Source organism: Neltuma alba, unplaced genomic scaffold (assembly GCF_004799145.2).
Source record: "Neltuma alba isolate B1F8T4 unplaced genomic scaffold, ASM479914v2 tig00011548_pilon, whole genome shotgun sequence".
Lineage (NCBI taxonomy): Eukaryota > Viridiplantae > Streptophyta > Magnoliopsida > Fabales > Fabaceae > Neltuma > Neltuma alba.
Window position 1 is genome coordinate 1 of NW_021636209.1, and position 67,455 is coordinate 67,455.

General features: G+C 33.5%; 8 protein-coding genes and 1 pseudogene across 8 annotated transcripts; 6 read left to right on the forward strand and 3 right to left on the reverse strand.

Annotated features, from left to right (window-relative positions):
- Positions 1-338: 338 nt before the first annotated feature.
- LOC114714892 (phosphoenolpyruvate carboxylase, housekeeping isozyme-like) lies at positions 339-6,009 on the forward strand (the record flags this gene model as incomplete). The annotated part of the gene is made up of 9 exons (XM_028899677.1): positions 339-730; positions 1,038-1,119; positions 1,960-2,182; positions 2,389-2,492; positions 2,720-2,813; positions 2,934-3,088; positions 3,272-4,270; positions 4,658-5,044; positions 5,570-6,009. Coding segments are annotated over 9 exons (2,736 nt in total), but the record flags the coding sequence as incomplete, so codon positions are not given.
- A 994-nt stretch (positions 6,010-7,003) lies between these two features.
- LOC114714888 (dol-P-Man:Man(6)GlcNAc(2)-PP-Dol alpha-1,2-mannosyltransferase-like) lies at positions 7,004-11,878 on the forward strand. The gene is made up of 10 exons (XM_028899673.1): positions 7,004-7,278; positions 7,624-7,711; positions 7,832-7,991; positions 8,234-8,451; positions 8,560-8,855; positions 10,065-10,179; positions 10,263-10,401; positions 11,024-11,220; positions 11,305-11,394; positions 11,491-11,878. The coding sequence occupies exons 1-10, from the start codon at positions 7,004-7,006 to the stop codon at positions 11,620-11,622; spliced, it is 1,710 nt and encodes a 569-aa protein (XP_028755506.1). The 3' UTR covers positions 11,623-11,878.
- Positions 11,879-15,213: 3,335 nt separating this feature from the next.
- Positions 15,214-22,792, forward strand: LOC114714890 (14-3-3-like protein B; annotated as a pseudogene).
- Positions 15,267-18,757, forward strand: LOC114714889 (pentatricopeptide repeat-containing protein At3g49710-like). Its single transcript, XM_028899674.1, has 2 exons — positions 15,267-15,288; positions 16,113-18,757. Exon 2 carries the CDS (start codon positions 16,264-16,266, stop codon positions 18,427-18,429), a length of 2,166 nt encoding a protein of 721 aa, XP_028755507.1. The 5' UTR covers positions 15,267-15,288; positions 16,113-16,263; the 3' UTR covers positions 18,430-18,757.
- Positions 22,793-24,978: 2,186 nt separating the features above from the next.
- LOC114714893 (olee1-like protein) lies at positions 24,979-25,841 on the forward strand. Its single transcript, XM_028899678.1, has 2 exons — positions 24,979-25,144; positions 25,549-25,841. Exons 1-2 carry the CDS (start codon positions 24,979-24,981, stop codon positions 25,839-25,841), a joined length of 459 nt encoding a protein of 152 aa, XP_028755511.1.
- A 2,809-nt stretch (positions 25,842-28,650) lies between these two features.
- LOC114714891 (ubiquitin-conjugating enzyme E2 36) lies at positions 28,651-33,145 on the forward strand. Its single transcript, XM_028899675.1, has 8 exons — positions 28,651-28,795; positions 29,177-29,204; positions 29,497-29,583; positions 31,276-31,334; positions 31,915-31,956; positions 32,033-32,106; positions 32,589-32,686; positions 32,785-33,145. Exons 1-8 carry the CDS (start codon positions 28,760-28,762, stop codon positions 32,820-32,822), a joined length of 462 nt encoding a protein of 153 aa, XP_028755508.1. The 5' UTR covers positions 28,651-28,759; the 3' UTR covers positions 32,823-33,145.
- A 3,568-nt stretch (positions 33,146-36,713) lies between these two features.
- On the reverse strand, positions 36,714-41,004 carry LOC114714896 (TPR repeat-containing thioredoxin TTL1). Its single transcript, XM_028899681.1, has 7 exons — positions 39,678-41,004; positions 38,860-39,055; positions 38,578-38,762; positions 38,155-38,488; positions 37,862-38,066; positions 37,673-37,779; positions 36,714-37,559 (listed from the first exon to the last, which is right to left on the reverse strand). Exons 1-7 carry the CDS (start codon positions 40,583-40,585, stop codon positions 37,407-37,409), a joined length of 2,088 nt encoding a protein of 695 aa, XP_028755514.1. The 5' UTR covers positions 40,586-41,004; the 3' UTR covers positions 36,714-37,406.
- Positions 41,005-58,228: 17,224 nt separating this feature from the next.
- On the reverse strand, positions 58,229-61,972 carry LOC114714895 (probable beta-1,3-galactosyltransferase 14). Its single transcript, XM_028899680.1, has 7 exons — positions 61,507-61,972; positions 60,578-60,730; positions 60,416-60,498; positions 60,209-60,308; positions 59,690-59,803; positions 58,954-59,096; positions 58,229-58,421 (listed from the first exon to the last, which is right to left on the reverse strand). The coding sequence occupies exons 1-7, from the start codon at positions 61,869-61,871 to the stop codon at positions 58,336-58,338; spliced, it is 1,044 nt and encodes a 347-aa protein (XP_028755513.1). The 5' UTR covers positions 61,872-61,972; the 3' UTR covers positions 58,229-58,335.
- Positions 61,973-65,850: 3,878 nt separating this feature from the next.
- On the reverse strand, positions 65,851-67,448 carry LOC114714894 (uncharacterized). The gene is made up of 4 exons (XM_028899679.1): positions 67,305-67,448; positions 67,169-67,221; positions 66,838-66,875; positions 65,851-66,130 (listed from the first exon to the last, which is right to left on the reverse strand). Exons 1-4 carry the CDS (start codon positions 67,390-67,392, stop codon positions 65,851-65,853), a joined length of 459 nt encoding a protein of 152 aa, XP_028755512.1. The 5' UTR covers positions 67,393-67,448.
- Positions 67,449-67,455: the final 7 nt, after the last annotated feature.

The following is a 67,455-nucleotide window of genomic DNA, read 5'->3' on the forward strand; positions in this document are numbered from 1 at the left end:
TTTTTTCTAATTTTCCCTGATATTATTTCTATTTTTTCTGTTCCTCTTGTTTTTGGTGACTATTCCTCTTTTATTTGAAATCTAATCTAATTTGATGGCATCATTTAACTATTGGGAAAGGTCGAAAAGAGTTCACTGTTGTGATCAAAATATGAACCGTACTGTGCATGACCGTTAGTTCAAATCCCTCAACAATGTAAATTTCCTCCAAACAGAAGACAAGAGCGAATCCATTTCTGGAAAATACTTTCACTACTCTTCGTAATTTCCCTCGCTTCTGAAAGAAAAGAACTCTACAAGAAGCTAGAAGAAGAGTAATAAAATGTGTTTGGTAACAGGTGCAAGAAGCATACGAGCTTTCAGCGGAGTACGAAGGAAAGCAGGATCCACAGAAACTGGAGGAGCTGGGAAAACTGATAACAAGTTTGGACGCCGGCGACTCCATTGTGGTGGCCAAGTCATTCTCCAACATGCTTAATTTGGCTAACTTGGCGGAGGAGGTTCAGATCGCTAACCGGAGAAGGAACAAGCTCAAGAAGGGGAATTTCTCCGACGAGAACAACGCCACCACCGAATCTAACATCGAAGAGACTTTCCGGAAACTCGTCGTCGAAATGAAGAAGACGCCTGAAGAGATCTTTCATGAGCTGCAGAACCAGACTGTGGATCTCGTCCTCACTGCTCATCCCACTCAGTCTGTTCGTAGATCTTTGCTTCAGAAATACGCTAGGTTTGTCAATTCCCATCATTTCAATTTCTTCTGAAAAATTATATGTATTCTCAAAATAAAATAGTAAAATTTGGATTGTCCAAACCTCATCTAGTCTTGGATTATCGTGATTTGCCCGATGCATCATATTTGGATGCCCATGTTTAAAAGAAGTGTAAAAGTTATAAGAAGTATATAAAGATTAAAAATGGGTATATAATTGAATTTCTGTATGTTAACTTATTCTCTCTATCCAAATTCTAGATTAATTTCATATTTATGAAATTAAAGCGAAGCATTCATGTGGGTGTCTTGCTTTTATTTGCAGGATAAGGAATTGTTTAAATCAATATTACGCCGCAGCTGCTCCTGATGATAAGCAGGAGCTTGGTGAGGCCTTGCAGAGAGAGGTAAGGTTTTTTAATTTGTTTCAAGTTTAATTGTATTCCCCAAATTGTGCTTCCTATTATTATTCTTGTTTAATTCTTTACCCAATTTGACATTTTTTTTTTCAATTCCCGCCAGTTTCTGCCCAAATGCGTTCTTTTTTTTTTTCCTAACTAAATTAGATTCTATATGATCATGCGGCATTAAAGAAAACAATGACGTAGAAAATGTCATAGCGCAACGTCCATTCTTTTTGACATAAATTTCTTTTTTCCGTGGATCTAGATATGTGCTGTGCAAATTCACTTATTTAATCCTAAAAACTCTCGAAGAATGTTCTATACATGGAATGTACAATTTTTTACCCTAGGATTGCCCTAGACCCATGTCACTGGAGTAAATTAGTGGTGCGGAGTCTCATATACATGGGATGCATATTTAGTATTTACTCTTCATTCTAATATGTAAGAGTTTTTCTTGGACAACATATGTCTATTTATAACAAATATTAATAGCCTGTCAGAAACTAGTTCTAATATCATTTTTCAATTTTACTCCCATTAATTATTGGGTAGTCTCATTGCATTAATTATTCAGTTTCTTTCTCAACCAATCCTTTCATAAATAAGAGAATTTTGAAAAATAATTTGCATTTTTTTAAACATATTTATTACTTCTAACTGACTTCTTTTATATACGCAATTCGATTATTTGTATTTTATAAAATTTGTAGGTAACACTCGGTATATCAAAGTAAATTAAAGATGATATGAATCTGCTGGTTGCTTCTTCTAGCTAACTAGGTTTACGCAGAAAATGAAAAGAGGGCAAAATTTGTAAGCAGGTTGTGCTGTTTTGTGCAGATACAAGCTGCGTTTCGTACAGATGAAATAAGGAGGACGCCTCCAACACCACAAGATGAGATGAGGGCAGGAATGAGCTACTTTTATGAGACAATCTGGATGGGAGTTCCCAGTTTTCTGCGCAGAGTTGATACTGCTTTGAACAACATTGGCATTAACCAGCGCGTTCCTTATGATGCTCCTCTTATTCAGTTCTCTTCTTGGATGGGTGGTGACCGTGATGGTATATATCTGTGTGTGTGTGTGTGTGTGTATTCTTCCTTACCTCTTATTTAAAAGCACTTTGTGCTCTCCAGTGGAGAGATTTTAAGAACTCTTGGGTTTATTGAGTGAAGTAATGAGCCAGAAAGATTATTTTATTGAAAGAAGAGAGAGTATATACAAAGCATTTTTAATTATGATCTCTCCGTTGAAATAATGTTGATGCAGGTAATCCAAGGGTGACTCCTGAAGTGACCAGGGATGTTTGCCTATTGGCTAGAATGATGGCTGCAAATTTGTATTATTCCCAAATAGAGGATCTTATGTTTGAGGTACTTAATGCCTGTATAGTTTCCTGATCCAACTTGTATCCTTTCTTTCTCAATTATGTTACTCAGTTATCTGAAGAGACAAAGTCACGGTCTATCTCCATTCTCTTTATTCACAAGACTCAAACTATCCCGACTCTTGTTTAAAAAGAAGCAAGCAAGCTTCATATGATTAGCTTAGTCTTTTGAATTTGGTGAAGAAATCTCTGCTTGTTGGTGTTTTTCTGCAGATGTCAATGTGGCGCTGCAACGAGGAATTACGTGTTCGTGCAGATGAAATTCACAGATCTGCCAAGAAGAATGATGTTGCAAAACACTATAAAGGTAAGAACCTCCACACAAGTTTGCAACATAGGCGTATCTGAAAATTTTCAACAGAACATATAATGAAGTAAAGGTCAATTTTTCACTTCACTTTTGTGATATGGGCTTGCATATCTTCAGAGTTCTGGAAGAGAGTTCCCCTAAATGAACCATATCGTGTGATTCTGGGCAACGTAAGGGATAGACTTTACCATACTCGTGAGCGTTCTCGCCATTTGCTAGCTGAAGGTCACTCTGACATTCCTGAGGAATTAACTTACACCACAGTTCAGGAGGTATACTCACACACACACACACACATATATTTCTTCAATATGCAGATGAAGCTTCATTTTAACTTAGCACATGAAGCTTCAATACTAGCATTATGACCTTTATAAATCCTCTCAGAAACCTTTTTATTATATGATCTCTCTGATATAAATACTGACAAAAGTTGAAACTTCTATTTTTTGCAGTTCATGCAACCACTGGAACTCTGTTACAGATCATTATGTGATTGTGGTGATAGGGCTATAGCAGATGGAAGTCTTCTTGATTTCATGAGGCAAATCACGGCCTTTGGACTGTCTATGGTGAGGCTTGATATCAGACAAGAATCTGATCGTCATAGTGATGCTATAGACGCCATTACAAAACACCTCGAAATCGGATCCTACCATGAATGGTCCGAGGAAAAAAGACAAGAATGGCTTCTCTCAGAGTTGAGTGGCAAGCGTCCATTGTTCGGACCAGACCTTCCTCAAACCGAAGAAGTTAAGGTTGTTCTCGACACATTCCATGTCTTAGCAGAACTACCTCCCGGAAGCTTCGGTGCCTACATCATATCGATGGCCACCGCGCCGTCCGACGTCCTCGAGGTGGAGCTTCTGCAGAAAGAATGCCATGTGAAATATCCATTAAGAGTTGTTCCGTTGTTCGAAAGGCTTGCAGATTTAGAAGCTGCTCCGGCAGCGCTAGCTCGTTTGTTCTCGTTAGACTGGTACAGAAACCGAATTAATGGGAAACAAGAAGTTATGATCGGATACTCAGATTCTGGCAAAGATGCCGGAAGGTTCACGGCGGCGTGGCAGTTATACAAGGCTCAAGAAGAACTTATAAAGGTGGCGAAACAGTATGGTATCAAGCTGACTATGTTCCATGGCCGAGGCGGAACCGTCGGGCGAGGCGGCGGGCCGACGCATCTGGCTATATTATCTCAGCCTCCGGACACGATTCATGGGTCGCTTCGGGTGACGGTGCAGGGAGAAGTTATAGAGCAATCGTTCGGAGAACAGAATTTGTGCTTTAGAACGCTTCAGCGTTACACGGCTGCTACTTTAGAACATGGAATGCGTCCTCCTATTTCCCCTAAACCAGAATGGCGAGCTCTGATGGATGAAATGGCCGCCATTGCTACTGAGGAGTACCGTTCTATTGTTTTCAAGGAACCACGTTTTGTTGAGTATTTTCGCCTGGTAAGTGAACCTTATAGGAATATAGTTTTGTTTTATTACAGATTATGGGTTTGTAGGCATTAACCTTTGCAAATCTAACTTTTTATTTAGTGTAATATGATTTTTTGCCCTGAATGTTGCTGTAAAGAAGTCAACAAAATTGGATTTTACTGAAGAAAAGCCCATTTAAAGAGAAGTCCGTTTCAAAAGCTCTAGAATTCGGCTTCTAACCTAATTGGCTTTTTGAAGGAAAGTCCATTTACTCCCAACATTAAATCAAACATGATTTTTGGATCCAACTAACTTTTAAGGATTCAAAAATCAGTTTCGGGTTTCCAAAGGGAATCCCCAGACATACAAGCACTAATGAGTTTCAAGATATAGGGTTTGGGTTTGTGAAATTTGCAGGCTACACCAGAGTTGGAGTATGGGAGGATGAACATAGGAAGCAGACCAGCAAAGAGAAAGCCAAGTGGGGGGATAGAATCACTAAGGGCAATTCCATGGATCTTTGCATGGACGCAGACAAGGTTTCATCTGCCGGTGTGGCTAGGCTTTGGGGAGGCATTTAAGCAAGTGATTTCCAAAGACAATAGGAATCTGAAGATGCTGCAAGACATGTACAATCAATGGCCTTTCTTCAGAGTCACCATTGATTTGGTTGAAATGGTGTTCGCCAAGGGAGACCCTGGCATTGCTGCTCTGTATGATAAGCTTCTTGTGTCTCCCGAGCTCAAACCTTTCGGTGAGCAGCTGAGGGCCAAATATGAAGAAACTAAGAAACTCCTCCTTCAGGTAATTAACATTTGCTTACTCCTTTATTGTGAGGCTTGCCCTAGCTAGCTTTGGAGACAAATTACGTTATTTACTAGTATCACTTACTCCCTTTGATCCTAATACATATAGACACTAGTCGAGAGTTAGATTTAGCCTTAAATATATCCCCCTATAAAACCAAGATAGATCATTTCACAACCTCTTGTTTTGTTTTAATCAAATCCTTATTGTTTGCGATTGTCTATGTAAAATGATCAGAAGACAGCCCAATAAATTCTTTTACTAGGGTTTACAAAAGAAAAGATTCTTTTTTCTTTTTAATTAAATTTAACATATTTATTATTTTCAAACTAATTTATCTAACTTATAAACTAATATATAATCTAATATTACACAGAGATCAGGTCATATCTATTATAATTAGTTTTTTTTTAATTTTTTTAATATATTCAAATTAGTTAAGTAGTTTTTATATTAATAACGGGAGGTGGTATTTATTTTCCAAGCTTTATATAATGTATGGACATGTGGTGGTGCGTACAGGTGGCTGGACACAAGGAAATTCTAGAAGGGGATCCATACTTGAAGCAAAGACTGAAACTGAGAGATTCATACATCACAACACTAAATGTTTGCCAAGCGTACACATTGAAAAGTGTGAGGGATCCAAACTATACAAAGAAAGAGCGTCCTAAGATCTCAAAAGACTCTACAGATCAAGTGAGTAAAGCTGCTGATGAGCTGGTTGCACTCAACCCCACAAGTGAATATGCTCCTGGTTTGGAAGATACCCTCATTATTACCATGAAGGGTATTGCTGCTGGCATGCAAAATACTGGTTAATTAATTAACTTCATCAGCTTTTTTCTCCTTTCCTTCTTTGAAATGGCTACTTTCTTCTTCTTCTTCATCTCTTTCTGATATTTCTGCTGCTGTAGAACTCAGAAGCCACGTTTTTCTCTAAGCATTATTGTGGCCACAAAATGGGGTTGTGCTGCTCATATTTAAATATATAGAAGGGTTTACTATGCACGTTCTTCGGTTTCGGTTGTGGAAAAGGAGAAAGAAAAATGTTTTTTATCGGGTTTCTAATAAAAATATTAAGCCTGCTACTTTGAGCAAAGTACATGTATTGACCCACATGTCTGCGTATTTGCTATACTTCCGGTGCTCATTAATTTAATGATATTATATTATTTCTGAAAATCACTATTTTCTTACTTAATTTGAACTAAATAAATAGGTGGATATCTCATTAATTTGAGGAATGAGTTGGATTATGGACTGGTGACCAACTTAAAGATTGTTTTCTTTTTTTTTTAAAAAAATTAATTTATAAGTCCTTATAATTTGATTTTTATTCTTAATTAGGTTCATGTAATTTCTTTTCTTTTCATAAGGTTTTCAGAATTTTCTCAATTATAAGTACTAGTCCTTATACTAATAATTTATCAATTAGGAATAATGTGGATATGCTAAGTGACGTGTTGCCACAAAATGCAAATAAATGAGAAGATTTAAAAAAAAAAAAAAAGAAATGATGGAGTGACATTTATTTATTATCAATATAAAAAAAAATTATGATATTATAGTTTATCATGATTTTTTTTATATTTATGTGACAAAATTAATTCAAATATTCATTTATTGAAAGTCATGTTGTTAATTACTTACATTGTTTTTCTTATAAATTAACAAGGATATATATGAACTAATATTTATAATTCAAAAAACTATACCAACTTAATAAAATGGGGAAAAAAAAAAGTTCTGCTTTTCTTTCTTTTCTTTTTTTTTTTTTTTTTTGGGTGACAGTTCTGATGTTGCTTTGAAAGGAAGGAAAGTTAAAAAAAGAAAACTGCCTAGCAAAGTTCAAATGCAAGAAAATGGTTTCAGCGTATGACCCCCAATGGTGACTGACTGAATCAGCGACAACGCTAACGAAGAAGAAAGACTTCTGATTCGGCGAAAAGCAAGATGTCCCTTGCACCGAGGCAGAGACGCCCTCAACCTTCCCATCCGTCGCCTTCGTCTTCATCTTCGTACACGAAGCTTGATAAGCCCCAGAAATCGGACGGCGGCGAAGAGGTGGACAAAGGGTTGGGATGGTTCTTACCCTTTTTTGCTCTGGGAATGCTCAGGTACATGAGTGCCTCCTCCAACATTATCCACGACTGCGATGAGGTCTTCAATTACTGGGAACCCCTTCATTATCTGCTTTACAAATCTGGGTTTCAGACCTGGGAATACAGGTACTTTTATGCTGGTCTATAGCGAAGTAAATGGTCAGTCATACTCTAGTTGTATTAGAAACTGGATGGCCATTGTATCATTCTTGAGCATACAGGGAATTGAATTGGCTGGAATATACATCATAGTGACATTTTAATGGACGTAGCTAATTCTCGGAAACAGAGGAATTTAAGGAAAAAAGTTGCTTATTGAGCCCCAATTTGACAGTGCCTATAATTTGCCAATAAAATAAAAAGGCAATTGGATCAAAATAATGTGGGCTGGGTAATAACTTAGTATAGAATCTTGTTAGCTTCAGTCTTCTTTTTACAATCCTATTGACCATTACTTTATAACTCTTATAGTTCACAGTTTGCTCTTCGGTCGTACTTGTACCTTTTACTCCATGAAATAGTGGGGCGACCAGCTTCCTGGATATTTGGCGAGGAAAAGGTAAGATTCAGGCTGAGCTTAATGATTTACTGCTGACCTTGTTCTGCTCATGATTTAAGGGAAAGTACTTTGTACTCCTCCATTATATATGCCTGTTACCGATTTCTTTTTGTATTATAGGTGAGAGTATTCTATGCAGTAAGACTCTTTTTAGGTCTTCTCTCTGTTGCCACGGAAACTGTACTTGTCGTATCTCTTTCAAGAAAATATGGAAAACGACTTGCTTCATATACACTTGCAATGCTCTGCTTAACCAGCGGTTGTTTCTTTGCTAGCACAAGTAAGTGAGGTTTTAGTTACGTTATATCAAACTTCAGTGTCTTCTGTGTCATCATCATGAGTCTGTCTTTGATGATACCACCGCTTCAAGACATGCATTTTTCTTCCGGAACAAAAAATCTGGAAAATGGACAAATCTGGATCTGATTTTGTGTATAGAAGAATCATTATAAGGTTCCAAAGTCACAATGCTGGCTAGATTTGGCTAACATCCATCTTATGTCAATTGTTTGTTGTTTCCAGGTTTCTTGCCAAGCTCATTCTCTATGTACGCTGTCTCTCTTGCATCAGGTTTATTTCTTCTTGATAAACCTGCTGCAGCAGTTGCTGTTTCTGCTGCTGGTGTAATACTTGGCTGGCCATTCTCAATCTTGGCTTTCCTTCCAGTGACAATTTCCTCTTTATTAAGAAAATTCAGACAAGCATTTATTGCTGGGGCTGTGAGCTCAATTATTCTTCTTGTAAGTTAATTCAGTAATTTGATTTCCATCTAATGATGTGTATATTGTTATCTTCATCATTTTGTTTTGTTAAGATATGTATGGTTAACGTGATGCAAGTTTTTCCAGGCATCATCAATACTTATAGACTTCTACTATTATGGAAGATGGACTTCTTCTGTTTTGAACCTGTTGATATATAATGTCGCTGGAGGTGGCGAAAGTCATTTATATGGGACCGAGGGACCATCATATTACCTAAGGAATGGATTTAACAATTTCAACTTTGGTTTTGTTCTTGCTATGCTGTTCTTGGGATTTTTGCCAATTGCAAAGAAGAAATATGCACCAGACCTGTTGATTATAGTATCTCCTATCTATATTTGGCTGGGGTTTATGTCATTGCAGCCACATAAAGAAGAAAGGTTTGGCAAGATTTTGACTTGATGTTGATTGTCTTTACAAATTTATTCACTCTAGCTTCTTTGAGACCTAGAATCCAAATACACAAGCATGCACCTGGTATATTGTATAATGAGATTCAAATATAATCTTTCTGGTTCACTATTTTGGGCTAATATCATTTGGTTTATCTTCTAGTTTTGGTGATCTTTAATATTGCCCTATTCTAATATAGGATTTGGATGTTTTAGTTGTTTCAAAGTTTATGAATTCTTTAGTGAACTCTTATGGATGCTTATAGTGAATGGTGGATATGATTGAGTGTTGGACCGTCCTTAGTTCGTAAAACGTCTAGGCAATTGGAAGTTTTTATATATGCGGCGGCTAAGGGGAGATATATGGTATATGGAAGAACTTGAGCTTAGTAATTCATGGCCATCTCCAAGTTATTGAACTAGATCAAGTGTTTATATATGCGGTGGCTAAGGGAAGATATATGGTATATGGAAGAACTTGAGCTCAGTAATTCATGGGCCTCTCCAAGTTTTTGAACTAGATCTTTAATATTTGACCCTTGTTATTATATTTCAATTGAGCACAAGTGTGAAAAATTTTTCTTTGAAGTCAGAGTGAACTTAGTTTTTCAAAATATCTTTTTCTTATGTGCATAAAGCTGCTAAGGGAAGAAGTTTGGTATATGGAAGATTTTGATCTCAGTATTTAATGGCCACCTCGAATTTATTGATGGAATCTTCATTATTTGAACCTGTTATTTTATTTAAAACTGGTACAAGTCTGAACATTTTTCCTTAAAACTCAGAATGAACTTGGTATGCATTGATCTAAGAAAGTTTATAGGCATCTCCGAGTCACTGAAAACATTATCTTCTGGACCATTAATATCTAAACTTTTATTTTATTTGAAATTGACAGAAGTCTGATTCTTTTTCCAAGTATATAGCATTAATATGTCTGCACAAGATGGTTATTAAGGAAAACTCCTCATGAGTGCTGCTCAGGCACCATTCCGGGCAGCAATCCCTCCCAATTTGGTTAGCCTTGGTTTTGGAATAGTCCTTAGTGGGATGTTTTTGGACCTTTCAGATAAACAATACTGGATATGATTTTCTCATTTGGTTCTGTTCCTCTAGCTTATGCAATCAGTGAGATATAAAGGCAAATGTAGAATTTATACTTGAGTTAACAATGATGGTGGACATTTTTATGTGCAGGTTTCTTTATCCAGTATATACACTTATCTGCGTTGCTGCTTCAGCAGTTATTGAGAGCTTTCCTGATCTCTTCCGTGACAAATATAATCCAGAGAGTAATCTTATTTTAGTTAAGGTGGATTGTCATTTCCTGACCTTTTCCTGAGTGTAACTGACAGCAAAAGTACTCTTGCTAAATCTTCTCGCCATAACATGCAGATAGCCAAAGTTCTGAGGCCAGTCATTCTTAGCCTCATATTATGTTTCTCTCATTCCCGTACATTTTCTCTGATTCATGGTTATTCTGCTCCGATGGAGGTTTACAAGATTTTGGAGCATCATGATGATGCAGGAACGGGTGAGGATCAATCTTTCGGAAAATTTGTTTTATTTGTTTATGCACGCTGGTATGTACAAAAGTAAGTTTTTCAATAGAGTTAATATTAAATTAATATTCTTATTTGTCAGATATAAATTTCAAAAGTTTCCTTTATGCCTTTAGAAGAATATCTAGAAGAGATCATATAAACACTCAGAGACTCTCTGGTCGTCTAATTTAACATGTCTGGAAACTGAACGTGAATGACTTATAAGTTGTGTTAATGAAATGGAGTATTATCACCAGCTTTATTTTTAAAGTATATCTTCATTTTGCAGAATATTATATAACATTTCATTAGCCCATTTCTGGTGCTTGTGGTTGAAAACATGCTTGTCTGCTCAAATCACATTTCCTGTTCCAAAATGCTGTCACTATTTTTCCTTTTAACTTCTAACTTTCCAAAATTTTGCCATTCCCTTCTGGACAAAAGTAGATGGTCCCAATCAGTCAAGGATGGCACTCTAATTTTGGACTGCTTTGGCGATACACCACACTAGTCAAAAGAAATAGACGGAAACCACTTTCAATGGGGAAATATATCAAGTATTTTTGAGTCCCATACATCGGGATCATGTATGATTTGTCTCATTACATGCAGGTTCTGTACTTTGTGTTGGAAGTGAATGGCATCGCTTTCCTTCATCATTTTTCGTCCCTGAATTTGTGGGACAAGTTCGGTGGATTGATGATGGGTTCAGAGGTCTCCTTCCTTTCCCATTTAATTCTACCCTAGGTGGGACTGCAGCAGCACCGCCATATTTTAACAGTAAGAACGTTGCGTCCAACGAACAATATGTACGTGCACTTTAACTGTTTATATGTCATTTGTACCTTCATCCTCATTTATGAGAAGGAACCTAACTTGCATTTACGCAACAGCTTCACAACATCGATGTCTGTACTTTTCTCGTCGAGTTGCAGCTAAAGAGACCATACCTGACTCTCGGAAGCGACTTGTCAAAGTGGGAGGTAAAAGCCATTATTCAAGTTTTTCATATCTTTCAAAGCTGTTTTCTTTCCCTTTGCATTTTAATTATGTGGGTATCATATCTGTATGCGTTTCAGCCTATTGCTGCATTGCCATATCTGGACCGCGAGCTTTCACCAGCCAAGTATAGATCCTTCTTTATCCCATACCTGTGGCAAGACAGGAATGTTTTTGGCATGTATAAGCTACTCAGAAGAATACCCAAATGATCTGGGGACTGAATATACCTTGAAATTTGGTGGATTACAGTTTTGAATTCGTTTTTTGTAGAATTATTGGCTGTAACTATTCAAACATAAGTAGACGAAAATGGATAGCACAGTACTAGAAAAACTACTTTTTTTTGAGACAGCTAGCCTTTGGGACTTGCCTGATATGTTAACAAAAACTTTAGTTACAATCTTTGCCTCGATTCCTAACATATCCAGTTGCTAATATATGCACTTGATTTTAGTTTTGGCTTAATATCATTGTTAGTCCTTATAATTTGATTGAATTTTTATTTTGATTCCTGTAATTTCAAATAATTGGTTTTAATCCTTATAGTTTTATTTACTTTTTTTTGTTTGAGTTTAATGAATGGTTTCTATACTTTTAATGAGCTTTGATTTTAGTCGGTACACTTAAACAAGTCTTTATGAAATCATGTGAACAAAATCCGATAATTTGAAACTATAGGGATTAAAATCAAAACTGAATCACATTGTGAGGGCCAATAATGATAGTAACTTTTTTAGTTTTTAGTTTTTAACATTTTGAAAAGGCAAAAGCTTCTGGTTTAGAGGGCTTAGCATAACTCTTTGAACACGAACCTAGCTGGTTTGCGCTCCAATACTTCTACAACATTTAATCACATTTTCTTTTTATAAAAATGTTTAGTCACTATATTATGACTCTTTTATTAGTTAATTAAGTGATGAAATATTGAAATGGTAATTGGGGAAGATATAGAGATTATTTAGTACTAAGTAATTAAGTAATAATAATGATAAAATGAATGTCCAGGTGGAGTGGGATGGAATTGGTTGGGTTAGGGTGTCTATCCTTTTGATTTGATTAAAATAGAATAATGATGATGAAAATTGCATATCATAAAACCCATTTTCTTTTTGATAATTATATATTTAAAAATATTTTCCATTATATATTATCCAAACAATGTTCAGTTTATTAAACTAATTATTGAAGAAATGCATCCCAACATAAATCTAACTTTTACCTAGGCTTTTGACAAATGAATTCTTCTCAAACTGAAAACCAAACATACAAGAGAAAAATATTCAAATAATACTTTTAAGTAAGAATTAACCCGTTACTTTTTGTTGCTATACGAGGACAGTTCTAACTCGTTCATTTATATTTTATATATATATATATATATATATATATATTAAATTGCCATAAGAGCTGATAATTCTCTGAGTATTTTTGTGCATATCCTGGATGACCCTAAAAGCATTAATAATTAACATTAATTTTATGAAGTCTGTAAGAAATCCTTCTCTTTCACCAAATAATTATAATGATAATGACAGGGTGTCCAAAAGTGCTTTTAAACTTTTCCTTTTTTTCTTTTGCTCTTTTTGAAAGAATCTTGAGAACCAATCCAAGCTTAATCATAATTAAAGTATATATAATACAATGCACCTTAACATATAAAGTCTGAAGAAATTATTTTGCCAAAATGATGGCTCCTCTAAAGAAATCATGACATTTTATGTGACCGATAGCGTCACAAGCATGGCAGTCCAAGTCTAAGAAAATTATCCCTTTGGTTAAAATAGGAAAGAAACAAAATGTCATTATGTATATATGCGGATGGTTTGTTACGAGGGGGAAATTTTGGTTAAATTGCATCCAAAAAACATTATGCCTATTCAAATAATTGAGGGAGTTGAATTATACCACCTCTGGTTCTTAATATAAAATCTCGTTTGATTTTTATTTTGGTCATAGATATAAGATCTCAATCCAATTTGTCTCTCATATTTATGTATTTTTTTCCAAAATAGTCCTTCTAATAATGATATTTTTAGGCAACATATTTAATTAGCAAGGATATTTCAGGAAAAACAACACCTATTTATTACAAATAACTAACTTAACTTGTTTTCTTAATCTCTTCAAATTAGTCAATTAGCTCTTATAATTAAGACCGGAGGTAGTGTATGTCTAGCCAACAAGCCATCATTGGATTGAATGGAAAGATTACTATTTATGTAAAATAAGGTTGATAGATTAAACTCTGCGCATAAAAAAATCACCATAGACAATTATTCTGAATTAGGTTTAATGATACTTTTTTTTTTGGGGTAAATACCATCTTCAGTTTTTGAAATTTAACCTCATTTTAGTTTTAGTCCTCAAAATTTGAAATCAATGGTTTTGGACACTAACATTTAATTTTATTTCGGTTTTGATTCCTAAAATTTGAAACAAGTTGTTTTGGTATCTGAAATTTAACCTCATTTTAGTTTTGGTTCCTGTTTAGGGACCAAAAATCTTAAGTGGAATCAAAATTGAAATCAAATCATATGAGTGGCCTCAAGTAGCCAAACAGTCACAACATTACCCGTTCCATGATTAAGAGGCCAAAGTGCCATATTTCACAGATACGAGCTTTCTAGGCCAAAGGCTCATAAGAACTAAGAACCCAGAGAAGAACAAATTTTTATGACAGAGTCCTTGAGGGGGGAAAAAAAAAAACAGAGCAAAATTTTTGCTTCAAGTGAAAGATATCATGCCACGGAGAGAGTTCCTGAAGGAGAGGAGCCGATTTGCTCAGGGACAAGGATAAGCTTGTTGACTATGCTGAAGAATGGACAAGGGATAACTAACAGATTTTCTCAATCAGATTAAATAAAATAAATTATGCCAAAACAATTTGATTTAATCGTATTTAAGTATTTGTTACCAAAAAAAATTCCAATTGATTTTGCATTAAAAAGTGGGACTTAATCTTTTTTTTTATTTTTATGAGAAGCTTTTTCCCCAAGAGCCTGCGGTTGAGTTTGCAAAACACACCTCTTGTGAGCGGGAAGCTGTGGATTCAATGAGGTGCGGCTGTCTATATCTCGTATTAATCTTGTTCTTAATTACTACTACCTCTGATTTTAATTATAAGGTCTCGTTTGTATCGGAGATAATATAAGTTATTTGTAAAAAAAATATTTTTAACCTTAAATATAAATCATTTGTAAAGTATTCAATGATTATTTTTTTAATTTTATTCTTATTTAATTTTCATTGAAAACTAAGAAACTGAACATAGAAGTAAAAATAATTTGTAAATGTAGATAGAAAAATTTAATAAGGAACTCTTTCCGGTTCAAAATATAAGCTAAACTTTGTTGGAGGATCTCATTTTTTTTAATAAGATAACATTTACTTTTTTTTAAGTATTTAATGAGTTTTTTTTTTCAATTTTATCCCTATATATTTACTTTCCTCTTTGATTTATTTATTACATCTTTTACTTATTCTCTTCATTAATAAAGTATATTTAAGACAAAAAAATATGTTTTGCATATTTATTGTTTTAAACTAATTTTGACTAGTTTCTTGATAAGAGTGATGAATAAAGTTTAGTTTATATTTTAAAACGGATGGAGTATAATTTAACGAATTTATTTTTATTTTAATTTTTAATTTTTAATTTAATACCCTGGCAGTTTCGCAACTGATTCCGCACGTTTTTCGCCTGCTTATAAATTCTAAAATGGTGCCTCCTGCTCCTCTCTCACTTCCCCTCCCACTACGCTCACTGGAGAGAGAGCTAAAGAGTTCGGTTCGCATCAGCCATGGCTTCCTCCTCCAAGGACCGTGAGAACTTATTCTTCATTGCCAAGTTGGCGAGCAAACTGAGCGATATGACGGTCTGTCTCCATCTCCTTCTTCGCATGTTAGATTTCCATTCGTGTCGTTCATTCCATTTTTGAATTGAATTTTTGGTTGCTAATGTATCTTCTCGCTTAATATTTCTCTATCGAGTGAAGTTTTCTGTTATAAAGGTTTCTCCTTTGGTGATATATTATTTAGCTTCTTTCTTTTTTTTTCCCCCTATCTCTTGTATGCCTACATATACTAATGCGAATTAGTTTTACCGAAGTAACGAGGGGAAAACATGTTTTATCCCCCGGATTAAATCACGTCATGTTCTCTGAAAAAATATTCGAAAACGGTCTTATTCAACTCGAAGGTGTTTTATGCTATTTTCTAGGAACACAAGGTATTTTATTAATTTTTACGTTTAAATGTTTTGTATTAACGTTTTAACTGGGCCTGAGCAAGGGATTAAAAATTACCAGTAAAAAAAGATTCCCCCGTCTTGGGAAAGAACAACTGAAGTGGTTTAATCAGTTGGGGGGGGGGGTCCTAAATCTTATAACCGAAGATTTGGTTACTGAATCCATGTAGCCATCCCACTTAGCGGGATAAGAATTGTTGTTGTTGGATTTTTATCTGACACTAAGTTTAGTAACTGTTAAACTAGAATCTACCCTCCTATTTCTGGTTTCTGATTTCTATATTAGCTATTTAGATTGACGTGGTAGCTGTCCTTTCACAGGTTAGATTTTATAATATATATAAATCAAACTTATTTCTACTTCCTTTCTTCTAGTTATGTTTGCACAAAAGATCACTTCAGAAGCTGGTCTTCTGTGATATAACTAATCTTACAAGTTACAATTTCTTGAAGCATGTGGTGGATTCCGGTGCTCCCAACCTTGATGAGCATCGCTCCACAGTGCTGCAAGTTCTGCAACCAAGTGTCGAGAGAGAAGCTTCAGAATATCATCTAAGTTTGGAACAGCGTGATACAATTAGTTGATGGTGCCCCACCCTATTAGATGAATCAAGTATCATGGACATTAACTTTTCAAAACTTTCGCAACCTTTTGAAGATGTGCATTGCAGAGAGACAGCTTTCAATCGGCAAGTCTCTCCATGCCCAATACATCAAGTCCCTCATTCCATCTTCAACATATATATCCAACCATTTCATTCTCCTTTACTCCAAATGTGGTAAACTCTGCTCTGCTCGGCATGTTTTTGATTGCACCCATTACCCCAATGTTTTCTCTTTCAATGCTATTATCTCAGCATATGCCAAAGAATCCTATGTTCCTATTGCCCACCAGTTGTTTGATCAAAACCCCCAGCCTGATCTTGTATCTTATAACACTCTTATTTCTGCTTATGCCAATCGTGGCGACACAGAGCCTGCACTTCGCTTGTTTGATGGTATGCGACACATGGGACACGACTTGGATGGATTCACCCTCTCTGCTGTCATCACGGCTTCTAGCAATGACGTTCATTTGATTAAGCAGTTGCATTCTTTTGCAATATTGAGCGGCCTTGATTCTTATGCTTCTGTCAACAATGTGCTTGTCACATATTATAGTAAGAATGGATTTTTAGATGATGCAAAGCGGTTGTTTTATGGAATGGGTGAAATCAGAGATGAGGTGTCTTGGAATTCAATGATTGTGGCATTTGGGCAGCACCGGGAAGGGTACAATGCACTGGCTCTGTTTCAGGATATGATTCACCTAGGATTGAATGCTGACATGTTCACTTTGGCAAGTGTTTTGACTGCCTTTACATGTTTGGAGGATTCATTAGGAGGGCGCCAGTTTCATGCCAAGTTAATTAAGAGTGGGTTTAACGAGAATGCTCATGTTGGGAGTGGACTAATTGATTTCTACTCCAAGTGCGGGGGATGCATGTCAGATTGCAGGAAAGTTTTTGAAGAAATTCTTGCTCCAGATTTAGTTCTCTGGAACACAATGATTTCTGGATTTTCCCTGAATGAGAACTTGTCTGAAGATGCTCTTGCTTGCTTCCGGCAGATGCAGCGTATTGGTTTTCGCCCAGATGACTGCAGTCTTGTCTGTGCAATTAGTGCATGCTCTAGTTTATCATGTCCCTCTCATGGAAAACAGATTCACGCTTTGTCAATAAAATCTGACATCCCTACTAATCGTATTTCAGTAAATAATGCTCTTGTTGCAATGTACTCTAAATGTGGGAATCTTCAAGACGCAAGAAGGTTATTTGATAGGATGCCAGAACATAATGCAGTATCTGTAAATTCAATGATAGCAGGTTATGCACAACACGGTGTCGAGGTAGAATCACTGCATCTTTTTGAATTGATGCTGCAAAAGAATATTGCCCCTACTAACATAACCTTCATATCCATTCTTTCTGCATGTGCGCACACTGGAAAAGTTGAGGAAGGTAAAAAATATTTTAATATGATGAAGGAAAAGTTTGGGATTGAACCAGAAGCAGAGCATTTTTCCTGCATGATAGATCTTCTAGGTCGAGCTGGAAAACTAACTGAAGCTGAGAGGATTATGGACACAATGCCTTTTAATCCTGGTTCCGTTGAATGGGGTACTTTACTAGGTGCCTGTAGAAAGCATGGAAACATGGAATTAGCAGTAAAAGCAGCCAATCAATTCCTCCAGCTGGACCCTAGTAATGCTACCCCATATGTCATGCTTTCAAATATGTATGCTAGTGCAGGCAGATGGGAAGAGGCTGCAAGTATTAAAAGGTTGATGCGGGATAGAGGTGTGAAAAAGAAACCAGGCTGTAGTTGGATTGAGCTGGATAAGAGGGTGCATGTGTTTGTGGCTGAAGACACCTCACATCCAAAGATAAGGGAGATTCATGATTATTTGGCTGAGATATTAAAGAAGATAAAGAGAGCAGGCTATGTACCAGAGGTGAGATGGGCATTGGTGAAAGATGAAGAGAATGGGGTAGAAGAGAAAGAAAGAAGGTTGATGTATCACAGCGAGAAGCTGGCAGTCGCATTTGGGCTAATTGCAACCAGAGAAGGGACTCCAATACTTGTTGTGAAGAATTTGAGAATTTGTGGTGATTGCCACAACGCCATCAAATTTATTTCTGCTGTTACCCATAGAGAAATCACTGTTAGAGATGCTTACAGGTTTCATTGCTTTACAGAAGGACGGTGTTCTTGTGGGGATTATTGGTGATAACTGAAAATGCTTTTCTTTTCCTTTTTACCGCCAGAACAAAGAATGCTACCTCAGAGTGAACAGAAGCACTTGGCTGTATGCTAAACCCCAATATGACAGACTCTACCTTACATCAGAACTGCTTTGGAAATATGTATTAGATGTTAAACAGAATTCAAGTGGATGCACAGCCTCCCACTAAAACTGTTGGTTGTCTTGTCAAAATGGAAGATGCATCCCAATCTTGACTGCAAGTCTTGTGGAAACTGGGCTTAACAATCCCATGACTTTAGAAAAAGTGCAAGAGATCAAACCAAGCATGATTGACTTGTTTAATGCTAATATGGTATCAATCTATCTTTGAGAGAAAACAATAAATTAGCCTCCTCCTGTGCACAAGTTCACATTTCATCAGTCCTTATTATCAAAATGACATTGTTCATCCTTGTTCGTTAATTGAATATTTCATTAACATGGATAAAGTCGCAATATTTTCTTTTCAACTAATCTGTTTCTAAAATGCCTATTGCCAAACTTTATGGCACAGAAACTTAAAACAGTCTTACAACTAATGCTGGGAAAGGAAAAATGAAATGGTTTAATCACTGTGAGTTTCTAGTGGTGAATACTGTAAAGGCTCATGGGATTGAATTAAATATGCTTTTGCTTTTCTTCTTGATTGAAAACTGTTTGATGCTGAAGTGATCTAGGTAAGTTGGTGTGTGCAGAAGTTGTTGATACCATGAAAAAAGTGGCCAAGCTGGACGTTGAGTTGAGTGTGGAAGAGAGAAATTTATTCTCTGTTGGGTACAAAAATGTAGTTGGAGCCAGGAGGACATCATGGAGAATCTTGTCATCGTTAGTGCAGAGTGAGGAGTCAAAAGGGAATGAGCCGAGTGCAAAGCTTATCAGGGATTACATGCACAAAGTGGAGTCAGAGATTTCCAACATTTGCGGTGACATTATGATAATACTAGATGAGCATCTTATCCCATCCACTAATGTTGCGGAGTCATCTGTGTTCTACTATAAGATGTATGCTTTGTTTCTGATGCTGTTGCCTTTGAGTTCTTAATTACAATACATTGTATCATTGATCTTGACATTTGAATTTTGTGCAGGAAAGGAGATTATCACCGGTATTTGGCAGAGTTCAAAAATGGCGATGAGAAGAAAGATGCAGCAGATCAGTCACTACAGGCATATCAGGTACTCAGCCTTTAAATTTTTTGCATTATTTTAAGATATCTTCTTCAATATAACAAGGATCACCTCTATGTAAAATGTGTGTGCTCTGCTATGTTGTAAATGGCTCTTCCTCTCTGCCACTACCATGCCCAGTATGAATTGCTTTTGTTAGCGCAAAGTTTAGATGATGTTTATTAGTTGAGACCAGTGAAAGGTCACCCTTCTTGACTCTACAGTACTCAGTGAAGGATGGTTTTGCTTTCACTTAAGCATTTTTTTCGTGAACATCTTCGTGCTGTGTATTTTAGTAAGATCTGTTGATCAACAATCTCATTATTGCGCTGTCATTTCCAGTTATTTTGAACCTTTCAGTTTTTTGCTTTTTTTTTTTTTTTTTTTTTTAATTTATAGTCTTTGCAGCTTGATGTTTTCATAGGATTTGTGTACACCCATTTGCTCAACTCTTGTTTTTTTTTTTTTTTTTGGGTGATACATGAGTGAACTAGTCACTAGTTATCTAAGCCTCTAGGCACCCCAATTTCTTCCAAATCCTCCTGCAGTAGACGATGAATTTTGCTTGGCGGTGAACGCCACACTCTCCATTGTTGAGGTTGGGACAAACTCATTTTGGCCATCATGTCTGCACACCAATTACCTTCACGATAGGTATGTTCGAACTCCAGTTGCCATTCTCTGAGCATTAGTTCCTGCACTAGGCTTGTTAATCTCCTGCCCCCTTCTATTTCTTTCTTATCTCTGATCTGGTTAATGATTTCTTTTGCATCCGACTCAACTCGGATTTTTCAGTACGCCAAATCCCAACAGAGTTTCAGCCCCTCTATAATACCCCACACTTCTGCCATTGCTAAGCTCTAATAAGACTAAACAGATGATAAATGGTTCAACTCTATAATACCCCACACTTCTCCATTTTTTCCTGTTATGTTTATGAGCACTTTGTTGGGTTTATGAGTTCCCACTGATATTTTTTCTCCGTCCAGCAACATCATTCATTAGATCCTCGACAATCATTCCCTTCCATGCCATGACCAGGTTTTTTTAATTTAAAAAAAAAAAAAAGTTGACCGATTAATATGACATATCTGGGGATTATGTATTGATGAAGATTTTGTAATTTGTCCCCCCCCCCTCCTGCACAGATAGCATGAATTTAAGGAATCTTTTCTCCTTCAGGAACGTAGACTTTTTAGTTTCGTCATCTATTTTTTTATTACTTACCTGGTTTCATTCTCATTTATATGACCTTACGATTTATAAGTTTGCTGACTCCTGTAGCTTGGCTACATCACAAGTTTCTGTCCCTGGTCTCATGTATCTTTCATTGTTGTATCCTAGTTGTGACTTTAGCATGTTCAGCCTGAATAATTTGGGGTAGAGGTGCCAAATTTCATTGCTAGGGCCCTTCTCTATGTTCACTCAAAATGACTTTCTTGGAGTACAGTGGGGTAATCTGTAAAGCTCCATTGTCATATTTTTTATCAATGGATACTAAGTATCTTCATACTTCTTGAACAAATTCAGTGAAGTTGCATCCTTTTTTTCCTCCCTACAGTTTCACCCCTTTAGGTGCAATGACGGAGGATATATGTCAATAACTCTATTTTGGGACTGGACCTCATGATCAGGATGATGGGCCTTGGTCAATGTTTAATACTTTTGTGTCCTTATTCGTGAACACTTGTTCATGTTGAGGTATACTTGCCTTATGCTCAAAATTCATGATGTATCTTCTCTGTGAATGCTATTTCTTTTCCTGATTTTATGTGTCCAAACTTACTTTTATGATTATGATCAAGGTAAACAGTATGGGGCTTGAATTTTACATCAAATTTGTGTAGCCCCCCCCCCTTTAATGCTCTCTCACCATGGTCTTACAAGCTATTTTTATTGTTGGATAATATTTCTCACAAATTCAAGCTCTAGACGCTACAATTTTAGATCTGTTTCCCCTGCAGATGGCGACTAGTGTTGCCGAGGCCGAGTTATCTGCTACACATCCCATTCGATTGGGTCTAGCTCTAAATTTCTCAGTGTTTTATTATGAGATAATGAATTCACCTGAAAGGTATGCAGAAATACTTGTTTGAATTTATAAGCATAAAGGATTAGGAAATTCCTTTTCCTCATGTTACTTGGTTTTCAGGGCTTGCAATCTTGCAAGACGAACCTTTGATGATGCTTGTGTAGAGTTGGACGCCCATGATGAGGAATTGTACAAGGACAGTAGAATGATTTTGCACCTATTAAGAGAGAACTGTGATTTGTGGAATTCTGATACGCAAGAAGGTGGTGGTACATCTCCATTCTTTTGTCATGCAATCTACATTTTTATGAAGCATAATTTTTATGATTCACATTATTTTTTATAGAAAAAGAATTATAATCGACTAGAAAGAGAAAACAGCACAAAAACATAGGACAAATAACTCTCTTAAATGCATGACCATGAGACTAAAGAATCTAGTTGAAGAGATTCTCAAACTTCAAGGTAAAAGGTAAAAACTTTAAGATAATGAAGGTTTCAACCAAATTACCAAATTGGAAAGCAGCCATTAATAGGGGTGTCTGTCTATATATATATGAAAAGCTACACTACATGTACATTATTAACAATGTGACCCATGAAATTGTGCTTACATCTAGTTGGGGAAAAGAAGGATTACATTCCTGAGGCATGAATTCGAGGAATTGCATTTGTTGCACCAATTTTAGAGGTTATAGCCTGTAATATTGAAAGTACAGTCTGAAAAATTTGTGTGTTGGTGGTTATTGTTACGCCTGTTTGTGACACAGGTGGCCATAAGGTGGAAAGTTAGTGGCGGTGCCGAGCAAGATTAGGTGGGGCATTTTTTGTTTCATAATTATATGATAATGATAAGTTAACTGACAAATGAATTTCTCTTACACTGATGTATTTTTCTTTAATGCAGTGAAAGAGACCTCTATGTGGCTGGTGCACCTTGTCGACTTTAGTTTGTTTTTAGCCTTAATAAGAGCATTGGATTGGAATCCTTTTCATTTATTTTTTTGCCCTTTGTTGTCATTTTCTTTTCTTTCTTGTTTGTTTACAAGCCATTTCTTAAATTGCTTCTGGAACGCAGTAACAACAGATTGTTATACATGATTCTGTCTCTTCTGTTTTTTTACAATTAACTTGAGAAGTTTGCCTGAACCTATGAAGCATATATGTCCTACGCAAATTAAATTTGTAGGAATTTAAGTCTACGATTTTAGCTTAAGCTAATGAAAAAAGTTGTTATGAGTGAAAGGGGGAGGAAAGTGAAAAAATAATTTGATGTATGATTTTTATTCTGTTTAAAAAATTATATAGTATACCATTTTTAATCCTAAATATAAGATCTAGTTTATAATGCTATTTGAACTACAAATTGATTCTTATATTTAGTACTACTTCCGGTTTTTAATATAAAAGCTAGTGTGATATTTAATTTAGTTCTAAATATAAGAATTTAATCTATTTTGTCTCTTATCTTTATTAATTTTTTCTAGAGTAATTTCTATAATAGTTGCATATGTTAAAGATTTTAGTAGTTTTAGCTAATACACATGATTAGCGATAGTATTTTAGAGAAGATAATACTTATTTGTCACAAATTAAATTAATTAATTTTATTAAATTATTTAAATTAGTTAATTAATTCTTATAGTGAGAAACGATAGTAATTCAAACTACAAGATTTTTTGTCCATTATATCTACATGAAACTTTATTAAGTGACATTCTACATTTTTGAAAATTGGCATTTTGAAAAATGACATTAAATAAAAGTAAAATAGAAAAGTAATGAAATTTCAATGTAGAGTGAATAAATTTGAAGTTTTTTTTAATTTTATGAGACATGTTGAAAGTGATTCATAAATAAAATAAGAAAAATAATACTATTTCACATATTATATAAGAGTAAAATTGAAAAGTTATGAAAATTTAATCCAAAGTTAATAAAGTTTAAGATTTTTTTTATATTTTTATAAAACATGTTAAAAGTGATTTATAAATAACACAAAAAAAATAACACTATTTTAAGGGGAAAATTTCAAAAACATGACTGTTGAATTTCAAATTTTGAAATTAGGAATTACTTTAAAAATGCGTTGTCATTTGTTTTTTGAGTGTAGTTATTTTCTTTACAAGTGTAGTAATTAATACTAATTTAAAATTTTAAAATTTAATAATATTTTTTGGGATTTTTTCTATTTAAATGGCAATTATTTCACAATTTCTGTTTGAGTGAGAAATAAGACAAATTAAGTGTCCGCTTTAAAGAGGAAGATAATGCCCACAAATACAATTCAAATTAAATGATCTACAGTACTTTTCACAGTACTCGTTGACCAGGTTTTGTTTTTTCTTTTTACCAGCATTGACCAGGTTTGCTAAGGCAGGCATCCTGAAACTTTCCTATGGAGAAACCATTGTAAACTGCTTGGGAAAAATCAAAGTCAAGGCGGGAATTTAAAGTGGAGGGGCCAATCAGTCTCTATATATTGCCTTGTGAGATCAAACAACATTTTGCTAACCAAAATTCAGAACAACATACCATGTTCAAAAGTCCAACAACTTAGAACAACACGCCATTATTAGTATTTGAATTTTTTGTAGTCTTTATTGAGTTCTAGTTATAATCTTTGTGGAACAAGGTTTCCTTGACATCTCAAAATATGACTAGAGTACCTGTCTCATGTTACTATATGTTTAATTAGAGAGACAGACACTAATGATCTAAGATTATAATTAGAGTCAGTTGACACCTTTCATTTACAGAACAACATTTAAACGATAAAACACAATTACTACTTGGTTATATGAAAGTAAAGCCTGTTCCTTGGATTTTACATAACATATGATGAATTTACCTAGTTAGTTTAATTATAAGAAAAATAAACGAATTTCTTACTAATAATCTTTTTATATAACATAACACCAGACCAACACACATCGAGATCATCTAAAGCTTTTTGTTGTAGATTGAAAGGAAATAATAGATGCATAAAAGGAAATTTGACTACTTCCTTGTGTAAAAATCTAACAGAAAAAAAATAGATGATTTGTTTGATTTGCAGCTGTATTGTCCCTTCTACACAGTTAATAGAATTTAATTAGAAAACAAATACTTCCAAATTAAGGCAAGTAAGTGCTCTCATTTGAGGGAAGATTAGCTGTAGATCAAACAAAATGTGTGAAAGAAAATTGATCAAATACAAATCAGTCTTTATCTCCTCCAAGATAGCTAATCCTATATTTAAGGCTGAAGAATCAAACCTCCTCTATTTAAGGCTAAGAAGGAGGCAAATGTATTAGCTGCAAAGGGCAGAAACATTTCAACCCTAAACAACAAAAATGGGAAAGCCATCTTCTTTGGTTACTCTCATTGTTTCTGCCCTTTGCTTCTCGGCTCTTCTAGGCTTTGCTCATGGCGACAATATCACTTACAACATTCAAGGAAGGATTTATTGCGACCCATGTCGCTTTCAACAAGAGACTAGGTCTAGCCTTCCCTTAAAAGGTAATGTTCTAAATGATAATTTTCAATGTACGTATTTATAAATAATATTATCTCTGGTCTTTAATATAAGAACTCGTTTGACTTCTATTTTAATCTTAGATATAAGACCTCAAGCTACTTTGTCTTTTATATTTATCCATCTTTTTAAGGTAGTTTTTGTAATAATAATAAATCTAGTTAATACGTTTGATTAACAAAGATATTTTAGAAAAAAAAACACTTATTTATTACAAATAACTAACCTGACTTATTTTTCTAATCTACTCAAATTAGTCAACTAGCTTTTATATTAAAGACCGGAGATAGTATGGTTTATTTCTCAAACTCCTATCCATATGACAAAGGAGGAACCTGCCTGACATTTTATGCAGATGTTAAAGTGATTTTGCAATGCAAAACGTCAGAAGAAGGCAATGTGACATACACAAACACTGGAATAACAGATCAAAATGGCGTATACAATATACCAATGGAAGGCACTCATGAGAATGATTATTGTGAGATATTGACTGATCAGACTACTCACACAAGTTGCACTGAGACTGTGGCTACTAAGGGCGATAGAGTTACACTAACGATGAACTCAAATCTCTCATCTTTCTCAACTCGTTTCGCCAGACCTTTGGGATTCATGTCCAAAGAAATTGATCCTCGTTGTGTCCTCATGGTTAAGGAATATGATATATTCAAAGGTTGATGTTTGAGTTTGGAGAGGTTATTACCAAATTGGAACATGAGCTAATCATTTGTTTTGCCAATGTAATTGCCATTTGTCCATGAGTTTGCCATATTTAATCAATGGTTGTCACCATGAGCCACTCTTGCTTATAATATAGCTGGATTGTTTTTTCTTTTTGCTATATTTAATTTTTAAAAACTAACGTCTTTAATTATTTGTGTTTCACTAATTAACAAGAAAATTTTTTAGAACAATAATTACTTGTTCTCTAAAAAAATACTCCCTGGTCCTATTTATAGAGCAAAAAGAGCAGATATTTTTGGTCTTATTTATAGGATGTCGAAAAAATTTTTGTATGGATGTACAATTTTATCCATAATTTATTATGTTGACTTTGCTTACATGAAGTATAATATATATTAGATAGAGATAAAGTTGGAAAGTTATTGAATTTTAAATGGGAGTTAATAAAGTTTAAGGTTTTCTTAGTCTATGTGAAAACATGTTAGAAGTGACTTATAAATAAAACCAGAATAATAATAATGTATATGACTATAAATATCTGGATTCAAAAGAAAAATATTCACATTCACAATACCAAAAAATGTTGATCATGCACATCAGTAATTTTAACCATATCAATTTGCTTTCCACAATTTCTGCTTTTATATTCATTTACTTTACAATTTATAATTGATTTTCTGATATCCACATCCTTTTTTTTTTCCTGTTGATTATTCATGAGAATTGGGAATTCTGCACTACACTTTATTTTAACTAGTTTTGAGTTTTAATTAACTCTCTGTAACTAACATCAAAAGGCAGTGCAATTATTCACCCAAGAAAAAGGCAACGCAACTAAATTCTTCAGTCTTATAGTCTTGATAATACTGGCATATACATTACCCCAACAAGGAAACAAGACCACATCTTATTTCACTACGTGGGAATGACTGGATGTGCATATAAAATTGACCTGCTTACGTGGATGCAAGTGACGCCACATATTTGGCCCAAAAAAATAACACTGATATCATAGTTTATGATCACTTTGTTTACTCTTTTTTGATATACTTTTCTCAGTTGTAAATAGTAATTAATATAAGCCAATTAATTTGATCTCATATTCAATGAATCTATGCAAATTAATTGTAATATTATCAACTTTTGTTGTCACGGGAACGGAAGTAAATCAAAATGATTTGGTAGCGTTATTTTCAAAAGGAAAAACTGAAGAATAGCATTGATTCAATTATAATCAGAAGTCCAAATTATTTTTTTTATTTTAAACTATTTTGAAAAAATTATTGATTTATAAATTTATAAGATTAAAATTAATCAAAGATCTTTCACCTCTTTATGATTAATCAGCATAATATAAATTATACTCCTCCGATCGTTAATATAAGACCCATCTAACTAATGTGATTAGATTAAAATAGTTAGGTAAGTTAGTTAATTATAAGAAAAGTGACACATTTTTCTTAAAACATCATAATCATCTTTTTTAATACCCCATCTCCCTCTTCTACTGGATTATGGTTGAAGGAGTATCTATAGAGGTAATTTAGAGAAAATTAATAAATATGAGAAATGAGTCTTATATTTAGGACCAAAATCAACTTAAGAATTGGATCTTATATTAAAGACCAGAGGAGTATTTATCATACTTTCAGTTCCATTTAGTCATATTATTTATAGCAAGAAAAATAACACTGAAATAGACATATTCCTCTGGTCCTATTTATAGGGTAAAGAGAGAAAGTTTTTTTCGGTCCTATTTATAAGTCATGTTATTAAGTTTTTAGTATGAATGTACTATTTTGTCTTTTATTTATTATAGTATAGGTAGTTATCTTTTTTGAAAGGTGTATATATTAAATATGGGTAAAGTTAAAAAATTGTTATATTTTAATGGAGAGTTAATGTGTTTTATGGTTTTTTTTTGTCTATTAAAATATACTGAAAATGCCTTATAAATAAAACTAGGTGAGTAAGACTTATTAAAGATATTTGAAGATTTCCAAAATTAAAGTTGCTGTTGAAAATATGAAAGTTATTAATTGCACTTTCCACAATTATAACTATGCTTATCAATATTATTATTCATAATTGGAAAAGAATTATAAATAAAAAAAACGTTTTTGTAAATTTTGTCTAATTGTTTGTAAACTTTAAATTTTTTTTATTTTTTAATATCTCAGATACTATCTATTTTAAAATAGGGTACCTGTCATTTAGGTCATACGTACAAATGTAAAAAAATAAAAATTAAATTAAATAATATAAGTTACAACAAGTTTTCAGCAAATTTACTAAAACATCCTTCTTGTTAAAGACGAATCTAAAATAATACAAAAGTATTAAATAAGATGACAATTATTTTAAACTAAAAGAATGATAAATATTTTAAAAATGAATAAAATATAAAATTTATATCATTATTGATTATTGATAACAAAAAAAGATTAATACAAACTTTGATCCTTTAAATTTATCCTCATTTTAATTTTAGTCCCTCAAAATCCTTACAACTCAATAAAAATTCAGCATATTTTGCCCCTGAAAGATTTAAACCTATGATTTAAAAGTTGATAGATTAAAACTAAAATGAGAATAAATTTAAAACTAAAAAGATTCAAAATTATATTAACCAAAAAGATATAATGATTCAATATCTTATTCTCATTCCAGTGTAGGCCAAATTCCCAAGAAGAAGAAGAGGGAAAAAATCTTAGACCGGTCTTCAATTTCTTTAGATAATTTTTTATAGTATAAAACTGGTCGCTTTTGGAAAACAATTAAGAAGTTTCTTTTATCGATCGAACCCTCGATCCTATTTCGCTTGTCTTAGTGAGAGAAAGGCCTCTCCGTCTCTCCGTCTCTCTCTCTCTTCTCTCAAAACCCTATTGCGTGATTTGTAATCGACCTTGATCATGGCCAACAGTAATCTCCCTCGAAGAATTATCAAGGTTCGTATCGATTTTGCTCGTTAAGATCGTATTTACATTACTCTGATCCGATTGTTTAATTGATGGGTGAGAGAAAGGAATTGAAAAGTAATTCGTAACCTTGTTGCGGTTTCGTGTTCCGTTGATTTGTGAATTTCATAAGGCTGAATAACCTGATTGAAAGAAGAACTGTGTTGTTAATTTAAGGTGAATTTCTGCACAGTTTAGTTTTATGTCAATATATGGCTTCAATTTACTGATAGTGAGAGAAAGGAAAGGTGTATGCTTAATCGGGTATTCTGTTTTCTCTTTTGGTTTTGATCTTCTCCGGTGGGCTGAGTTTTTCTTTGAGATTGTTCTTTTTGAATTCTACGGTCATTACTTTTTTGTTGATTTCAACAGGAAACTCAGCGTCTTCTCAGCGAGCCAGGTAATTGCCTATTCTTAGTTCTCAACTGGCGAAATATGCATATACCTTGCTGAAGTTCTGTAGAATCTGGCTCTAATTTTAAAGGGCCTTTTTGTAGAATATACCTATTTGTAGAATATACCTAGTGATATGATTTTCACCTCGGCTAATATTTGTAAAATCAATACTTATCTTGGTGACTTTGCACAATATATGATGCAAGGGCTGCCTATCCTTCTTTCTTTTATTCCTGTTGCCAAGTTTGTGTGTTGGATATGGTTTCAATTTTTTATTTTGTGGCTTCCTTGTACAGCGCCGGGAATCAGTGCTTCACCTTCTGAAGACAATATGCGATATTTCAACGTGATGATCCTTGGTCCAACACAGTCACCTTATGAAGGTAGTAAGATATTCCTAAATTCATGTACTATGCTGCTAGGCAATAATTTTCGATGTACTAGAAATATTGAATGCATTTCTATATAATCTGGGTCTTTTAGGTGTTACATTGATCTCCGCAAGAATTTATGTTATATAATCAAATCTAAATGAGGAATGATCCTGGCAGAACCCCGCCTTACTTGCTTTTTTTGCTGTGAAATTTCCATTTTATTACTCTGTTTATGGCTTAGTTGCATGTGCAGTTGCGGGTGGTGTTGAGCATGTGATTGATTGGTGAGGTGGAGTATTGGAATTTCAAATTGTATTTGATAACCACCATTGACCTTAGGATGTCTTCTTGTAAGAGCTGCCTCATCTCAGCAACTTGTATGCGAGAGTTCCACATCTTAGACATGTTTTGTTTTAGTATATAGGTCAACTTTAGCATCTTGTTGCAACATTGTTGCGTGTGATTGTCAGAAATCTGATTTGCTTTTGTTATTTTGTTTACATTTCTTAATTCTTAAATGATCACTTTTGCTAGGTGGCATTCCCATGCATTATAATAGTTATATATGGTTTGTCACAAGATGCATACTAGGCTTAATATTGTGCACTGTATATTTAAATCATACCCCTTAAATATCTTTAAAATTGATATTTAAGCTTTTCTACTGAAATATTTTCTAATGATGAAAATAAGTTTAAGGCCATTCATGTGTCCAAGCATTGTTCCTGGTTTTATTTAGCAAGCTATTTCACTTCATCCGATTTTTTTTTGTTTTTTGATGTGCTGCTCGCTTTAAGTTTTAACTTCTTTAACTGCATTATTTTTGTTCCACAAGTTGCTGTCTTTGGAGGTTGAAGATTACAATTTTTTTTTTTTGGCTGCAAAGTATTACAATATCAATAATTGAGATTGAGTTGAAAGTAAGGAGGGGAAAGTATTAAGTTAAGAAATCAGTTTGAATCAATTGTTGGCTTTACTACTCTCTTGTCAGCATGAGATATGTGTTCTGATATTTTACTCTCTTCGTTCTTTTTGTTGAAAGCATTCTAATTTTCCTAACTACTATTTGTCTTCATTATTTGCTTTCTTTCTGTGATTTGATTGTCATAAACCTTAGAGCAGTTGATTTGATGGGGTATGATCCCAGGATTATATCTGCTTATTGGCCGCATCATTATGAGATTTTTCGTATAAGATTTTTAAGTTCTGAGGTGCTACTGAGAAAAGGGGAAGCCTGTAAAATATGGGTTCATCTGTTGAGGGAGGAAAGTTTTCTTGGAATGGCTAGATGCTGAATCTGCTTTGTTGGGTTTTTCTCCCTGATGAATCATCTATTTGGCTGTTGTCTGTTGAGTCTGGTGAGGACTTCAAGTTAGAATGCTAAGTGTCAGCAAAGAAGCATTCGTTAAGGATTGGGAGACATGGCATGTATGTGATGGATTAAGCTTCCTTGCCTGTAGGATAGGCCAACGTTCTTGGACTAGATCTTGGTTCCTTGTTTGTTCTTTGTTGATTCTGAGCTGCTTGTGCAAGAATGGGCAGTCTGTATTTTATCCTTTTTAGCATGGTGAATCAGTAGTTGATTGATCTGACCAATATTAACAACCCTGTCTCTGTTGATCCAGTGACCTGTCTCTCCAAATCCGCACTTTGAATATTTTTGCTTGACTAATATTTTGTGTTTTTGGTTCGTATTGCTAGGAGGTGTTTTCAAGTTAGAACTGTTTTTGCCGGAGGAATATCCAATGGCTGCCCCTAAGGTATTTCATCTAATAATTTTGTATTCTGTTCTCTTTGATATTTGTTTTGATAGATATTAGCAAACCTATCTTTTTTTATTAACTTAATTTTGTCTTGCTTGCCTCCCATTGTTAGAACTAAGATAGTAAGAATTTATGGCTGTTTTAAATACAGTGTCTTCCGCATTTCCTTTGAATGTCGCTACTTACTCATAGGTTGAAGTATTGTGATGTTCAATTTTACTGTGGTCTGGTATGGCTCAAGGTTTGAAGATCTCTTTTGAATTTAGAACAGTTATTTGAACAAGCATGGTAGGGCGATTGCCAATTTGAGGGTTTTACATATGTGCACCTCCAGCATTTTTTCCATCCGATTGTCATTTGAAATGTTCTTTGTGGCTCTCTTTGGTCTTTTCTCTCCCCTTGTTGTGAAGGGGTGTTATAATCATTACACTTGTTTTGCCACAATCAAATGATTCTGAAGTTTCCTCCAGGGACCCTTTGACATTGAATGTTTTGTGGATTTTCATGGTATGCATGTGGCATTGGCCCCAATAATATTCCGTTGATTCTTGATCAACGTGTGCATTGCTTCTCACAGGTTAGGTTTCTGACAAAAATATATCATCCAAATATTGATAAGGTTTGCTCTCTTTTCTCTACTTTCTCATTGTTCTTCTGTGGTGATCCATTTCTTACAAATTAAAGTTTAATGCCAGCTCGGAAGGATATGTCTTGATATTCTGAAAGATAAGTGGAGTCCGGCTCTTCAGATACGTACTGTTCTTTTGAGGTATCATGAATTTCCATCTCAACCTACTTATTTCCTTAAAAATATGGGGTAGATGTTCATATAGGTACATGTCATTTTCCTATATCAAGTGGCGTATGTATGGTAAAATATATATGCTTGTACATTGATATATACTACTAGACTAAGTTTTCTTCAGCTAAATTGTGTGATCACACTGCTAATTTGGACGTATTTTTCATTGCTTGTATAAATTTAGAAGTTCTCGTACTAGCCAAAAAAATTTTGGTGTGAAACAAAGAAAAACAAAAATAGAAAGAATGAATGAATCAGGGAGAGATGTTAAATTCTGGCTCAACTTCAGTGCTACTGGATGTTAGTTTTGGTCATTAGAGCATCCCTCTGCTGGTTAAGAGAGGGAGGAAATGCTATGAGCAAGCTGATAGAAAATATTGCAGTAACTGACTTTTCAACAAAAAGAAAATTATGAACTGATACTAAGAACTTTCTTGTTATTCTTTTAGCATCCAAGCACTTTTGAGTGCACCAAACCCAGACGATCCGCTTTCTGAGAACATTGCCAAGCATTGGAAAACAAATGAGGGCGAGGCTGTTGAAACAGGTGTATTTACTGTCTTTGATTGTTCAGAAATCACTTGTTGATGATGTCATAACATTTTGAATGTGTCTTATTGACAATGTTGCTTTTGCAACTTGCAGCAAAAGAGTGGACCCGATTATATGCCAGTGGTGCCTAATGCGATGACGGAAACTTTTGGCCTGAAAATAACCATGATGCAAAATGTATGCTATTAGTATTAATTATCAATTTGAAATGGAAATTTGGAGGAATTGGAGTCTGAACATTTGAAGTTATTGTTCCTCAGATTGCAGTTTCCTGTTATTTCCTTTCTTCTCCTGGAAGCAGTTATCTCGGATCTTGTATGAATATATATATGGTAGCCATTTATCTGTCACATTCAGCACATGAACCATCTTCAACTGTTAAGTAATTACTGATTTTGAATTGTGGAAGTCAGAGTGAAAATTGTGGAAAGTGAAAAAGAAAAAGGTTTCTGTAGAGTTTCTTCTTTTTGCCATGAATTCTTGCTCTCTGTGATGTGCATGGTTGGGTTCCAATTATCCCATGATCCTAATTCTGGCTAGCTAATGTGTTATAGATCTTGATAGTGCATCAGTCGCTGTATGTGTTATTGTGTTCTCTGGATTCACTGCCTGAGGTTTTTGTTTGTTTTTTTTTTTTTTTGCCCTTTTTTGGGGGGCGGGTGTTTCCCAAATTAGATTTTTTTTAACAAGTTTCCATGTCGCAAATGTGTTTCTGGTTGAAAAACAAAATGGTTAAAATTTGTTTTGCAAAATTAAAAAAAAATCAAAATATCTTTTTAATATTTTGTTATTTCCATGTCCCAAACTAGATAACTAGAAGATGGAGAGAACATTATATTTTCATTGGTGATAGTTATGTTGATAAAGCAAACTTATCCTCTTCTCTTTATGTCACCAATTTAGATATGTCTTGCAAAATAATGATTCAAACAATGTTGTTAATTTTTTATTTTCAAGAAAACAGAAAGAGTCAAAGAAATCCTCAATCTGAAGGGCAATATTTCCTGTTTAGGACCAAAACGGCCTACGACGGTGTTGTTGTACACCGTACTGTTGGCAGTTGGCACAGTAGCCTGTTTGTGTGTTTTGGCATTTTTATTTTCGTATCAATTTGCCAAATAAAAAGGAGACTTGAAAGATTCTTTGGAGGGACGGTCCTTTTCTGTCACTTTGTCTTTCCATGATTTTGCTTTTTACACTGTGGGCCTTCTCTACAGCACCAAAGTCGTTGGACATGACCACACCCTTTGTCTGGTTTCCTGATACTTTATTTATTTATATACTCAAATAACCATGTGATGCATGCCCATTGGCGGATCTAGCAGAAGTAACAAATTTTCCCATGCTGGAACCATCCGTGTTTGTAGTGTTGCAAAGAAGATTATCTTCAATCAGAAGGTATTCATACGTAACAAAAAAAAAATTGATACTATCTCTGCCCCTTAATATAAAATCTTGTTTGACTTTTATTTTGGTTTTAAATATAAGATTCTAATTTATTTTGTTTCTCATATTTAAACATTTTTTCCAAGATAATCCTTCTAAGTTCTAACAATAGTAGTTCTAACCAATACACTTGATTAACAAGGATATTTTAAGAAAGACAACACATATTTATTACAAATAACTAACTTAACTTATTTCTTTAATCTCCTCAAATTAGTCAACTAGCTTTTATAATTAGAACTGAAAGTGACATTTACAGATAACTAGATTAGATTTTTTGGCAAAAGAATTATTAGCAATAATTATCTGCGTTTAAAATTCTGTAATTTATAAATAGACAGGTTATTGCTTCCCGATGACTGACTTATCTTTTAATCTAAACAAATTACAGAACTTAGTTACATGCCAATGAAATGAAAACAAAGTACAACAAAATCCAGGCTTGACGGGTGTTCTGTAATACTACCCTCATAATCACATTTTTCCAAAAACAAAAGAATACCTCTCCAACCTGAAAATTCTAAATCAGTTTTATTTGTTATACTTTAATAGTAACTAACTATACTTAAAAAAACAATTAATGACATATTTTTATAATAATTCTGAATTTTTTGATTTTGAAATTCAAGAGTTATTTTTTTAGATTTTTTGTAAATTTTAATCATTGAAATTACTTGTAATATTTTTCAACAATTTTGTCACACCCATCGGAAACTACGAAGTAAATACTAAAACTGGTGAAATACGGGATAAGACAAAATTAGATATTCAAAAATGTTTTATTAGGATTATTTGAGCAACATATCCTTTAGATTAATTAGAATATAATTGTTGGCAAAAAACTAAGGATTTAATTACATTTCCTTATTATTATCTTTAATAGAATTAGTTCAAATTTTATTTATTTTTTATAAAATAAGATATTTATATCACCATGATTGTATGACTTTATTTTTTAAGACTAAATTAGAAATTTGAATCATTATTTTAATATTTCTAGGACTCCATAAAAAGCCATAGAATTCATCATGATAGGCATACAAGATTAATCAACTAAAATATTCCCTTCCACCTCTAACATAATAGCTAGTTGAACTATTAATTTTAATCTCAAATATAAAACTCCAATTTATTTTATCTTTCATATTTATTATTTTTTTAGATAATTCACCTAACTTTTAAACTACTACCTCCAATCCTTAATATAAAAACTAATTGACTAATTTAAATAAATTAAGAAAGTTTGTTGAGTTACTTGTAATATCTATGTCTTACCCAAAATACTTTTACTAATCATGTATTAGCTAAAACTACCATTTGATTAAACTTTTAATATATACAACTACTACAAAGACTATTTTGAAAAAAAAATGAATAACTATGATAAGCAAAGTAAATTTAAATCTCATATTTAACACTAAATTAAAAATCAAACTACCCCTTATATTAAAAACCGAAAATAGTAATATATCATCTAATGTTGCATAAAGATCAAAATATACTATAGTAACTTTTATTATAACAAGTAATTTGTATTCATTGGCCCTTTTCTCTCCGTCTTCTGATAGGCTGATAACAACTAATTTAATCTACGTGGGTATACAATGAATCACATGTACCTAAAAATTGTTCCAAATGGCTCAACATTAAAGGCAAGTCAAAGAGTGGCCGGTGCGCACCGACTAAGGAAAACTTTTAGGAGCCTTCGTGTCCCCCTTTCAAAGGAGCGGGCAACATCTTAAATGCCCACATGTGATCACAAACCCCCCCCCCCCAACCTTTCTCTCTCACAAATACCTGTATTTTTTTGTCAAACATCATCTCTCTTACTCTTGCCTATCAAACAAGCCCACATAAAATAATAAAACATATGGATCACTGGTCCAACTCCTCTCTCTCTCTCTCTCTATATATATATATATGTGAGAGGGATACAGACAGACACAGTACTAAAAGATGACAAAGTTATGGTTTCTATCATATCAACCACCCAATCCATCCATCCTCCCCACTCAATAATAACTAAGCCTTCACTTAAAAACACATGTAACTTGCCTTTGCTGTCAAACACTGAACAGCAACACAGTTCATCTTAAATGCCATATCCACCTACTCAATCCCAAACACCATGTCAGCTTTTCCCAAGTACTTCAGTTTATAAATGATAAATGAATCCAAGTTCCATCCTTTGTAGTAATAAAGGGATATGGGGAAGTGAGATCAAATTGAATCATCTACAATATGAAGGCCACTTTCTTGCCTCTCTTTTTCAGCTGTCTTTACTGTACCATACTTCATTGCTTTAATGAATGTAGAGAATTCAGATTTGTGCAGAATCGAGTCCACCGGGTGTCTCTTTTCGGTATTAGGATAGAAATAAAATCATAGTTTTGAAAGTACTTTCATAGTATATAAAGTAAATATATCTAGGAGTTTGCTTCCATTTACGAAAAAGCACTTTTGAGGTTACCCAAACACCTTGTGCCTAATGCTGCGCTGCAGAGGCTTTGAGACAGTAAAGAACACAATTAACATGGTCTAACAAGATAATGATAAACCTTCAAGGCAGTCATCACTGATGCCGAAGCAAGAAAAAATGGGAAATTTTATTCATTACGTGGCTAAAGATAGAAAAATGATAATAACAACAACATAATAATCCTCATTTCTGGAGGTGCCCACCCAGCACTCATTAAATCTCCTCAAAGGCTTCCAATATTTGGTCGGTATGTATCATTACATATATACATGTACAGATCCCCCTCTACCAACAGAACCCCCTCATCTTTCTCTTTATATTTGACTATCTATCTATTTAACTTAATGGTAATTAAACTGCCAATTAAATCAAATGTACAGACATGTAAAATCTTCCCCCTTTTTTTGGCTTTTTTCAATCATAGTGAAAGATGGGGACACAGTACTAGCTGACCTAGATGAACTGGAAAGAAGATAGAAAGAAAACTGACAAAGGGAGATAGGAAAAGAACGAACCAGAAAACAATGAGGAATGAATGAATAAATAAAAACTGTAAAAGGAACTAGACCATCTCTGGGTTCCGCTGGCGTTGGCTACTAATGAGATTTATTATCTGTGGTTCTGTTCCAGCTAGGTCACAGGAATCAGCTGATCATTTTGTGGTGGGAACGGGATCAAGAAACTGGAATGACTCAAGAGACGGAATAGCTTGAGAGTTTCAGTTCAACCAGAGGTCTTAACAGCAAGAGAAATTGCAGAAGATAGAGCAGAGAAGTACAAGTCATGAGTTCTAAAAGCTATAATGCCTCACAGAGTGTTCCAACATGTCACGACTAGGACACACAATTTCCTTCACACGATAGCCATTCTTGTAGATCTTGAATGTAGGTACAATTCTAACGCTCTCAGCCGTTGCAACTGTTGGGCATTCTTGAATATCCACCTTTAATCAAACACAAAATTGCAGGCAATATTAAGAAAACTCCAATGATGCTCACCTATAATCTTTATTTAATATTTGGGTTTCAAGATGATAAAAGTTAATCTGTGAAGTACCTTAAGGAAGTTAATAGAAGGATACCGGCCACATAATGTACCCATAAATGGTGAGATTTGCTTGCATTGTGGGTTAGATGCAATTTCAAAATGGACCACGGAAACACCTATAAAGCCTAGGGTCAATCTCATTCACAGGAAAAAGGAGCAGCCTAACCACTGAAGATAGCCTTCAAACATTTTTGTTACCTGGTAATGCTATTGCTGCTCTGAATTGCTCAAGACCAGATACTTCTTCCACCTCACCACCAAATTTCAAATCATGCACTTCCTCTCCACGAGATTTCTTTAATGCCACTACGGCATGAAACAGAGCTTCAGCTACTTCACTGTCATCTGGAAGATCTCTCCGCAAGATCTCATAATCTTTGACAGCTTCTGCCCACCTTTCTAACTGCAATATACAGCAAGGGGTTACATGAGCTATCTATGAGTTTGGAAACAAAATGTATGACACGTATTAAAGAAAAAGGACAAAATACCTTGCTATTACATGCAGCCTTACGTAGAAGAGCTTTTGTGTAATTAGGTTGGAAACGTAAAGCTTGATTGCAATCCTCAATTGATTGTTCCCAGTGTCCAAGCTTAAACCAGCAAGCTGCTCTATTGCAGTAAAGAACAGAATTTGAAGGATCTAGCCTCAAACCTTCCCCATATGCTGAGCAAGCTTCAGTGAACCTTTCAGATTTGAAAAGATCGTTGCCATGCGCTCGAGCTCTCGCCACCATCCTTACATTTTTTAGCAAAACGGTAACTTCGATGTTCCGGGGATCAATCTGACCAGCTTTCTCAGCAGCTGTAACTGCATTCTCAAATCTGCAAATAAATCATCATCAATACACACTCTCCAACGGAAGCCCTTGCCATCTTAGATTTCTGATGAAGGTAAAAGTTTTTGAACTCACCTTCCCAGGGCCATCTCAATCTGAGCTCTCACAAAGAAGGAATAAGCTTCAGAAAGGATCCCAAAAAATCTTGCCTGTGAAGTGAAGTTAGTATGTGGTTCTAATTTGGGATTGTTTAACAGACTTGATTCAGCATCATCAACTTGGTGGAGTTTCAAAAGGGCTTCTGCTCTACAAATAAAGAGCTGTAAATTCAATTATCAACCACAGTTCAGCCATTTTTCCTCAATCTCTATGTCCATAATATATTCTATGTCAGATACGACAATGGAATTATTTTACCTCAGGAGAAGAGTCTACTCCGGAAGAAATGGCACCATCAATTTCCCTGAGCACACTTTTCCAATCACCTATCTTCCGGGAATCAGTACATTTCCCGATATGCTTCTCGACTAATTGCAATTTCTGCAACTCAAAAGGATCAGGTGGCAGCCCAGGGCAGAAGAGATGTTTCCTGGCATTCTCAACTTGCCCTAACCTGTGACCACAAACAAGGGTTCATTCAACCTCAAAATCCACAACTCTGCCAACACATAAGCAGACACCTTGCACTGGATACAGCACTGAATCCAGAATAGTGAGATAAATTGTAGCACTTGTAGTCACATCATGTTACAGTTGGTAGAAAACAATCAAGCGGTGGAATCCAAATATACACCAGTGACAGAACAATTCTTAACAATGCCATCAACGCAGAAAGCCTCCGAACACATTGAACTAACAAAGAAATTTGGGTTTTAAATTGACACCAATGCAAAAGAGTAGAAAAATAGAAAATTCAATCAAATCGCCCCAACACAAACAGACAAAAGGAACATTATTCATGAAACCCAAACACTAAATGACTACTTGAGATCAGAAATAACTCACACTGCAGCTTCAACCAAAATCAGTTGTAGAAGCAATAAAGAGAACAAGCCAACCGAATTCACTATTTTCAAAAAAGGAAGCAACGATAAGCACAAAATAACTAACGAACCTGATCTGGGATCAGATGACAGGATTCATTCCACACATTTACCAATGTAACATTCTTGAAAGCAAGACTACACACAAAGACAACAAGAAAACAGGAGCAAAATGATGAAGTTCAAGCGCACCGTAGATAAAGAGAAGCCAAGCGTTGATGTGCCCTCCCATAATTGGGATCTAACCTCACAGCCTCTTCACACTCCCTCACAGCCTCGGCCAACCGTCCCAAACCAGTCAATGCGGCTGCACGGTTGCTCCGATAGGCTGCGTTAGCAGGGGATAATGTAATTGCTCGATCGTACAGACCCAGAGCCTCGGCGAAGTGGCCCCTCTTGTACTGCTCGTTCCCTGCTCTCTTCACCTCTTCTGGATCCACCACCGCTCGCTTCATTGAGTCAGTGACGACACCTCCACCGCTCGGCCTCGCATTGGCCGCACTGGTCATTCCTCCAGCGTTGCCTTTGGAAGTCGCACCGCCCCGCATTATGCTTCCATGGCCATAATTTGCTATCCCAGAACCCAAAACGTCCGTCCTGGAGCTCCGACTGACCGCGGCAGCGGTCTTCAGAATCTTGCCGGACGGACAGATATTGCCTGTGGGAAGAAAATTCGGCGGCGGCGAATTCACAGAGGAGCTTTGGCCAGAGTAAATTAATGGTTGGGTGGTCTTGGAATCTGATCTTGCTTGAGGCGATTTGAAGTTCCTGGCATTCCCTACGGCGGTCGGACTGTTCTCACCGGAGCCGGAGAGCTCGCCGGAGTGGTTATTCGGGTCGTAATCAGATCGTTTGGCGACCGGTTTGTACCCGTTTCGTCCGCAAACCGATCCAGATGAACTCGAACTACTACTAGTAGTGGTGAGTCCGCTGGCACTGGCAGCAGGTACACTATGACGTGTCCGCAATGGCGAAACCGGCGAGCCCAAGTCGAGTTCTCGAAAATCCGGCTTGTTGGCCTCACAGCTCAAAGAGCCGTGGAATCGGTCGTTGAGAGCATCGACTCCTAGCTCGGAAATGGGCTTCCCAGAATGCGACATTTTCCCGCGAATCTACCACAAAAGGGGGGGTCTCAAATCCTCTCTCTCTCTCTCCCCTTCTCAAGTTTCACAAAAGCTAGATAATGGAACCAGAAGGTACCCTACAAGAAGCACGAACAGAGAAACATAAAACTGCAACTACAAGCTTCGAAGAAGACATGAGAAGGAAAAAAGAAAGAGAGAAAGGGATGGGGATCTCGTGATATAAAAGGAGGAAGCAAAGAATGAATATGGGTATTGAAATTCCAATGGAGAAAGAGAAACCCCAAAAAAAAAAAGTTTTGTTTAGATAGAGAGAGAGTGGAATTTGCACAGAGAAACAGAGAGAAAGAGGATGAGGAGAGGAAAGAAGTTAAAGAGAGAGCTTTTATTTTCTTTTCCTCCTCTCCTTTACCTGCTGCTTCACGAGACAGGTTTCACTTCTCCCCCGAATATCTACACTCTCGTCCCTCCCTTTCTAGCGATCAATTGTACTATTTTCTCACTTGTCATCATTGTTTTCTCAGGTTTGATTTGGTTTTATTTACTTTGGCTTTTCTTTTTGAATAGAACTCCCTCTTCTGTAATCTTCTTCTTTTGCTTTATGATGATAATAATAATTCTCCTTCTTTGTTGTATTTTTCTTAATCAATCTTCATCTAGTGCCATTTCAGACTCCGTGTGAGAATCTCCCCCTTAATAATTCTTGAAGCCAAAGTAAAGTTTCTCATTCTCATTTTCGGTGCTTTCTCTTTGCCCAGTGTCCTCAAAATATATGTAATGTTAAAAAAAGATATTAATCATTTAATTCTATTTATGTTTAGAATAAAAACTAAATTTTAAAAAAGATAAAGGGAAAATTGCAAATAAAGACTCCCAATTTTGTAAAATCATAATTTAGGACTCTAAATTTGAAAAATAACAAATAAGAATCCGGTTTCACTTTTGTAAATATGAAATATTGGTGAAATATCTAAAATGCCCCTCAATCAAATGACAAGTTGACTATAAGAAATGACAAGTTCACTTTAGCGAATAACAATTTCAATAGACCAAATCACAACTTGACTGAGCCTGAGAGTATGCCAAATGACAAGTTAACTATGAAAAATGACAAATTCACTTTAGCAAATGATAACTTCAATAAACCAAATCACAATTTGACTGAGGGGCATTTCAGATATTTTACCAACATTTCATATTTACAAAAGTAGGATGGGGTTCTTATTTGCTATTTTCTAAATTTAGGATTCCAAATCACAATTTTACATATCTTGGAGTCTTTATTTGCAATTTCTCCAAAGATAAAACTATATGGTTTATCAACAACAATTTATACGAAATCAAACTGATTTATCTGTAAGAATTTTTACTATCTTCTAATGCAAATAAATCAAATAAAAAAAGTAATATTTCATTTTTTAACACTTTCGGTTAAAAAAAATGGTATGGTTATTTTAGCCTGAATTAATTTGGTATGCTTCATATCTAAGTGTCTAGAATAATATCGTATTTTGAACTTTTTTTTTTCAACACATTGCAGATAAAATTATTAAAATTCCTGTGGCCTATGGTCTCTACACAATTAAAAATGGGACTAGGTTGTTAACCTCCGCTCAATCTTTTGATAATTTGAGAGATAAAACCTTTTAGAGAGTCATTTGGAAACCCCCTTTATCTTTTAAATACATTTTTTATTTCTAAAAACTGCTGATTAAGGATATTCTTCTGCAGTTGTACCATAATGAACATCTCAATTTGTTTTGTGGGATTTTGTGTTTACTGAGGACCATTTGAAGCAAAAGAAATTAAGCTATGCATCATGAAAAGATTGATGACCCTCATGTGGTGATAACAGAAATCAATGGCTCACTTGCCCTCTCTCTCTCATATGGCTTTTGAAAAGCCATCATGTCCTGTCTTCCCATGTGGCAGTCCTGTGATAATTTTTGAAGACGATTTGAGAAATCTTGCAGATTGGAGCATTATCATCTGTAAGTTCAAGCATCCATGAAGGCATTTTTGTCAATGTGTTATTTATTGGTAAGGAACTGCTTTAACAAAAAGATTTTGGAGAATACTGCTTAACCTGGTTTGCTGTTTTCATCTGGGTGCTTCAGAGTTTCTTTGCTATGGATTCTTAATTCTGATATAAGCAGGCAAGAAGAGCATCCCCATTTAAATATTATCTGGGTTGATAAAATTTCTTTCACCATGAAGGCAACTCATCATCATCAATCTTGAACAATCACATAGCACGAGATTTTAGCTCTTCTCCGTAATTTTCATGTTCTGCTATTTAAATTAATTCCTTTTAATGTATTCTTTGATTTTTTTTAGGAGGAAGTCTTTCTTTTTTTTTTTGGCTTGTTTTAGCACTCTATAAACCTTATTCTTTTTAATACTCCTTAATATAAGACCTAATTATTGAGTTAATTTTAGTTTTAAATGTAAAACTTATTTATCATATTTATCAATTTTTTCTAAATTACTATTATTAATACTGCCTCAACCATAATCAAGTAGGGAAGAAGGATATTAAAAAAGATAATTATAGTATTTTAGGAAAAACATGTCATATTTCTTATAACTTACTACCTCCGGTCTTAATTATAAGAGCCAGTTAACTAATTTGAGGATATTAAGGAAGTAAGTTGAGTTAGTTATTTGTCCTAAATAGGTGTTGTCTTTCCTAAAACATCCTTGCTAATCAAGTGTATTGACTAAAACTATCATTGTTAGAAGAACTACCTTAGAAAAAAATATATAAATATGAGAGACAAAATAGATTGAGATCTTATATTTAGGACCAAAATAAAAGTCAAACAAGGTCTTATATTAAGGACCGGAGGTAGTACAATCAACTAATTTACCTAACTTTTTTAATCTAATCAAATTAATTAAATAGGTCTTACATTAAGGATCTATATAGTATATTATTTTGCCTTTTCTTCCAAAAAAATCAAAAATTCCAAAATTTGAAATATTATTTTTTTTTACAGAATTATTTGTATTTGCTCGATTAAAATATTATATATGATTTAATTTACTTCCTCGCAAGTACTTCCTATTTTTGTTAAATAAATTAAAAGTGCTGCATAAGAGGAATACTCATCTGGTCCTTAATGTAAGACTTAATTATTAATCTGATTTTGATCTTAAATGTAAGACCTATTTTTTATATTTATCATTTTTTTCTAAATTACTTATATTAATACTCGCTCAACCATAACCAAGTAGAAGATGAAGAGATGATATTAATAAGAAAAATGATTATAATGTTTTAGGAAAAAAAACATGTCATATTTCTTATAATTAATTAACTTACCTAAATTTTTTAATCTAATCAAATTAGTTAAATAAGTTTTACATTAAGGATAGGAAGAGTATATCATTTTGCCTTTTCTTCAAAAAAAAATCAAAAATTCCAAAATTTGAAATATTATTTTATTTTTTTACAGAATTATTTGTATTTGCTCGATTAAAATATTATATATGATTTAATTTACTTCCTCGTAAGTACTTCCTATTTTTGTTAAATAAATTAAAAGTGCTGCATAAGAGGAATTCTTTTTGTAGCTTTATGATTGGAAATCGATATGGTTAAAGGATTAAATTGAAGTCCGATATAAAATAAAATGACTTAAAAGTACATAACTTTGCGTAGGTACAAGTTTGCATATGTGACCTCCTCGCAAATATTGGTGTCAGTATATATAGAATGCCCAATATAAATTTGTCAATAATACTCAATATAAGATAATTTCATAAAAATAAATCATTCATATCATTTGCAAAGTCAAGTACAATTTTATAAGTCTTACTGAAAATGAAGTTGAAATATCATGTTGTAGAACATGAACTAAACTTCTTTACTGAAGAGTAGGACTTGTAATAAAAATCAGATGTGAGAGAAACTTTATAAACCTTCTTGACCTATTTTACCAAACAATGCAATTTATTACAAGTCATGTTTTAAATTATAGTCTGATGCTCAATAAGAGCTCTCGCGCCCACCCAAATCTTAGTCATATTATGAAAAATAAATTGGTTCCTTTATACCTGATCTCTTTAGTATTCTTCTTATCCTTAATATAATATCTATTTAATTAATTTAATTAGATCAAAGAAGTTAAGTAAGTTAGTTAATTATAAGAAATATGACTTTTTTTTTAAAAATACTATAATCATCTTTCTTAATATCCTCCCTCTCTCTTCTACTTGATTATGATTGAAGGAGTATCCATAAAGGTAATTTTAAAAAAAATTGATAAATATGAGAAATAGATCTTATATTTAAGACCAAAATCAACTCAACAATTAGATCTTATATTAAGAACCGGAGGAGTATATTTAAATTTTGGGTTAATACAAATTTGAGTCTTTCAAGTTTGCCTTCATTTTAGTTTTAGTTCCTCAAGTTTTAAGTTTCTTTTTATTTATAACATTGATTCTTATAATTCAATAAAAACTTGGACTATTGTGCTTCTTAAAAGACCAAAACTTATAATTTGAAATTTGAGGGACCAAAATCAAAATAAGAACAAACTTAAAAGACCAAAAATTATATTAACTTTTTAATATTTCATCGGCATTGTTTAGATGATATTTCTACATTTAAATGGGCACCAAGTGTAAATTTATCAAATCGAAGGAATAGTTATTGGATAAGAAAGCATAAATATATTTCTAAAAATTACAAATTTCTCATGAAGACAAATCATACATTTTTTTATTATATTTGGTGGAATGGTTTAATTTATAATATTGTGTATACCTTAAAAGTAAAAAAAAATTGATTTAATTCAAATTTTATATGATTTAATATGCCAACAGACTTAGATCTATTCATTTATATTCATTACCCCCCAGTTCCTCAGCCAAATCCTACCTTGTGTAATTTTATTATCAATAATAATTTTATAGAATTTGATTGAATATAAGTAAATAGATTTAGAGGACCCCATATCTCAAATCACACTAAGCACTTTTTTTTCAAATTTTTAAATGTGAGATCGTGACCTCAAACCATTTGTCACATATAACGAGCGCATGAATCATTTAAAAAAATAAAAAGAGTTTTGTTTTTAATATATTTCACGTGGATATATACTACCTCTTTCCGTTACTTAACATAAAAGTTAATTAATTAATTTGAGTTAATTAAAAAAATAATTAAATTAATGATTTATAATAAATAAATATTGTCTCATGTAAAATATCTTTATATCAATTAGAACTATCATTTAATAAAATATTAAATATGTGTAACTACTATAAAAATTATGTTAAAAATAAATAAATATGAGGGAGAAAATTAATTTAAATTTTATGTTAGCATATTGGTTTTTTTTTTTTTTTTTGGAGTTGTATGTATAGAGCTTGAGGAAGAAGAATGGGACTGGAGCCTGTGGGACAGGGGTAGCTGGCCATGTGCTGGAGGAGGGGAGAGTGGCGAGCCAGCTGGTCCGTTAAGGAGTGACAGTGGCGTCCAGCTAAGCACTTAACGGCATTGTTGACGCCGTTATTGTGATCCTGCCAATTCGACGGCTGTCTCAGGTTGTCTCCGTTACGAAGATGTTGACGTGGCGCGACCGCAATCATGCCAGGAGAAGCCGGGAATGAATCAAAGCCAGGCGATCTCCTGCCTCTCCCGCCCCTCCACTCCTCTCGGCAATCATTCCCTGTTCTCCCGCCCATGATAATGATATTAGTCTTGGCCCCCACTTGACACGTGCCACCACCCATCTCTCAATCATTCATGATTTTGTTCCGGATAAACCCTTATCTTTCCACCAAGCTTGAAAACAAGTCCCATCATCCCAACAGCGACTTCTTTGGAATCACCCTTGTATCTTTCAATGAAGCTTTTTAGTCATAATTTATAGAATATAAAATAAATATATAAAAAAATTTTGTCTCAATTTAAGCACTTTTTATAAGCAAATCAAAACAAGCTCTGAAATAATGAATGGGATATTCAAAAATAATTTCTGAATCGTAATTTATAATAAAAAGAGTTTTCTGACTTGTTTGAATATGCTTATATATGAGAAGTAGCTCTAAATGAGCACAAAATTAAAAAAAAAATATCCCATTAAAATTTCTACTGCTTAAAAAGTATTTCAAATTTGTTTAAGAATTCATGTATAACTCTTTTTCAAACATATACATCGTATCTTCAATTATGTATTAAACATAACACACTTGCACATGGTTGAAAAGATATTAGACAGAGGAGCAAAAATTAGCTCCGTGAAGATGAGTTGTTCTTGCTTAATTTAAGTCCGCATGAGTAAAGACAAATTTCCAAATAAAGAAGTTTTTAGTAATTTTCTTTATTATCTTTGCTCAGATTTCTCACCAACCCAAAATCAAATAAATGAAGAAAAAATAGGTGTTGGTGCTAATAGAAGTAATTAAGACTGAATGAAGTATAGGACTCCTCCGGTCCTTAATATAGGACCCAATTGTTGAGTTGGTTTTAGTCCTATATATAAGACCTATTTCTCATATTTATCAATTTTCTTTAAATTATCCTTATGGATACTCCCTCAACCATAATCAAGTAGAAGAAAAAGAGGGGTATTAAGAAAGATTATTATGGTATTTTAGGAAAAACGTGTCACATTTCTTATAATTAACTAACTTACCTAACTTTCTTAATCTAATCAAATTAATTAAATGGGTCTTATATTAAGGACCGGAGGAGTATTATGTTTGAATCTATATAAATGTAAATTACTCTCAAATTAAGCACCATATTTGAAAAACAAAAGAGAAGGGTAAAAAGAAAAACACAAAAAAAGAATTAAATTGTATGGCTAGTTTACAAATTATTTGATTGAATCGAATGCCATTGTCATTAACCTCATATACACGTAATCACGTGTGGTTGCTTCAGCTTTGCACTTTGTAATTGGTATATCAACTTGTATGATTTAGCTCATTAATTTATTGTTATTGTTGGTATTGTCATGATATAACTAATTTGTATTATTATATAACCACACCATTATTTGATTATTTCATGATTCTTCACTACTTAGACCAAAACATGGCATGTGGTGGGTGAAGTAATTAATAAAGGGCATTGCATGTGTAATATGTGATTTGGTGCATTAATTATTGCATATTTTAATTCTTATTTTAACTCATCTCACAACCAAGCTAATTAAGTTATTAATTGAAATAATAATTATATATACTCCCTCTAATCCTATTTAGTATCTCTCTGGTCTTTATTATAATTTTCAAATAACTAATTCGTGGATAACGAATAATTAGTTAAAATTAATAAATAGGTTAAAAAAATAAATGAAAGAGAATGTGCAAAAAAAAAAAGATAATAGAAGTTATAACAAAGGAGTAGGAATAAATAATTAAGGATAACATTGCAAAAAAATTCATTAAATGTTAAGACAAATGCCAAATTAAAACTTATAAAATAGACCATACTATTTTTTAAATTTAAAACTTATAAATAGGATTGGAAGAAATACTTTCAATTGTTTCACCGGAATCAAAAGATGATGGTTAATATATTAAATAATTTTTTAAATTTATTCATATCTAAAATCATGAATTACCCCACCAAATTGAGGGAATTTAAAAAAAAATGTAATTAATATTTCATTTCACTAAAAAAAAGATGAATTAGCGATGAAATTTAGTCATGAAATATTAGTCACTGATTAGTTTAACAGCAAGATGTTGTTGCTAATTAATTAGTGATAGTACTTTTTCCCACAGAATTTGTAAATCTTGTTAATTCGTTGTTTTATTGTAGTGCCTAGTGACTTATGATAAGAACCACCCATTTCTTATGGGGAAAAAAAAGCTTTAGAATAGGAACCAGAGTAGTGTGTACATAAACTGCAAATTTAAAAGCATATGTAATTTTCAAATTTACAAAGGGCAAGATAGTTATTCAATTCTGTTTTGGTTTGGTCCGTGACATATACTATATCTAGATAAGCTCCACCACTAAAGGCTTTTAGATTCTAAGGTACTAATATTGATGTTGCATAGTTAATTAATGAATTAAAGTATGGTATTTTTATCATTAAGTGGCCTTAATAAAGAAAGCTATGAAAGCTAAGAGGGTAATGAAGCAGTATCTTTCTTTAGCACAAAGACAAAATAAGAGGGATTATGAAATGAGCTTTAAGGAAGGTTCATTGCACTTAGCCCATTGATAAAGCATCCATATTTGGTATTTGTATCATATTATAAAGGATGCTTCCTTCTCTTACTCCAAATTAAATAACTCCAATCATTTGTTGCTTCATTATTTTCAAAGTTCTAGAATCAAACTAAACCTCTTTCTTTCTTACACATCATCACTCCCTCGGATTATAATATGTGATTGTATGTTACAACCAAATTGTGAGGTTTTTGGGTTTGAAGTTTAAAATAAAACCCTTTTTATTCCTCACTTAGGAATAGTAAGATTCCTATAGTTTTATATTAAATGTATAAATACAAATTAATAATTAGTTAATTATTGTGATAGTCAAAACAAATGGTTAATGCGTCCTTCTCTCTAATCACCTCTTTTTTCTCCCTTGGCAAGGCATGAAGAGTATAGATACAATAAAAGTTAATCTCTTTCAAACCCAAAAATTCGATCCCTAACTATGTGTATGAAGAGAGTTCTTGAGCTTAACCCAAAAAAAAAAAAAAACTAATATCCTTCAAATATAAAGAAAGAAGGTAACAGTATATAACTTGAGCTTTTACTAAAATTTTTTTTACCATGTTAAATATGTTTAGGCAAAATTAATGCGTCATACCATAGAGATGATTAGGCACTCCAAAAGCCATTAACAATTAACAATAAGGATATATATATATATAATGAATTTTACTTTTTTAAAAAAGTTACTTTATGACTAGAATTAAAAAACAATTCATTTAAGTTGAAGAAAGTCTAATAAATAATAATATCCCATACCATAACTTTTTTAAAATTTTTAAACGAGAATGTGACGGCTGTGTTAGAGCCCATGATCCCTTAATCTGAAATTTATATAAGCATCAAAAGCACTAACATTATAAGCTTATAATATAATGTCTAGTACAAAAAATGAAATAAAATAAAATCATTAAAACAAAGCTTGAACCTAGGATTGCTTGCCAAGTATTGATTCTCCCCAACCACCCTCCATATATAAATATAGCATAGCTTTATTTGATTGGTCCCTGTTTAAGGGTTTCTTTTACTCTTTACTATATTCTTATAGTTTGGTGGAAGAGCATTTTCATGATTAAGAGTGCTCATAAAATTCTGTCTCACTGGGACACAACATTGTTTTTCATATGCCTTTTCCTCTTTATTAGATATATAGTGATGGAGAGAAGTCAATGGCAAAAGGCATGTTAATATTATTATATGTTTAATCTTAGCCAAAAAAAAAAAAAGAAGTTTGAACAAGATATATTAAACAAAAGCCATCAATAAAGATTTGTCTAGCTAAAACAGAATTTAAATATTATGAAAATGTAAATTTAAACCTCATTATTGATGTGAAAATTTTTATTTTATTGGATTTGGACATATACAAAGAAGTTATTTAAAAACATTAACGAGAAATATAGATCCAGTGGTATGAAGTCCTTTAAAGAAAGAAGAAAGGGATATTAAAGAGAGCATACTCGATGAAATTATTGAGTGAAACCTTTTTGTTAATAATTTATCCAAAAATTTAGTTGTTGATAAGTATAATAAGGCGGTATAATTTATATAACCGCCCCCCAATTAATTGGATAAGACTTATTGTTATTGTTATATTAATCTGTAAGGATTCTTACTAATGTTATTTGCATGAAACCTATTTTACCTCAGATAAGTCCCAATGACCCTATTAATATCTACAGTACATTGTACTAATGGTAGCATTACTTGCCATGTTTGAATGAGGTTCTAGGCTATCAAGCCTCATATTGATATGTCTGTGAGCATGCATGTGTCTAAATTATATTACCTCTAATCTTGAATATAAGATTTAATTTGTAGTTTAAATTGCATTATAAACTAAATGTTATATTTAAGAAGGCAGATAGTATAAAATTGAGAGGAAAAAAAAGGGGACCCATTAGCCAAAAGTTATTCCAGGCAGCCGGAAAAAAAAAAAATTAAATATTGAAGAAAAGGCATGCAGTAAAGTTTATGAATTATTCAACTCATTATTCTGTTGAATCAAATGTTTGAGATTGTTTATGTCGACTTATTATTTTGTCCATGCATGAACCTCTTCGAATTCGTTTTTTTCCCCCTTTTCAGTTAATATATACTAGTAAAAATTAAGCTATATTCCTGGCCAATTTGTCTTACTTTATGGAATCAAGTTACTGCTTATATATAAAATTGATGTCAATTTGTAAAAGTTAATCTGTCTTTCATATGATAATAGACCTACAAAAAGCGTGTCCTTTCTTTTCGGTAATTTCTTAGACTGACTGCTTTTGCAATATATATACAGACATATATAAAATAAATTCATAAAATTGTCTTCTTATAGGTATATATAATTCTTTATATATATAATGACATAATGTAATTCATATAATCAAAGTCACATAGTACTCACATAGTAGGACATAAAGCTTATTGCTGCTATTTTAACTATAATACCACTCCGGTTCCTTAATATTATTTCCAATTTAAAATATAAGCTAAAATTTATCCATTTATGTTTATAAAAAAATAATTAAAATCAATTTAAAACAATAAATATGTAAGACATATTTATTTTTCCGAATATGCTCTTATTAATGAGAACAACAAATAAAAGATACAATAAATAAATCGAAGAAGAAAGAGAATATATGGGGTAAAATTGAAAAAAAATTATTAAATGCTTAGACAAAAACAAATGTTATCCCATAAATAAATAAAAACCAACCCCCTCCAACAAAACTTAGCTTATATTTTGAACCAGAAGGAGTACTATTATAAGAGCTAGTTAACTAATTTAAATAGATTAAAAAAATTAATTAAATTAGGTATTTTTAATAAATACGTGTTGTCTATTTTAGACCCTCGCCTGCTGATATCTATTAGTTAGAATTATAATTTGATAAAACATTTTATATTTGCAACTACTAAAAAGATTATTTTGAAAAAAAATAGATCAATATAAAACATAAAGTAAATTAAAATATTATACTTGATTATGATTGAGAGAGTATTTAAAATTAAATTAAATATCAGATTAATTTTTATATTAAAGACAAGAGGCAGTATTAATTTAATACCTTCCACAGCACGCACTCATTCTTGAAAAATTTTGGGTCCACCGTCTTGTGAACTAGTGAAAGTGAAAGTGAAAATGTGAAACCGAGGGAGGTAACAAATTTTAAGGTGCCCAAATAATTGAGATGAGAAAAAAAACTTGACAAGCCGTATAACTAATAATAATGTTTTTTGGTACAAGGGACATCTCTAAACTTCATCGGATTTCGTGTTAACTACTCAAACGTTTTTTGTTTGTGAGCGAACAAAAGTTTCCTATGCTTTGATTTTTGCTTAGCATGAAGTGCCTTCCTTAACCACTAAGACTTGCGTTTTTGATGAACTCCCATTAATCTTCTTCATTATTGTTCACACTAGTTTGATGTCCAAATTAAAGATATAAAAGTTAAAAATAAAAAATAAAAAGAGGCGGCGTTCAAGTTAATTGATTAGTCTGAGCTAACAAGCCAGCCGCGTTCAAGTTAATTGATTAGTCTGAGCTAACAAGCCAACTTCTTACTTTGCTTTGCTTTAATTTCTCCAAGTTATTATTACATATATGATTAATTAATCAGGAAATTTGGTTGAAATTCTCTATTTGAAAACTTAATTAGCTAAAAGAGTCTAAATTTAAGCAAGTGTAAGTATGATTTGTGAATATAAATATTTTTTTGCTATGTGCAACATATTATCAGTGATGCACAACACTTATCAATATGGAAGCCATTTGTACACAGCAGAAGATATGTTGCCCATAATAAATATTTTTTGTATTGAATACTTTTTTTTTATGAAAAACTTTCTTAATATATAATTAATAAGGAGAATACTGTTAATAAAAATTAATAAATTTAAACAACAAAATAGATTGAAATATTACACTCACAAACACACCAAATTTTTCTAACTTTTACATTTGAAATTGAAAGGAATAATTGATATTAGTGGACAATGTTAAATATAGAAACCCTACTTTCCTCTATATTTCTCCATCATATAACTGTAGTCCTTATGATCATTGGAATGATGGAATTGGATATGGTGGGCGAAGTACAATAATCACTGTAAGTTGAAAGTGATAACTGATAATAATTCCCAAGTTTCTTCTCAAAGAGAATTTCTATCATATAGAAAATAAAGGGGCCATCATCATTTTGCCTCTGAAAAAAAAAAAGAAGCTTTTATTTCCATTCAGTCATTCGCCACCCCACACATTTCTGTTCTCCGTCCCATGGCTACGATATATTAAAAAAAAAATTTGATAAAAAGTTCCTTTTAAAAAACTTAATTGGTTAAAATAACCTCAGTTTGAGCAAGTATACCTATAATCAGTAAGTGTACCTTTTCTTTCGCTATGTATAATATTTTATCAATGATGTGTAACAGTTATTAGTACAGAAGTCATTTGCACACAGCAGAAGATATGTTACATACAATGAAAGAAAAGTTGCAGTTATAATTGTACACACTTAAATTTAAGTCTTTTTAATCAATTAAGTTTTCAAATAGGGATTTTTTTTACCAAATTTTCCTATATAAAAAGTATTTGTCATTGTATTTTCTATGATCTCTATTTCTATTATGCGTTTTAATTTGATTATTATTTAATAATATTTATTTTTTTAGTTACTTGGACAGAAAAATTAGAATTTTTATTATCAAAATGTTTATTTTTAAGGTTCAATTTCATGTTACTTAACCATTCATAATATCTTTATATACTAAGAAAATATGGCTTTGAATTAAACCGCCGCAGAATTTGGTATTACATTAAATCAAGTGTTTATGACTATTTATGTCGACTTCTTAATTCTTAATTTGTTCCTTTATGAACCTCACTACACTCACCTTTGTTTTCTTTTTATTTCTTTAACAAATATTAAGTATTTAGCATCATGATTCACGAACTAATATTTATTCGAGCATTATTAACTCTCCTAATTATTTTTTTCATTTATAAAATTTTTTATTCTCAAACTTGTTTTCCCTTTTTTGTTAGTTAATGCACTAATACGCTATATTATTGGGTAATCTGCCTTGCTTAATTACAATCCATGCCAATTAGTAAAAGTTAGTCTCCCTTCTTTATTTTTCAAAAACATGATGTTTGACACACACACACACACACATTTCTTCGTATTTTGTTATTCAGTTCAATGAACCGAATCTTTAGCGGATGAATTGAAAGTTCATCAAATTAAAAAAAAAAAAACATAGTTTTAACTTTTATCTTTTGATTTTCAATATCAGTTGTCGATTTTTATTTTATTTTAAAGTTGAAAATTAAAAGTAAGAACATTGATCTTATTAAGTGGTATATGTTGTATGCTTTCATTTCGTGGTAGAATAATGAAGTAGTGGAAGCAAGCAGCCCTCCAAGAACACCACTGTGTTGTTGCCATAATTCAATATGAATTTGATTTAAATAGTTTATATTGCATTATCTTTATTTTTAAAAAATATTTTTTAAAATTATAATTAAAAATTTGTTTTTATTTTATGTTGTACTTATTTTTTTAAAAAATTAAACATAAATCATGTACAATATAATATTGACTGTCTAAATTAATAGCTAAGAATTTATAATTATCCTCCAAGAAAAATAAAGAATATTTGTGAGTTTGTGAATGAGATGAGCATATGAATAATTAAATATAATTGGATACAGTGGGTGAAGTACATTAGTCACTACAATTGATAACTGACATTTCATAAGTTCCCTGCTGTAACAGAATTTTCTATCATGAAAGAAAGAATATGGGCATCATCATTCTGTCTCTGAATAATAGTTGGTATGTTTTTCATTCATGATCTCAAATACTATTGGGTTCTGTTCTTAATATAAAATTTTATTTAATTTTTATTTTAATTTTAAATATAAAATTATAATTTATTTTGTTTATTATATTTATGTATTTTTTTAAGATAATTTTTCTAATAATGATGGTTATAATTAACACACTTAATTAGTAAGGATATTTTAAAAAAGATAATGATTATTTATTACAAATAACTAACTTAACTTATTTCTTTAATCCCTTCAAATTGATCAATTATTTCTTATATTTAGGACAAGAGATAATATTTATCATCTCCATTTATGTATAATCACACACACACAGAGAAAATTAAGGTGTTTTGACTAATATATAAAAGAAGTTTTGGGCCTATTTTACCTCATTTTATTTATCCCATTTTCAAGTATTTTTAAATGTCTCATCATAATATTATTCCCTCATAATCTCATTAATTTAGCCATCTTTTTGAAATTTATAAAAAATTTAAAGAAAAGGCTTTTGTTCTACAAGTAGAAAACTATTGTAAGAGCACATGATAGCCATATGATAAGATGGAAAATAAATTAGTTATATTATTTATCTATGATTTGTGTTTTAGATAAACGTAACTTGTGATTTATAATATATCTATGTGTGTTTTTAAAAACTTAATTTTTTCATAATGCATTATAATTTATTTTTCAGATTCCATAAAATACAGAATTCACTATAACAAGAATAAAGCCTTAGAAGAAGGTACTTTGGAAGCAAACTAATAAAGTGATTGTGATATATCATTTTGTGATTTTTGACAAAGCTTTTTTTGTGTTTGTGCATGGAGCCAAACATTATAATTGCCACTCCCTCTCATTCTTCCTTCATATTATTGCATACCAAGCCACCAAATTCTCAATCACCACCACATTTACTCTCCAAACTTCCTACCCATGTTTACATATCATTATACAGGCCATTCCATCCTGATTTCTTATCCTCAATAAATAATTTATTAATATAATTTTTTTAAAAAAAATTACCTCAAATTTTACTCTTTTCCATAAGAAATGAAGACCCATACTTATCGGATATTCATTCGGGGTTTGATCTCACAATCCTTTCAATTTAAAGTAATGTTTAAACATCAAGCTAGATTGGATCGTTCGATTGGTCAAGCTCTGTAGTGGCTCAAATTGATGCAGTAGGTCATTTTCTCGGTTAAATTGAGCTGAGTTGGGGATTAATTGCTTTTGAACCAAAATTCATTGATAAGTTGGAATGCACATTTATCTAATTCCTCTGTGGGATGCATTATGCAATGGGGTGAAAACGAAAAAGAGATTACCTAAATATCACATTTGAGGGGAGTGTGATTTGAAGTAATAAAATTTTGACTTTTTACACTTGTAAATCCTCATCATCGTTTGACTTCTTGCATATGTTTATACGATTATTTAATTTAATATTGAGTACTACTAAATTACATTTAACTATAAACAAATTTAATTGAGAGTGGTTTTCCCCAATATTACTTCTTTTATACGCAATATCTAAATCCTTAATATTGTTTAAAAAATTAAGTTTTTTCTACTCAATCAAACAATTATGAGTAAATCTATGGATATTTTATATTAATCGCGTTTTGTATTTGAGTATATATTTATTTTTAAAAAATATCACTCAAAAGCAGCATTATTTAGACTTCGACTATGCCTGAATTGGATGAAAAAGGACAAAGGTGATGTCTCTTATTTTGAAGCATTTTTATGAAAGGAAATAAGATGCAAAGGATGACAAGTAACATTCACAAATGTCTTATTTCCAGTGTTTATCATTTTCTCTTAGCACTTTCAATTTCACACACACACACACACACACTCTTTCATACAATTTAAAATTATTCCAAACTGATATCATTTTTTCGAAATATGCCCTAGTTTTTTTTTATGTGGAAAACAAAGATTAAAAAGAATATATTCCTCTGGTCCTAAATATAATACTTATTTTATAGTGTAATTTACATTATAAAATAGGTTTTATATTCAGAATAGGAGGAATAGTATGCTAAATTAACCAAGACTTCCCCATGCTTTATGCCATGTATAAATAACCTTCTCAGCCTTTGAAATTTTATACTAAAACTCTATAAACTTTCTATTTGTACAGATAACTTTTGTTCGTTATTTATGTACAAATGACTTTAAGTTTAAAGAGTTTGTCTGCATATAACTTAAAGCTTGAGACTGTGTGTATAAGAAAACTATCATGTTATAAAAATTTCTCATCACAATTTGGTTTGAATTGGGATTAGTTCATGATATTAAAGATTAGGTGCTCGTTAGGGTTTGGATTTATTTATTTAAATGCCTATAAGTATGTTTTATGTAAATCGAGACAAAACTTCTCTCACATACTCACCCCTATTTTATAAATCACAATTAAAAAGCCATTTATAGATCATTTCAAATGAACCTTGGATGATTTGCCACTACAAGGATCATTGCGAGTGTATGAAATTAGATCTTATATGATTAAGTAAAGAGTCACAAAAAAGTTTGATGTGCATACATTTTTTTTATAATTAATTGTCCGTTTTTTTTTTGCCCACTAAGTTTCTTAATATATATATTGACTCACACTTATTTTTGTGCTATTTTTTTGGAATGATGATCTTATTTAAATTTTGATTAAGAGAGTGTTTGGGTAAAAACTAAATCATAATTTTAAAAGTAATTTTACAGTTTATAAAATAAGTATGAAAATAATTTTATCTCAACTTACGTTGAAAAGTGTATTTTGGATAATCAAACCACCTGAAAGTCGTGGACCCCTCTGTCACGTGATTGCTGGAAAGGCTTCCAGAAATTGGAGAATGGGCCAGAAATAATGGGTCCATTATTGACAGTGGCCCATGGCTTTTAAATATTCTTGGGAACCACTCTCAGGTTACACTCCTCGTTATGGAATCACTAATCATTAACATCATCAACATAGGAAACTATAAATTTATAATAAATTATGAAGTTGTTAATAACATAATTAATCATGGTAACAAAATTAAAATAAAATAGTAATACGTACCATGTAATTTCTTGGATTTCGCATTATACATGGGCCAAAATGGGCCCACATTTAGTTTTTCTTAGGCATCATTGTCTGCCTTCCGCCTTTGCAGATTACAGGCTTCACGTAAACGACATCCATTTTCAATTAAAAAGGGCGGGAAAAAGAGGAAAAAGAAATGAAAAGTACTCATTGGTGGGTCCTCAGCCATTCAAGAAAGTGGAGAAATTTAGCATCCAACAAACCCTCAAATACAATCAAAGCATCGACTAAGTCCACAACCTCTTTGTTTGGAACCAAGGGCCAATATGCTTCATCTCTTTGAAAGAATGTCACAAATCAAATACCGTAGTGTGTGCGTGTGTGTCTGAAAAAAGCATTATATTCAAATGGCCGATCAAGTCATTTGTCAGTCTATCTGTTTTCTATGCTCAGCCAAAAAAAAAAAAAATCTTCCCTTTAGAACTCCTATCTACTGTATCAACCATTTCCCCTCCAAAAATAAGGGGAAAAGGATATGCCAGAGACAAGAAAAATTGAAATAGAATACATCAACAGTCTTCCTTCAACGGCAGGAAGAAAAATGAATTTTACAAACAAAAAAAAAGAAATAAAAGAGGGAGAAGGATCAATGGACGGAAAATAATGATCATGGTAGCAGACCTGGGCTCCTATCTCGTAAGTAAATGGTACAGATACTACTCATCAGATACCAAAGTTGGGCTCTTTGAGCAGCTCTCCTTCTGATGGAGTTCCAACATTTTCTGTTCTGGATTACAAAGCCCTACAGGGAAACAGACAAACCATACCTAGATAATAAGAATTTTCTTTTCCTTTGGTTTTCACTACAGGTCTCAACACGAAATCACTAAATACGGCGGATAAAACGATCTCAAACATAGAATTAATCTACATTTAAAATCACATATTTCAAGTCTCGAAGTCATGCCAGATCATTATAAGAATACACAGACCCATTTTCCCTAGCAGCTACGAATTGTGTTACGCATAATATAAAATTTTACCAAGCCTAATTTTGTCATATTTTTGTGTCCGTATCTGTTTCTTGTGACGTGTCAAGAAATTTTAAGCATGAACACTTCAAATTTTGTTATATTACGGTGTCCATGTCTGTTTCTTGACTCATGTCTTTGTCTGATCCTACCAACCATGCTTTCTAGCTCACAGGAAACTCTCAAGAAAGATTTGTTTTTCAAGGTAAAGAAATCAGAAACAATAGCCAAGAAAACAAACTCTACAATACAAACTCCTTCGACCAGATTATATAACATTTTTGTGGGAGGCGAAAAACCAACCTGAACACTTTGGAATATCCAACACAGCAATGAATGTGGGCGTACAGTCTGACGCACACAGCTCCTTATTATTTTCATGCTTCACGTTCATTGCGAGCATCCAAGCTCCAATAGTAACATCCTCATTGCTGAACATCCGGAAACTGTGATTTAGATTAGAAAAAGGGAGACTGATTAACCTCAAGATAATATCAATAAGGGGGAAGGTACTGCTTAATGTCTGCAACAACCTCAGCCCTTAGTATTAAGAGGAAGAAAATAAAAGATTGAGAGACCTCAGAAAACTGTTCTTTAGAATATTAAATTGAATATCATGAAAAAAAAAAGGCAATAAATTTTCTACCAATTATGGAATGACGACATTGATCTGAGGAGAAAAATACTGAAGCAATTGTATAACTTAACCCTCTTCACAAACTCAAACTATAATTAATTAAGGACCAAGAACCGTCATCTCTTCCAATCAATACGTTATGGATATTAACTTGACAATAGTTGATGGCAGATATAGAAATGATTGAGGACATACCAATCAGAGATTGTAAACATGGTGATTCAGAACAAAAATTACAAAAGTTCGCATGCCTAAGAATCATGAGAGCATCAACTGTCACTTCCTACAGTAAATTAGCTAAACAAGTATACTATAATTGACAACTCATATTTTATGAATTATAATAATATTCAAGTAGGTAAAATGGCTAAAAAACTAAGTTGTGGAGACGGTTAAACTTACCTGTCATTCTTTAGGGCAACCAAACTAGCAACAACATCAGCAGAAAGTGCATATATAGGTCCATAGGAATGAAGAAAGTACTCAGTTCCAAGCAAATAAGATAGAGGCTCATACCTGCAAGATTTTGTCAATAAAATAACTCTTTTAGCCAAGTGCTGTTTATGATTGAAACCTTTAATGTCAGTGTAGCGAACGGGCTATACAGCACAGTTGGTAAACTACGATGCTTTAAAAGTTTCTATAGTTCTTCATAAAAGGTTATGACCAGGATAACAGTGCAGCTGATATATGATGCATGTAGAAGTAAGTTTATGACCAGAAGTTTTAAATCTCTTCAGTACTAATTATGAGTATTTGTAATCCATGCTTCTTTCCAGGTAATGAGGATCCTCAAGCTACAATGGAAGTTCAATACACTTATCCCATGTCATGACAGGCGCAATTACATGCAAAAAAGGGTGAATTAGAAACATCTTTAGAACATAAAGGCATATTAAAGACAACCCAAACAGAACTAACCATTTGAGCTTTGGGTCATTGATAACAGGACCCTTTTTCATGCATCCGATGTAAGTCTGAGGGTGGTTTCGCTCTTTTGCAATTAGTAACGAAAGGCGATCTGTCAATAAATTGAAAATGAACAAAACATGTTGATTAGGGAAACGGGCCACACCTCAAAGAAAGTTCTTAGATGCATCGAAGATGAGCCTTATAAAATCTAATCACCTGGCCTTAAATATATATCATCATCAGCTTTGACATAGAAATCAGCTTCAAAAAGTGCATAGGCAGCTTTGAAGAAAGCTAAGCTGTAAAAAAATAGAATACGCAACTTAGCAACATCCTACAGGCATAAAAGACATTCATCCAAATATTATTAATACTAACGTTTTGTATGGAAGCTTGCTGTACTCCTCTTCAAAATCCAATTGAATAAAGTCATCATGTTCTGCAACTTCCCTCTGTAGTTCTGACATCTTCGATTTGTCATTTGTTCTCCCAATGATAAACCTGAAAGCTAAGCCAGTAGCTTCCTCCAAACTGCAAGCAATAGGCTGTTAGTAAATCTGTGTCAACTAAGTGATTCAACTTCCTATTTCAAAGGAAAAAAAAAGTGAACAGTGCCCTTTGTAAGTTGAAATGTTCAGATAAGCAAGCTACACTGAGGACAAAAACACTAATTGACAGATTTTCAAGCCCAGATTCCATCAGAACATCTAAACCAACAACTAGCCTATAAAAGCAAAAACAGCACATGCAGCTGCGGGGGTGAAATTTCCTTGAATTACACTATTATCATATCAAATTCAATCCCTCCTCCCCCAAATGAAAAAGAAAGGGGACAAGTTGTCAGCCGATGCGTATTAGTGGTTCAGTAATAAGATTCACTAACGGATTTAGAATAAACTTGGACATTTACTTTTGTCAGCCGATGCGACTTGAGGCTTTCTGCAAATTTACACCATTTTTGAATCCAGATTCTCTCATTATGTCCAATTCTCCAACAGAAAACAAATGCACTTCATATGCCATAGACGCACTGCGTGATACTACATCTAGATGCTGAATAGAGTCTATATTAGCTCATATAATACAGAATAGAACATTGAACGAGCGAAATTTTCATTTAATATGCAGCCAACAGCATTTTCCAAAGCCTTAAAAAATATAATTGAAAAAAAAAAAGTTGTTTCAGTCAGATTCTCAAATCATTCATTTTTCTTTAAAAGCCCAAGGTTAAGTGGAGTTTATTATGGTGAGATCCGAATGTAACAGGAAAAATGAACTTCCAACGCAATGAAAGATCTATAGCATACCGTTCGAGCCCTTGCCGATCCGGAGGCATCCAAGTCTTCCTCAATGCTTGACGCCTACCCGCAGATCCAAACCCAGTCTGAATACCCACAAATCCCATAACTTTATGCCTACTTCCGGGCCCGCCATTCCCATTGCCATCACCACCGGCGCCGTCACCACCTCCACCACTGTGTTCCCAAGTTACTCGAATCGATCTGGGGTGACTATTCAAGCATTTATACCCCTGAATCGGCCTTAAAAAGGCGGTAATTCCAAAAACAAAACCTGAGACGGCAATCAAAAGGGAGGAGATGAGAAGGAGCGCGGATCTACGAGACGACAATGGAGGTGTACGGCCGTGGAAGGACTTGGGGGAGGAAGACATGACTCATAGAAACCCCAGAACAAGAAGACCAGGCCCTATGAAGGGGAAATGAGGATGAGTGAGCGGTGAGAGTTTGGGATTTGATTCATGGGACATGTGAAGTGACGCTGCTGTACTGAACGAGAGAGATGAAGAAAGAATCTCCATTAAGGAATTAATGAACTAGAAAGTTCCAATATCCGTTATTGACAGTTAGCCACAATGGGCCTCGGGTCTTCTTTCATCCTGGGCCAACTGATCAGCTAACTGAGAACTTCTATTTTTCTTAGGCCTGATTGGGCTTCACCAAATATCTTATCTTATCTAGTCTAGAATCTCACAGAAATAAATTCACGACCATTAACAGGATTGGGTCTAGTAGAAAGAACTAGTTTCTCATAACATGATAAACTAAGATTTGAATTTCCATTGGGAAAGGTGCTTACATTTAGTACCTGATAGTGTCTTGAATAGGATTATTTCTAATAAGAAGATACCTATGTTTTACTCAAAAAAAAAAAAATCATGACCAACAGAGATTGGGAAAAAAGCTAGTCCCTTATAATGTAATGAATCAAATTTTGCTGGGAGAGGTATCCATCTTTTGTGCCCGACAGTGCCTTGAACAAAATTGTCTTTAACAGAAAAATACTTGTGCCTACAAAAAAAAAATGCAACCAACAAATTATATGAAAATGACGTGCCGCCCTTGCGTTGATGACTTATTTACGTTTTGATGCATAAAATAAGGTCTAGAACTTTTAAATGGTAAGATAGTTGGCTTTACTTGATGAATCATATGATAAGAAGCTGCTGGCAATAATATGCGTGATCTATTTTCATCTCGCAAGAATTTGTGGTAAAATATTTGACTTTATCTTGTGTAACAATAATGTGTGTGATGCATTTTTATCTCACAAGAATTTATGAACACTTTGTATTATATACCCCATTTAATCTCGACCATGAGATGAAAGCCCAGCCTGATTTGACAGGTTACTCCAGCAAACCAGTTTTTTTATCAATTCAGCTAAAGGTTTTAGCCTGGTCAATATATATTCTTCCATTATTGATCTTCAAATGACATCACTTTGAGTGAAAAAAAAAAAAGAAGTCTATTTGTGTGTGTTTTATCAACTCTTTTTTATTGAACTATGTTGGTTTACATATGAATATTCCATTTACTTATGAATTAACATCTTTTCTATCTAAATATTGCTCTTTTCGTAATTATATATGAAGATTTAACTCCACCACTGACTTTTGGACCGTTGTCGTAATTAGTTTGTTAAGCGATTTGATTTTCAATGACTCTTCCCAATCTTCTTCTGTTTAAATCATATCTCTGTGCTCAAACTTTTGTCGAGCACTAAATAAATATTTCTGTTGGCAAAATTGGAATATTGATTCATGAGAGGCTAATTCCTTTCGTATTCTATATAATTGTCCTCCCACATATATAACACTTTTTTTTTTTGGGGCTACTGTTGAGGATCGGCTGAGAGGCAGCTTAACAAATGAAACAGAAAAGAACAAACATATGCGAACAAGTTCAACCAGATTGTCACTGAAGCTCGCCGCTATCCATCCTTATCCATGGAAATGTAGTGCAGATCGTTTTATCCAACAAATTTATACCAAATGGTAAGGTTATCTGCTTGAACGTAACTCATTTAACACACCTTACTTTGCCATCCAACTTGATCTCACCAACTCAACTAATAGAAATAACAAAAAGCTAAGGATCATATTATCATTCCTAAATAAATTGTCATTTTTCTAACATAATTTTTCTCATCAAAAAATTTTGGATCATCATCTTTTTTTTAAAAAAATATATATTAGGGCCCTTGGAATCAATCAAGATAGTAGTATCGTACAGTTGGCAAATTTCTTTTCTTTCTTTCTTTTTTTTTGGGAAAAAAACAAATATTAGTTTTTTTGCCTACAACCCTTCCTTTTACCCCATTTATACCGCATAGGAGATAGAACCCATATCCTGCCCTATGCAAGGGATGTGGGATACCTTTTTCCTTTTTTGCCAGCAACGTAATTACAAGCTGTTGGCACAAATATTAGATTATAACTTACTAATTAAAATTAAAATAACTTACTGTACATAGAACCATTTTTTTTTTAAAAAAAAAAGAACCTTTTCTTTCGGCTGAAGCCAATTTTAGCTATTGTAACCAGTCCCTTGGTTGGACAGTTGCTCAGGGCAATTATACATTGATCCATTAAGCACAACAGAATAACTGAATAATGTTGCTTACCTATGAAATATGGATGGAGTCTTGATACTTTGATTTTGATCTTCCACACAGGAGCTCAGTGTGTGTGTGTGTGTGAGCGAGTGTGAGAGAGAGAGAGGGAGAGAGATGACTATTTTCAAGTCTAGATGAGTGCGACGGTAGACTTGTAGTTGTAGAATAGTCTTGAATTGTTATAATAAATAGCATTTTATCTACACGCATATCTCATTGCATATCTAGCAAATAGAACATTCAATCTATCTTAATATAAATATGGGAGGGGGGGGGGGGACTGAACTCTCCATTTTCCTTTGAGAATGACCGAGCCAAAACTGAGCAAATTCAAACTTTAAAAACGCTCTCCTTAACAGTGAACTTCCTTATGCAAAGGCAAATTAAACAATCTTTCCATGAGTGTTAAGCCTTAGCAATCTCCGCACCCTTGCTCACCACAATTAACTGTCATCTCCAAAATACAAAATAAAACACGTATCTTACCTCTTAAACAGGATAATCAGAGTATGGAGAAGACCCCTTAATGAATTTTGCCCTTCCTGCTCCTAGCAGCTTGGATCTGATCTGCAAGCGAAACTTCTTTCCGCATTTTTTCCTTCTTGATAAGCTCCAGATCCAATTTCTTAGAGTTTGGAAAAATGGAATTCAAATCTTTTCCTTCCCCATCCCCTTGATCACTAGTGTTCTCCCTTATGCGAAACTAAAGACAGGACACACACAGCATCATTAGAATCTGTAGGTAATGAGGCACATTGCAAACATAGAACAACGGGGTCAAGGGGTATGTTAAAATGAATGTATGCATGGTAGCTCTATTTGATAGGCGCTTGTGAGCCTTATATACCAGACCCGGAAAATGACAACTGTGACAAATATCTATAGGCTAATACTTGGGTAAAATTCTTTAGATGTGGTTGTTAAGGTTAAAGGAACTTTTTTCCGACCAACCATCACATTAGTTCATTCAAAAGAACTTGCTGCGCCATAATTTTACTGGAAAATCTCAACTAGTACATCCTCCCATGGATATTCACGAGACATATACCCACTTACACAGATCTTTTCCTCTCTTGTTCATAGCCAAACCATCATAGAATAACAGTTCTGTATTTCGTAAATGTTAATTGAGGACTTAAGAGTTCCTAAATGACGTAGGAATCAAGTTACTGAACTTCTCCTTTCTTAACCTACACAAACATACAGAACTTTTATCCTTCAAAAATCCCCTTTCATTTTTGTACCGGGAAGAAGTCTAATATTCAACAGATAAACAACACAATCCAGGACTACGTTCATTTTTCCATATATATATGAGCATGTTATTCCTATTTTCAATTGGCTTTACAAAGTTGCGCGCGCGCGCGTGTGCACATGGCCCATGAATGAGGAAATTTGAATCCTTACCTTTAGTTTTGAGGCAAATTTAAAATCCAGAGGAACCTCTAAGTCACCTTTGACTTCCTTTGCTCTTCCATGTGGTTGAGTCTTAATATCCCAGGGGGCCTTGGCCCTCTCTTCGTGCTCCCTTTTCTTTTGCATAAGCATCACCTTTCTTATTGCTTTTATCTGTGCTGCTCTATCAGCTCTTATCCTTGCCATTTCCTTCGCCTTCGCCTTTTCAGCAGATTGCTGAAGCTGATGGTGCACAGCCATTTCTTGTTCTATCTTTTCATAGCTATCCCAGTCTAATTCTCGCTCACCTTTCCCTCCACTTCTAGCTGCTTTGGCTATGCTTATAGCCCATAACTCCATGAATTTCTTTGCTCTGGCAACAGCGATCTGCTTTCCTTTTCCTTTTGCTTAGCCCATAATAGCTGATGGCGCTCCAATTGTTGTTTTATCTTATCATAGCTATTCCAATCTAGCTCTTCTTGGTCAATTCCTCCTTCCCGAGCCCCATTTGCTATGCTTTCTGCCCATGAAAGGTAAAACTGCTCCTTCAATCTCTTTGATTTCAAACGCTTTTGCCAAACACGTCTCAGTGAAGAACTTATTTTTGCCTTGCTTTGATCACTGCAGAGAAATTGATAGAGATTGAGAAAAATGCCGGAAAGGTCAACCCAAGATCCATTTCAAATACTAAACCAGTAAGTGCAGAATTCCATTAGCTAACTTGAGACTTAAGACATCATGCCAGTAGCTATCAGGTGCACTGAGAACATTTAAAAGATCAGTATGAAGCAGAAACATTATATTAGAATAAATTTTCCTTTATTAAAATTTAATGTTGAGTATTTAATGGGCTCCAAAAATCTAACAACTAATAAGGTTTGCAAACACAAATTAGATTTGAACTAAGAAGATATTATCCAGTCGTATCAAGGATAGAAATTAAAAGCTATATTTACTATCCTCGCTATGTATTCTTAAAAGGGTAAGTACACATTGTTTGAAAAATGAGCTCACACGTTACTCCAAATCAGGCAAGTGGCAATAACCAAAAAGCCCAGAGTCATTTTGCAAAATACTGAATAGACTGTTAATCTGAGAACTATAATTAGTTGCATTGGCTTTTCTAAGCCACTTAATGAACAAAGAGTGAAGTGCCATGTTACAAGCTTATTGGCTATGTTATTTCAGCACATTTCAAACAACTACTTGTTTTTATCTTTTATTTTCCTATTGAAAAGCGCAAACCTTTCTACAGAATGGGATTATTTTCTTCTTTAAGCAGGCAAGCAGACAGATGATTTGATGCATGGCAGAGCAGGCATGTTTACCTATGAGTGCGAGGATGTTCAGACATCTTGTTTCTAACCTGAAAATTTGTCAAGATAGGGAAAAAGTGAATATCATTTACTAGGTGAATCAAAAGCAAGGAATTAGATGGTGACATAAAAATATCTGCATTTTCTTTTATTTTCTTCTGTTTTGTTTGGGGTGAAAGTTGTTACTTTAGGTCCTGTGACACTTCAAAATGACAATCATTAGTGTTTAAGAATAAAAAAAAATTAAGAGAATTGTCATGCACTCATAAGGCTTGTCATGTTATCGACAACTATAAGTGAGGGCATATTCCAAAAACTGCAAAAATTTCTTACATGACATCACCTTAGGGTCTCTCAATGCCTCCAGTGTTCTTTGCTTGATTCGCTCCCTGGTCTCTGCATTATTTGTAATACCAGTGTTTCAAAATTAACCAACCAAAATATGCACCAATGTTCATTCATTTGTAATTTCTAACTACCTGCAGTGTGTTTCCTTCCTTTGTTCCAAGGCACTTTGCCCTTGTTGGCCAGTCCTATTTTGGTCCGTCGAATTCTCTCCCTAAGCATTTTGCTATCCAGAGTTTCTACAGAGTTGCTGCAACCAAAAACTCCGTTCCCATTGTTCAATAT

Excerpts from the sequence above, each read along its gene's own strand:
- LOC114714888 (XM_028899673.1), top strand. The coding sequence starts at position 7,004 with ATGTCCCTTGCACCGAGGCAGAGACGCCCTCAACCTTCCCATCCGTCG. Across the intron at positions 10,180-10,262 it reads GTAATCTTATTTTAGTTAAG|ATAGCCAAAGTTCTGAGGCC; the intron begins GTGGATTGTCAT and ends CATAACATGCAG. Across the intron at positions 11,221-11,304 it reads TTGCGTCCAACGAACAATAT|CTTCACAACATCGATGTCTG; the intron begins GTACGTGCACTT and ends TTTACGCAACAG.
- LOC114714889 (XM_028899674.1), top strand. The coding sequence starts at position 16,264 with ATGAATCAAGTATCATGGACATTAACTTTTCAAAACTTTCGCAACCTT.
- LOC114714893 (XM_028899678.1), top strand. The coding sequence starts at position 24,979 with ATGGGAAAGCCATCTTCTTTGGTTACTCTCATTGTTTCTGCCCTTTGC. Across the intron at positions 25,145-25,548 it reads GTCTAGCCTTCCCTTAAAAG|AAGAAGGCAATGTGACATAC; the intron begins GTAATGTTCTAA and ends GCAAAACGTCAG.
- LOC114714891 (XM_028899675.1), top strand. The coding sequence starts at position 28,760 with ATGGCCAACAGTAATCTCCCTCGAAGAATTATCAAG. Across the intron at positions 28,796-29,176 it reads TCCCTCGAAGAATTATCAAG|GAAACTCAGCGTCTTCTCAG; the intron begins GTTCGTATCGAT and ends TGATTTCAACAG. Across the intron at positions 29,205-29,496 it reads GCGTCTTCTCAGCGAGCCAG|CGCCGGGAATCAGTGCTTCA; the intron begins GTAATTGCCTAT and ends TTCCTTGTACAG.
- LOC114714896 (XM_028899681.1), bottom strand. The coding sequence starts at position 40,585 with ATGTCGCATTCTGGGAAGCCCATTTCCGAGCTAGGAGTCGATGCTCTC. Across the intron at positions 38,763-38,859 it reads GAGTAGACTCTTCTCCTGAG|CTCTTTATTTGTAGAGCAGA; the intron begins GTAAAATAATTC and ends TTGAATTTACAG. Across the intron at positions 37,780-37,861 it reads AGCAGCAATAGCATTACCAG|GTGTTTCCGTGGTCCATTTT; the intron begins GTAACAAAAATG and ends TAGGCTTTATAG.
- LOC114714895 (XM_028899680.1), bottom strand. The coding sequence starts at position 61,871 with ATGTCTTCCTCCCCCAAGTCCTTCCACGGCCGTACACCTCCATTGTCG. Across the intron at positions 60,731-61,506 it reads GATCGGCAAGGGCTCGAACG|TTTGGAGGAAGCTACTGGCT; the intron begins GTATGCTATAGA and ends TATTGCTTGCAG. Across the intron at positions 60,309-60,415 it reads TGATATATATTTAAGGCCAG|ATCGCCTTTCGTTACTAATT; the intron begins GTGATTAGATTT and ends ATTTATTGACAG.
- LOC114714894 (XM_028899679.1), bottom strand. The coding sequence starts at position 67,392 with ATGCTTAGGGAGAGAATTCGACGGACCAAAATAGGACTGGCCAACAAG. Across the intron at positions 67,222-67,304 it reads AGGAAGGAAACACACTGCAG|AGACCAGGGAGCGAATCAAG; the intron begins GTAGTTAGAAAT and ends CAAATAATGCAG. Across the intron at positions 66,876-67,168 it reads AGGCATTGAGAGACCCTAAG|GTTAGAAACAAGATGTCTGA; the intron begins GTGATGTCATGT and ends ACAAATTTTCAG.